This window comes from Bombina bombina, chromosome 3 (genome assembly GCF_027579735.1).
Source record: "Bombina bombina isolate aBomBom1 chromosome 3, aBomBom1.pri, whole genome shotgun sequence".
Lineage (NCBI taxonomy): Eukaryota > Metazoa > Chordata > Amphibia > Anura > Bombinatoridae > Bombina > Bombina bombina.
Genome location: NC_069501.1, coordinates 1,073,326,561 through 1,073,398,649, shown reverse-complemented (window position 1 = coordinate 1,073,398,649; position 72,089 = coordinate 1,073,326,561). Strand labels below are relative to the sequence as shown.

Genomic DNA, 72,089 nt, shown 5'->3' with positions numbered 1-72,089 from the left:
CCAATATGAAAGAAATTAATTTATTTAAAATTGTTTTCTTTCATGTAATTGGCAATAGCCCATGAGCTAGTGACGTATGGGATAGTAATACCCAAGATGTGGAACTCCACAGAAGTCACTAGAGAGGGAGGGATGAAATAATATCAGCCATTTTTTAGCTGAAAAAAAATAAATCCACAACCCAAAATATAAGTCTTTTATTCTCATAATGAAAAGAAAAAAAATCAAACATAAGCAGAGGAATCAAACTGAAACGGCTGCCTGAAGAACTTTTCTACCAAAAACTGCTTCCGAGGAAGCAAATACATCAAAACGGTAGAATTTAGTAAATGTATGCAAAGAGGAGCAAGTTGCTGCTTTGCAAATCTGATTAACTAAAGCTTCATTCTTAAAAGCCCACGAAGTGGAGACTGATCTAGTAGAATGAGCTGTAATTCTCTGAGGCGGGGCCTGACCCGACTCCAAATAAGCCTGATGAATCAAAAGCTTTAACCAAGATGCCAAGGAAGCCTTCTGACCTTTCCTAGAACCAGAAAAGATAACAAATAGACTAGAAGTCTTCCTGAAATCTTTAGTAGCTTCAACATAATATTTCAAAGCTCTTACCACATCCAAAGAATGCAAGGATCTCTCCAATTAATTTTTCAGATTAGGACACAAAGAAGGGACAACAATTTCTCTATTAATGTTGTTAGAATTCACAACCTTAGGTAGAAATTTAAATGAAGTCCGCAAAACTGCCCCTTATCCTGATGAAAAATCAGAAAAGGAGATTCACAAGAAAGAGCAGATAATTCGGAAACTCTTCTAGCAGAAGAGATGGCCACAAGGAACAACACTTTCCAAGAAAGTAGTTTAATGTCCAAAGAATGCATAGGCTCAAACGGAGGAGCCTGTAAAGCCTTTAAAAACCAAATTAAGACTCCAAAGAGGAGAGATTGATTTAATGACAGGCTTAATACGGACCAAAGCCTGTACAAAACAGTGAATATCAGGAAATTTAGCAATCTTTCTGTGAAATAAAACAAAGAGTAGAGATTTGTCCCTTCAAGAAACTTGCAGACAAACCTTTATCCAAACCATCCTGAAGAAACTGTAAAATTTTAGGAATTCTAAAAGAATGCCAGGAAAATTTATGAGAAGCACACCATGAAATAGAAGTCTTCCAAACTCAATAATAAATCTTCCTAGAAACAGATTTACGAGCCTGTAACATAGTATTAATTACGGAGTCAGAGAAACCTCTATGACTAAGCACTAGGTGTTCAATTTCCATACCTTCAAATTTAATGATTTGAGATCCTGATGGAAAAACGGACCTTGAGACAAAAGATCTGGCCTTAATGGAATTTGGCAACTGGACATACGAACAAGATCTGCATACCAGAACCTGTGCGGCCATGCTGGAGATACCAGCAATACAAACGATTGTTCCATGATGATCTTGGAAGAAGAACCAGAGGCGGGAAGATATAAGCAGGTTGGTAACACCAAGGAACTGCTAACGCATCCACCGCTTCCGCCTGAGGATCCCTGTAACCGGTACAGGTACCTGGGTAGTTTCTTGTTTAGATGGGAAGCCATCAGATCCATTTCTGGAAGACCCCACATCTGAACAATCTGAGAAAAAAAACATCTGGATGGAGTGACCACTCCCCCGGATGTAAAGTCTGACGGCTGAGATAATCCGCTTCCCAATTGTCTATACCTGGGATATGAACCGCAGAAATTAGACAGGAGCTGAATTCCGCCCAAGCAAGTATCCAAGATACTTCTACATATGCCACAGTTGTGATATTGTCTGTCTGAAAACAAATGAACGGTTCTCTCTTCAACAGAGGCCAAACCTGAGAGCCATAAAAATAGCACAGAGTTCTAAAATATTGATTGGTAATCTAGCCTTTTGAGATTTCAAAACCCCTTGTGCTGTCAGAGATCCCCAGATAGCTCCCCAACCTGAAAGACTTGCATCTGTTGTAATCACAGTCCAGGTTGGACGAACAAAAACAGAATTTATGTTTACCTGATAAATTACTTTCTCCAACGGTGTGTCCGGTCCACGGCGTCATCCTTACTTGTGGGATATTCTCTTCCCCAACAGGAAATGGCAAAGAGCCCAGCAAAGCTGGTCACATGATCCCTCCTAGGCTCCGCCTACCCCAGTCATTCGACCGACGTTAAGGAGGAATATTTGCATAGGAGAAACCATATGGTACCGTGGTGACTGTAGTTAAAGAAAATAAATTATCAGACCTGATTAAAAAAACCAGGGCGGGCCCTGGACCGGACACACCGTTGGAGAAAGTAATTTATCAGGTAAACATAAATTCTGTTTTCTCCAACATAGGTGTGTCCGGTCCACGGCGTCATCCTTACTTGTGGGAACCAATACCAAAGCTTTAGGACACGGATGAAGGGAGGGAGCAAATCAGGTCACCTAAATGGAAGGCACCACGGCTTGCAAAACCTTTCTCCCAAAAATAGCCTCAGAAGAAGCAAAAGTATCAAACTTGTAAAATTTGGTAAAAGTGTGCAGTGAAGACCAAGTCGCTGCCCTACATATCTGATCAACAGAAGCCTCGTTCTTGAAGGCCCATGTGGAAGCCACAGCCCTAGTGGAATGAGCTGTGATTCTTTCGGGAGGCTGCCGTCCGGCAGTCTCGTAAGCCAATCTGATGATGCTTTTAATCCAAAAAGAGAGAGAGGTAGAAGTTGCTTTTTGACCTCTCCTTTTACCAGAATAAACAACAAACAAGGAAGATGTTTGTCTAAAATCCTTTGTAGCATCTAAATAGAATTTTAGAGCGCGAACAACATCCAAATTGTGCAACAAACGTTCCTTCTTTGAAACTGGTTTCGGACACAGAGAAGGTACGATAATCTCCTGGTTAATGTTTTTGTTAGAAACAACTTTTGGAAGAAAACCAGGTTTAGTACGTAAAACCACCTTATCTGCATGGAACACCAGATAAGGAGGAGAACACTGCAGAGCAGATAATTCTGAAACTCTTCTAGCAGAAGAAATTGCAACTAAAAACAAAACTTTCCAAGATAATAACTTAATATCAACGGAATGCAAGGGTTCAAACGGAACCCCCTGAAGAACTGAAAGAACTAAATTGAGACTCCAAGGAGGAGTCAAAGGTTTGTAAACAGGCTTAATTCTAACCAGAGCCTGAACAAAGGCTTGAACATCTGGCACAGCGGCCAGCTTTTTGTGAAGTAACACAGACAAGGCAGAAATCTGTCCCTTCAGGGAACTTGCAGATAATCCTTTTTCCAATCCTTCTTGAAGGAAGGATAGAATCCTAGGAATCTTAACCTTGTCCCAAGGGAATCCTTTAGATTCACACCAACAGATATATTTTTTCCAAATTTTGTGGTAAATCTTTCTAGTTACAGGCTTTCTGGCCTGAACAAGAGTATCGATAACAGAATCTGAGAATCCTCGCTTCGATAAGATCAAGCGTTCAATCTCCAAGCAGTCAGCTGGAGTGAAACCAGATTCGGATGTTCGAACGGACCCTGAACAAGAAGGTCTCGTCTCAAAGGTAGCTTCCAAGGAGGAGCCGATGACATATTCACCAGATCTGCGTACCAAGTCCTGCGTGGCCACGCAGGAGCTATCAAGATCACCGACGCCCTCTCCTGATTGATCCTGGCTACCAGCCTGGGGATGAGAGGAAACGGCGGGAACACATAAGCTAGTTTGAAGGTCCAAGGTGCTACTAGTGCATCCACTAGAGCCGCCTTGGGATCCCTGGATCTGGACCCGTAGCAAGGAACTTTGAAGTTCTGACGAGAGGCCATCAGATCCATGTCTGGAATGCCCCACAGCTGAGTGACTTGGGCAAAGATTTCCGGATGGAGTTCCCACTCCCCCGGATGCAATGTCTGACGACTCAGAAAATCCGCTTCCCAATTTTCCACTCCTGGGATGTGGATAGCAGACAGGTGGCAGGAGTGAGACTCCGCCCATAGAATGATTTTGGTCACTTCTTCCATCGCCAGGGAACTCCTTGTTCCCCCCTGATGGTTGATGTACGCAACAGTTGTCATGTTGTCTGATTGAAACCGTATGAACTTGGCCCTCGCTAGCTGAGGCCAAGCCTTGAGAGCATTGAATATCGCTCTCAGTTCCAGAATATTTATCGGTAGAAGAGATTCTTCCCGAGACCAAAGACCCTGAGCTTTCAGGGATCCCCAGACCGCGCCCCAGCCCATCAGACTGGCGTCGGTCGTGACAATGACCCACTCTGGTCTGCGGAATGTCATCCCTCGTGACAGGTTGTCCAGGGACAGCCACCAACGGAGTGAGTCTCTGGTCCTCTGATTTACTTGTATCTTCGGAGACAAGTCTGTATAGTCCCCATTCCACTGACTGAGCATGCACAGTTGTAATGGTCTTAGATGAATCCGTGCAAAAGGAACTATGTCCATTGCCGCTACCATCAACCCGATCACTTCCATGCACTGAGCTATGGAAGGAAGAGGAACGGAATGGAGTATCCGACAAGAGTCTAGAAGTTTTGTTTTTCTGGCCTCTGTCAGAAAAATCCTCATTTCTAAGGAGTCTATTATTGTTCCCAAGAAGGGAACCCTTGTTGACGGAGATAGAGAACTCTTTTCCACGTTCACTTTCCATCCGTGAGATCTGAGAAAGGCCAGGACAATGTCCGTGTGAGCCTTTACTTGAGGAAGGGACGACGCTTGAATCAGAATGTCGTCCAAGTAAGGTACTACAGCAATGCCCCTTGGTCTTAGCACAGCTAGAAGGGACCCTAGTACCTTTGTGAAAATCCTTGGAGCAGTGGCTAATCCGAAAGGAAGCGCCACGAACTGGTAATGTTTGTCCAGGAATGCGAACCTCAGGAACCGATGATGTTCCTTGTGGATAGGAATATGTAGATACGCATCCTTTAAATCCACCGTGGTCATGAATTGACCTTCCTGGATGGAAGGAAGAATAGTTCGAATGGTTTCCATCTTGAACGATGGAACCTTGAGAAACTTGTTTAAGATCTTGAGATCTAAGATTGGTCTGAACGTTCCCTCTTTTTTGGGAACTATAAACAGATTGGAGTAGAACCCCATCCCTTGTTCTCTTAATGGAACGGGATGAATCACTCCCATTTTTAACAGGTCTTCTACACAATGTAAGAATGCCTGTCTTTTTATGTGGTCTGAAGACAACTGAGACCTGTGGAACCTCCCCCTTGGGGGAAGTCCCTTGAATTCCAGAAGATAACCTTGGGAGACTATTTCTAGCGCCCAAGGATCCAGAACATCTCTTGCCCAAGCCTGAGCGAAGAGAGAGAGTCTGCCCCCCACCAGATCCGGTCCCGGATCGGGGGCCAACATTTCATGCTGTCTTGGTAGCAGTGGCAGGTTTCTTGGCCTGCTTTCCCTTGTTCCAGCCTTGCATTGGTCTCCAAGCTGGCTTGGCTTGAGAAGTATTACCCTCTTGCTTAGAGGACGTAGCACTTTGGGCTGGTCCGTTTCTACGAAAGGGACGAAAATTAGGTTTATTTTTTGCCTTGAAAGGCCGATCCTGAGGAAGGGCGTGGCCCTTACCCCCAGTGATATCCGAGATAATCTCTTTCAAGTCAGGGCCAAACAGCGTTTTCCCCTTGAAAGGAATGTTAAGTAGCTTGTTCTTGGAAGACGCATCAGCCGACCAAGATTTCAACCAAAGCGCTCTGCGCGCCACAATAGCAAACCCAGAATTCTTAGCCGCTAACCTAGCCAATTGCAAAGTGGCGTCTAGGGTGAAAGAATTAGCCAATTTGAGAGCATTGATTCTGTCCATAATCTCCTCATAAGGAGGAGAATCACTGTCGACCGCCTTTATCAGCTCATCGAACCAGAAACATGCGGCTGTAGCGACAGGGACAATGCATGAAATTGGTTGCAGAAGGTAACCCTGCTGAACAAACATCTTTTTAAGCAAACCTTCTAATTTTTTATCCATAGGATCTTTGAAAGCACAACTATCCTCTATGGGTATAGTGGTGCGTTTGTTTAAAGTGGAAACCGCTCCCTCGACCTTGGGGACTGTCTGCCATAAGTCCTTTCTGGGGTCGACCATAGGAAACAATTTTTTAAATATGGGGGGAGGGACGAAAGGAATACCGGGCCTTTCCCATTCTTTATTAACAATGTCCGCCACCCGCTTGGGTATAGGAAAAGCTTCTGGGAGCCCCGGCACCTCTAGGAACTTGTCCATTTTACATAGTTTCTCTGGGATGACCAACTTGTCACAATCATCCAGAGTGGATAATACCTCCTTAAGCAGAATGCGGAGATGTTCCAACTTAAATTTAAATGCAATCACATCAGGTTCAGCTTGTTGAGAAATGTTCCCTGAATCAGTAATTTCTCCCTCAGACAAAACCTCCCTGGCCCCATCAGACTGAGTTAGGGGCCCTTCAGAAATATTAATATCAGCGTCGTCATGCTCTTCAGTATCTAAAACAGAGCAGTCGCGCTTACGCTGATAAGTGTTCATTTTGGCTAAAATGTTTTTGACAGAATTATCCATTACAGCCGTTAATTGTTGCATAGTAAGGAGTATTGGCGCGCTAGATGTACTAGGGGCCTCCTGAGTGGGCAAGACTCGTGTAGACGAAGGAGGGAATGATGCAGTACCATGCTTACTCCCCTCACTTGAGGAATCATCTTGGGCATCATTGTCATTGTCACATAAATCACATTTATTTAAATGAATAGGAATTCTGGCTTCCCCACATTCAGAACACAGTCTATCTGGTAGTTCAGACATGTTAAACAGGCATAAACTTGATAACAAGTACAAAAAACGTTTTAAAATAAAACCGTTACTGTCACTTTAAATTTTAAACTGAACCCACTTTATTACTGCAAATGCGAAAAAACATGAAGGAATTGTTCAAAATTTACCAAATTTTCACCACAGTGTCTTAAAGCCTTAAAAGTATTGCACACCAAATTTGGAAGCTTTAACCCTTAAAATAACGGAACCGGAGCCGTTTTGAACTTTAACCCCTTTACAGTCCCTGGTATCTGCTTTGCTGAGACCCAACCAAGCCCCAAGGGGAATACGATACCAAATGATGCCTTCAGAAAGTCTTTTCTAAGTATCAGAGCTCCTCTCACATGCGACTGCATGCCATGCCTCTCAAAAACAAGTGCGCAACACCGGCGCGAAAATGAGGCTCTGCCTATGCTTTGGGAAAGCCCCTAAAGAATAAGGTGTCTAAAACAGTGCCTGCCGATATTATTATATCAAAATACCCAGATAAAATGATTCCTCAAGGCTAAATATGTGTTAATAATCAATCGATTTAGCCCAAAAAAAGTCTACAGTCTTAATAAGCCCTTTTTGAAGCCCTTATTTACAATCGTAATAAACATGGCTTACCGGATCCCAGAGGGAAAATGACAGCTTCCAGCATTACATCGTCTTGTTAGAATGTGTCATACCTCAAGCAGCAAGAGACTGCTCACTGTTCCCCCAACTGAAGTTAATTGCTCTCAACAGTCCTGTGTGGAACAGCCATGGATTTTAGTGACGGTTGCTAAAATCATTTTCCTCATACAAACAGAAATCTTCATCTCTTTTCTGTTTCTGAGTAAATAGTACATACCAGCACTATTTCAAAATAACAAACTCTTGATTGAATAATAAAAACTACAGTTAAACACTAAAAAACTCTAAGCCATCTCCGTGGAGATGTTGCCTGTACAACGGCAAAGAGAATGACTGGGGTAGGCGGAGCCTAGGAGGGATCATGTGACCAGCTTTGCTGGGCTCTTTGCCATTTCCTGTTGGGGAAGAGAATATCCCACAAGTAAGGATGACGCCGTGGACCGGACACACCTATGTTGGAGAAAGAGGCCCCTTGAACTATATGATGGTGATCTAACCACCAAGTCAGAGATACACGAACATTGGGATTTAAGGATATTGGGATTTAAGGATATTAATTGTGATATCTTTGTATAATACCTGCATCATTGGTTCAGCATACAAAGCTGGAGAGGTCTCATGAAAATGAGCAAAAGGGTTCGATGCTGCAGTCATGGGACCTAAAACTTCCATGCACATAGCTACTGAAGGGAATGACTGAGACTGGAGGTTCTAAGAAGTTGAAACCAATTTTAATTGTCTCTTGTCTGTTAGAGACAAAGTCATTAACACTGAATCTATCTGGAAACCTAAAAAGGTGACCCTTGTCTGAGGAATCAAATAACTTGTTGGTAAATTAATCCTCCAACCATGTCTTTGAAGAAACAACAATAGTTGATTTGTGTGAGATTCTGCAGAATGTAAAGACTGAGCTAGTACCAAGATATCGTCCAAATAAGGAAACACTGCAATACCCCGCTCTCTGATTACAGAGAGTAGGGCACCGAGAACCTTTGAAAAGATTCTTGGAGCTGTCGCTAGGCCAAATGGAAGAGCGACAAATTGGTAATGCTTGTCTAGAAAACAGAATCTCAGAAACTGATAGTGATCTGGATGAATTGGAATATGAAGATATGCATCCTGTAAGTCTATTGTGGACATATAATGCCCTTGCTGAACAAAAGGCAGAATAGTCCTTATAGTCACCATTTTGAAAGTTGGCACTCTTACAGAACGATTCAAAATTTTCAGATCCAGAACTGGCCTGAATTAATTTTCTTTCTTTGGGACAATGAATAGATTTGAATAAAACCCCAGACCCTGTTCCTGAAATGGAACTGGTATGATTACCCCTGAAAGATCCAGGTCTGAAAACACACTTCAGAAAAGCCTGAGCCTTTACTGGATTTGCTGTGATGCGTGAGAAAATAAATCTTCTCACAGGAGGTCTTACTCTGAATCCTATTTGGTACCCTAGAGAGACAATACTCTGAAACCATTGATTTTGGACAGAATTTGCCCAAATGTCTTGGAAGAATCTTAATTTGCCCCCTACCAGCTGAGCTGTACTGAGGGCCGCACCTTCATGCAGACTTGGGGGCTGGCTTTGGTTTCTTAAACGGTTTGGATTTACTCCAACTTGATGAAGGTTTCCAATTGGAACCAGATTCTTTGGGGAAGGATTAGGTTTCTGTTTCTTATTTGTCGAAAGGAACGAAAACAATTAGAAGCTTTAGATTTACCCTTAGGTCTTTTATCCTGAGGCAAAAAAACTCCCCTCCAGTGACAGTTGAAATAATCGAATCCAACTGAGAACCAAATAACTTATTACCTTGGAAAGAAAAAGATAGTAATCTAGACTTACATACCATGTCAGCATTCCAATATTTGAGCCACAAAGCTCTTCTAGCTAAAATAGCTACAGACAAATTTAACATCAATTTTGATGATATCACAGATAAAAGGATTAGCATGTTGAAGCAAATGAACAATGCTAGACAAATCAGGATCCATTTCCTGTTGCGCTAAACTTTCCAACCAAAAAGTTGATGCAGCTGCAACATCAGCCATAGAAATGGCAGGCCTGATAAGATGGCCAGAATATAAATAAGCTTTCCTTAGATAAGATTCAAGTTTCCTATCAAAAGGATCTTTAAAAGAAGTACTATCTTCCATAGGAATAGTAGTACGTTTAGCAAGAGTAGTAATAGCCCCATCAACTTTGGGGATCTTTTCCCAAAACTCCAATCTAACTGCTGGCAAAGGATACGTTTTTTTAAACCTTGAAGAAGGAATAAAAGTACCACCAGGTCTATTCCATTTCTTAGAAATCATATCAGAAATAGCATCCTGAACTGGAAAAAACTCTGGAGTAACCACAGGAGGTTTATAAACAGAATTTAAACGTTTACTAGTTTTAATATCAAGAGGACTAGTTTCCTCAATATCCAATGTAATCAACACCTCTTAGCAAGGAACAAATATACTCCATTTTAAATAAATAAGATTTGTCAGTGTCAATATCGGAGGAAGGATCTTCTGAATCAGATAAGGATAATTCAGTATGTTGTCAGTCATTTGAAATTTCATCAACTTTGAGAAGTTTTAAAAGACCTTTTACGTTTGTTAGAAGGCGGGATGGCAGACAAAGCCTTCTGAATTGCATCAGCAACAAAATCTTTTATATTCACAGGTATATCGTGTACATTAGATGCTGAAAGAACAACAGGCATTGTACTATTACTGATGGACACATTCTCTGCATGTAAAAGCTTATCATGACAACTATTACATACTACAGCTGGAGATATACTCTCCACAAATTTACAACAAATGCACTTAGCTTTGGTAGAACTGTTATCAGGCAGCAGGGTTCCAACAGTGGTTTCTGAGACAGGATCAGATTGAGACATCTTGCAAATGTAAGAGAAAAAAAGCAACATATAAAGCAAAATTATCAATTTCCTTATATGGCAGTTTCAGGAATGGGAAAAAATGCAAACAGCATAGCCCTCTGATATAGAGGAGAAGGCAAGAAGCATATAGGAATGGCGTTTAAAATAATGAAATTTGTCGCCAAGTATGACGCACAATGTAAACTGAAAATTTTTTGGCGCTAGCAACATCCGGAAATGACACACTCGCGTCATTGAAGACGCAACCTTGTGCAAGAAACTCGGCGTCAACTAAGACCCCGGAAATGACGAATTTGCGTCATTGGACGTACCTTTGCGCCAAAAAAATTCTCGCGCTAAGAATGACGCAATAATCTTTGGCATTTTGCACCCTCGCAAGCCTAATTTTGTCCGTGAATTTTAATGAAAAAACAGTCAATTAAAAAAAGACTATACCCCAGGTAAGAAACATATTTTCCAAATATGAAACTGATAGTCTGCAAAAGGAAATATACATAAACCTGACTCATGGCAAATATAAGTACAATACATATATTTAGAACTTTATATTAAAACAAAGTGCCAAACCATAACTGAGAGTGTCTTAAGTAATAAAAACATACTTACCGAAAGACACCCATCCACATATAGCAGATAGCCAAACCAGTACTGAAACAGTTATCAGTAGAGGTAATGGAATATGAGAGTGTATCGTCGATCTGAAAAGGGAGGTAGGAGATAAATCTCTACGACCGATAACAGAGAACCTATGAAATAGATCTCCTGTGAGGAAAACCATTGCATTCAATAGGTGATACTCCCTTCACATCCCTCTGACATTCACTGTATTCTGAGAGGAATCGGGCTTCAAAATGCTGAGAAGCACATATCAACGTAGAAATCTTAGCACAAACTTACTTCACCACCTCCATAGGAGGCAAAGTTTGTAAAACTGAATTGTGGGTGTGGTGAGGGGTGTATTTATAGGCATTTTGAGGTTTGGGAAATTTTGCCCCACCTGGTAGGATTGTATATCCCATATGTCACTAGCTCATGGACTTTTGCTAATTACATGAAAGAAAGGTAAAAAAACATAATTTATGCTTACCTGATAAATTTATTTCTCTTGTAGTGTATCCAGTCCACGGATCATCCATTACTTATGGGATATTAACTCCTCCCCAACAGGAAGTGCAAGAGGATTCACCCAGCAGAGCTGCTATATAGCTCCTCCCCTAACTGCCATTACCAGTCATTCGACCGAAAACATGCAGAGAAAGGAAAACCATAGGGTGCAGTGGTGACTGTAGTTTAATGGAAAAATTACCTGCCTTAAAGTGACAGGGCGGGCCGTGGACTGGATACACTACAAGAGAAATAAATTTATCAGGTAAGCATAAATTATGTTTTCTCTTGTTAAGTGTATCCAGTCCACGGATCATCCATTACTTATGGGATACCAATACCAAAGCTAAAGTACACGGATGACGGGAGGGACAGGCAGGCTCTTTATACGGAAGGAACCACTGCCTGAAGAACCTTTCTCCCAAAAACAGCCTCCGAAGAAGCAAAAGTGTCAAATTTGTAAAATTTGGAAAAAGTATGAAGAGAAGACCAAGTTGCAGCCTTGCAAATCTGTTCAACAGAAGCCTCATTCTTAAAGGCCCAAGTGGAAGCCTCAGCTCTAGTAGAATGTGCTGTAATTCTTTCAGGAGGCTGCTGTCCAGCAGTCTCATAGGCTAACCGTATTATGCTACGAAGCCTAAAGGAGAGAGAGGTAGGCGAAGCTTTTTGACCTCTCCTCTGACCAGAATAAACGACAAACAGGGAAGACGTTTGTCGAAAATCCTTAGTTGCCTGTAGATAAAATTTCAGGGCACGGACTACATCTAGATTGTGTAGCAGACGTTCCTTTTTCGAAGAAGGATTAGGACACAAAGATGGAACCACAATCTCTTGATTGATATTCCTGTTAGTGACCACCTTAGGTAGGAACCCAGGTTTAGTACGCAGAACTACCTTGTCTGAATGAAAAATCAGATAAGGAGAATCACAATGTAAGGCAGATAACTCAGAGACTCTTCGAGCCGAGGAAATCGCCATTAAAAACAGAACTTTCCAAGATAACAACTTGATATCAATGGAATGAAGGGGTTCAAACGGAACCCCCTGTAAAACATTAAGAACTAAGTTCAAACTCCATGGTGGAGCAACAGTTTTAAACACAGGCTTGATCCTAGCTAAAGCCTGACAAAAAGCTTGAACGTCCGGAACTTCTGACAGACGTTTGTGTAAAAGAATGGACAGAGCTGAAATCTGTCCCTTTAAGGAACTAGCGGATAAACCCTTTTCTAAACCTTCTTGTAGAAAAGACAATATCCTCGGAATCCTAACCTTACTCCATGAGTAACTCTTGGATTCGCACCAATATAAGTATTTGCGCCATATCTTATGGTAAATCTTTCTGGTAACAGGCTTCCTAGCCTGTATTAAGGTATCAATAACTGACTCAGAAAAACCACGTTTTGATAAAATCAAGCGTTCAATTTCCAAGCAGTCAGCTTCAGAGAAATTAGATTTTGATGTTTGAAGGGACCCTGGATCAGAAGGTCCTGTTTCAGAGGTAGCGACCAAGGTGGACAGGATGACATGTCCACTAGATCTGCATACCAAGTCCTGCGTGGCCATGCAGGCGCTATTAGAATTACTGATGCTCTCTCCTGTTTGATTCTGGCAATCAATCGAGGAAGCATCGGGAAGGGTGGAAACACATAAGCCATCCCGAAGGTCCAAGGTGCTGTCAAAGCATCTATCAGAACCGTTCCCGGATCCCTGGATCTGGACCCCTAACGAGGAAGCTTGGCGTTCTCTCGAGACGCCATGAGATCTATCTCTGGTTTGCCCCAACGTCGAAGTATTTGGGCAAAGACCTCCGGATGAAGTTCCCACTCCCCCGGATGAAAAGTCTGACGACTTAAGAAATCCGCCTCCCAGTTCTCCACTCCCGGGATGTGGATTGCTGACAGGTGGCAAGAGTGAGACTCTGCCCAGCGAATTATCTTTGATACTTCCATCATTGCTAGGGAGCTTCTTGTCCCTCCCTAATGGTTGATGTAAGCTACAGTCGTGATGTTGTCCGACTGAAACCTGATGAACCCCCGAGTTGTTAACTGGGGCCAAGCCAGAAGGGCATTGAGAACTGCTCTCAATTCCAGAATGTTTATTGGTAGGAGACTCTCCTCCTGATTCCATTGTCCCTGAGCCTTCAGAGAATTCCAGACAGCGCCCCAACCTAGTAGGCTGGCGTCTGTTGTTACAATTGTCCAGTCCGGCCTGCTGAATGGCATCCCCCTGGACAGATGTGGCCGAGAAAGCCACCATAGAAGAGAATTTCTGGTCTCTTGATCCAGATTCAGAGTAGGGGACAAGTCTGAGTAATCCCCATTCCACTGACTTAGCATGCACAATTGCAGCGGTCTGAGATGTAGGCGTGCAAAGGGTACTATGTCCATTGCTGCTACCATTAAGCCGATCACCTCCATGCATTGAGCTACTGACGGGTGTTGAATGGAATGAAGGACACGGCATGCATTTTGAAGCTTTGTTAACCTGTCTTCTGTCAGGTAAATCTTCATTTCTACAGAATCTATAAGAGTCCCCAAGAAGGGAACTCTTGTGAGTGGAAAGAGAGAACTCTTCTTTTCGTTCACCTTCCATCCATGCGACCTTAGAAATGCCAGTACTAACTCTGTATGAGACTTGGCAGTTTGAAAGCTTGAAGCTTGTATCAGAATGTCGTCTAGGTACGGAGCTACCGCAATTCCTCGTGGTCTTAGTACCGCCAGAAGAGCACCCAGAACCTTTGTGAAGATTCTCGGAGCCGTAGCCAATCCGAATGGAAGAGCTACAAACTGGTAATGCCTGTCTAGAAAGGCAAACCTTAGATACCGGTAATGATCTTTGTGAATCGGTATGTGAAGGTAAGCATCCTTTAAATCCACTGTGGTCATGTACTGACCCTTTTGGATCATGGGTAAAATTGTCCGAATAGTTTCCATTTTGAACGATGGAACTCTTAGGAATTTGTTTAGGATCTTTAAATCCAAGATTGGCCTGAAAGTTCCCTCTTTTTTGGGAACCACAAACAGATTTGAGTAAAACCCTTGTCCTTGTTCCGACCGCGGAACTGGATGGATCACTCCCATTAATAAAAGATCTTGTACGCAGCGTAGAAACACCTCTTTCTTTATTTGGTTTGTTGACAACCTTGACAGATGAAATCTCCCTCTTGGGGGAGAGAATTTGAAGTCTAGAAGGTATCCCTGAGATATGATCTCTAACGCCCAGGGATCCTGGACATCTCTTGACCAAGCCTGGGCGAAGAGAGAAAGTCTGCCCCCCACTAGATCCGGTTCCGGATCGGGGGCCCTCGATTCATGCTGTCTAAGGGGCAGCAGCAGGTTTCCTGGCCTGCTTGCCCTTGTTCCAGGACTGGTTAGGTCTCCAGCCTTGTCTGTAGCGAGCAACAGCTCCTTCCTGTTTTGGTGCAGAGGAAGTTGATGCTGCTCCTGCTTTGAAATTACGAAAGGAACGAAAATTAGACTGTCTAGCCTTAGGTTTGGCTCTGTCTTGAGGCAGGGCATGGCCTTTACCTCCTGTAATGTCAGCGATAATTTCTTTCAACCCGGGCCCGAATAAGGTCTGCCCTTTGAAAGGTATATTAAGCAATTTAGATTTAGAAGTAACGTCAGCTGACCAGGATTTTAGCCACAGTGCTCTGCGTGCCTGAATGGCGAATCTGGAATTCTTAGCCGTAAGTTTAGTTAAATGTACTACGGCATCTGAAATAAATGAGTTAGCTAACTTAAGGGCTTTAAGCTTGTGTGTAATCTCATCTAATGGAGCTGATTCAAGTGTCTCTTCCAGAGACTCAAACCAAAATGCTGCTGCAGCCGTGACAGGCGCAATGCATGCAAGAGGTTGCAATATAAAACCTTGTTGAACAAACATTTTCTTAAGGTAACCCTCTAACTCTTTATCCATTGGATCTGAAAAGGCACAGCTATCCTCCACCGGGATAGTGGTACGCTTAGCTAAAGTAGAAACTGCTCCCTCCACCTTAGGGACCGTTTGCCATAAGTCCCGTGTGGTGGCGTCTATTGGAAACATCTTTCTAAATATCGGAGGGGGTGAGAACGGCACACCGGGTCTATCCCACTCCTTAGTAACAATTTCAGTAAGTCTCTTAGGTATAGGAAAAACGTCAGTACTCGCCGGTACCGCAAAATATTTATCCAACCTACACATTTTCTCTAGTATTGCAACTGTGTTACAATCATTCAGAGCCGCTAACACCTCCCCTAGTAATACACGGAGGTTTTCCAGCTTAAATTTAAAATTTGAAATATCTGAATCCAATCTGTTTGGATCAGAACCGTCAGCCGCAGAATGAAGCTCTCCGTCCTCAAGTTCTGCAAGTTGTGACGCAGTATCTGACATGGCCCAAACATTATCAGCGCACTCTGTTCTCACCCCAGAGTGATCACGCTTACCTCTTAGTTCTGGTAATTTAGCCAAAACTTCAGTCATAACAGTAGCCATATCCTGTAATGTGATTTGTAATGGCCGCCCAGATGTACTCGGCGCCACAATATCACGCACCCCCCGAGCGGGAGATGCAGGTACTGACACGTGAGGCGAGTTAGTCGGCATAACTCTCCCCTCGTTGTTTGGTGAAATGTGTTCAATTTGTACAGATTGACTTTTATTTAAAGTAGCATCAATGCAGTTAGTACATAAATTTCTATTGGGCTCCACTTTGGCATTAGCACATATAGCACAGATGTCTTCCTCTGAATCAGACATGTTTAACACACTAGCAAATAAACTAGCAACTTGGAAATACTTTTCAAGTAATTTACTATAATATGAAAACGTACTGTGCCTATAAGAAGCACAGAAAGAGTTGTGACAGTTGAAAGTTAATAAACTGAAAGGTTATAGCATCAAATCTTTGTAAAAAACACAATTTTAGCAAAGGCTTGTTCCCATTAGCAAAGGATAACTAACCCTGATAGCAGAAAAAAAAGTTACAGAAATAAACGTTTTTTATCACAGTCAACTACAATCTCACAGCTCTGCTGTGAATGATTACCTCCCTCAAAACAAGTTTTGAAGACCCCTGAGTTCTGTAGAGATGAACCGGATCATGCAGGAAATACAATGAGCTTCTGACTGAATTTTTTGATGCATAGCAAAAGCGCCAAAAAAGGCCCCTCGCCCTCACACACAACAGTGAGAGAGATCAGTAAACTGTCATAAATTAAATAAAACAACTGCCAAGTGGAAAAAATAGTGCCCAAAACATTTTATTCACCCAGTACCTCAGAAAATGAAACGATTTTACATGCCAGCAAAAAACGTTTAAAATAAATTAAGTGTTATTAAAGAGCCTGTTGCCAGTCCCTGCAAATTAGGCTAAAGTCTTATGCACACAGTATAATTCCAGTGAAGTGCCATTCCCCAGAATACTGAAGTGTAAAATATACATACATGACAGCCTGATACCAGTTGCTGCTACTGCATTTAAGGCTGAGTTTACATTATATCGGTATGGCAGAATTTTCTCATCAATTCCATTGTCAGAAAATAATAAGCTGCTACATACCTCTTTGCAGATTAATCTGCCCGCTGTCCCCTGATCTGAAGTTTACCTCTCCTCAGATGGCCGAGAAACAGCAATATGATCTTAACTACGCCGGCTAAAATCATAGTAAAAACTAAGGTAGATTCTTCTTCAAATTCTACCAGAGAAGGAATAACACACTCCGGTGCTATTATAAAATAACAAACTTTTGATTGAAGGTATGAAACTAAGTATAATCACCACAGTCCTCTCACACATCCTATCTATTCGTTGGGTGCAAGAGAATGACTGGTAATGGCAGTTAGGGGAGGAGCTATATAGCAGCTCTGCTGGGTGAATCCTCTTGCACTTCCTGTTGGGGAGGAGTTAATATCCCATAAGTAATGGATGATCCGTGGACTGGATACACTTAACAAGAGAAATGGGATGATGAATTAAAAAAAAAAAAAAAAGTTGTTTTAATATAAAAAAAAAATGTCAAGGTTATCTGTTAATTAGAAGCAGAAATATTGTGAATTTCACAATTTAAGCAAGAATAAAAAACATGTAGCCATAGTAAAATAATTAATACCAAGGGCCATAGCTCCTTGAATTGTACTGCTCTAATTTTTGGATTTCTTCATGGACAAATATGTTATGTATAAACACCCTTATTTAGCTCCTAAAATAAGTGTGCAGCTAGCTCCATGATACTGTTGCTAGCTCCTAAATTTGAAACAGATTTGTCAGTCTCAGCAGTAGTCTTTGAAGGAAAATAGCCTTAAAAGATTACTAATTTGTCATTTTAAGGCCAATTTAAAGTGCCATAAAACATTTTGAGTTATGTACATATTATAAAACGGTCAACTGAGGTAAAAACTGCATGAAAAAAAAGTATTTTAAAAAATGTTCCAAAAATCTGCAAAATTACTTACACTTCAGTGTTGCCAAGTATTGCCTGCTCAACTCCCCTTATCAGTCAAACAAAACAAGAGGAAATAAAGAACAGTGGGAGTTTACACAAGAATAAGGCACAAGTAGAAACCTATCAACAGTGTTGGTGTAGTAAAAAAAGCATACAACTTAAAAAAAACTATATATCCACGACTTGACATTCTTTGTAATGTACAGTCCAAGTTCAATCCTGTACAACAGGGTTCCTCCCTCCCTGAGTACAGGTATGCATGCAGGGAAACGGGTCTAAAGTCACACGCCAAAAGCACTCTCAATCCTAGAGGCAAAAGTACTGAACTGTTCAAATGGCAACGTAACAGATACCCCTTTAAAAGTTTGTTCGGTAAATACCTTATTTAGTATTGCTCCAGCGGCTTCTCTTGTGTCACACCGGATTGCAATGTTGTCTACCAAGCTGAAGATAAAGGGCTGTCATCGACCCCTGGTCCCGCAAACTGTCCCTTGATGATCCACTGAATCAGCAGCTCACAGCCAAAAACCAGTGCTCACTCCGGCCTGGATACATGGTAAAGCACAAAAGAAAAACAAAGAAGCACCTGGAAATGGCCGTTCCACATTTTTTTAATTGAAAAGAATGAACAGGGTAACAAAAGTAACCAAAAAATACACAGGGAAAAGGTCCCTATTAAAACTATACACCCAATACAGAAAAAAAATTAGCTAAATGACAAAAACAGCGGCTAACGCGTTTCGGCGTGAGCCTTACTCATAGCCTCATAAAACACATATAATCAGAAAGATTTAAAAAAACTTAGCTCGAAACCTGATTGGAATTTGGAATACACACCCTCTACACAATTAGCCAATCAGTGTCAAACACATGCACACCCACCTCCCCCTAACCTTCCTATTTGCTAACTAGCAATGCATTGATGCACTTAATTCAAAAACACATATAAATTGGATTCGAGAAAAAATAATAATAATAATCCTATGTGTGATTCCCCTAGTTGTCTTCATCACTGAGTGCTCCCGTCACAGATAAATCGATTCACATTTTTAACCAGTGCCCCACTAATGTCGGGGAAAAGAGGATAAGATATACAAAGTTTACCGACAGCGCATTGCCACATCGTCACAGAGATCATATGCTCCAGTGCTGGGCGGGGCCCGCTGTCGGTACTCAAGAACAGGAAAGCTCCAATTGGTGAGCCGTCAAAAACTCCCCGCCTCTCACTCACCCGGTGTCCGCCCCTGTGATGCACGTCATCACTACAGGTAAACAAACAACCCCGGTGGGCAGCGGTAGTCAATCTAAAACAAACCAATTTAACAAAAAATCAAAATGCCACACTAGTAGGCCTGTGGAGAAGAAAACCTTATATGTAAATATGTATATAAATAAAATAAAGAGATAGCAGCAATACAATCCCAAATCGGGACAACAATTAATCACAACCTGGCCGCACTCTGTAGACACAATTTACCTTAGCTGTGTACAGTCTCAAGCTCCAAGCGAACATCATTTTCAACCTCACAAAGTAAATTTACAAAAGATAAACACCTAAACGAAACAAAATTGCCCATGTACACCGGACAAAAGCACTTGTATTTCGGGATCAAACCCAACAGGAACAATCCTAAGAAGCCAAAATAGAACAGCAAAATGAAAAAAGTAAAGTAAAATAAATCAAAATAAATGATTGGCCTCAATTTCCAAGAAACAACATAGATAGCAAAATGCACCAACTGTATGTTCGAAGTGCACATACTCCTCCAACACAGGGACACACAAAGAAAGAAATAAGTTAACAGGGGATCATCCCCTTCATGTCTTTATACACAAAGTATTCAAGGAAAATCAACGGGAACAAAAATTGACCAAATTAATTGAGGCCCCCTGGAATCCTGGTCTTCAACTTGAAGATCCAGAAGGCCTCTCTTTCGCCAAGCTTATTCACCCTATCTCCCTGACCCCGTTTGGGGGGAACCTTGTCTATAATGGTCCACACAAAAGGACCTTACTGACTTGTTGTGTGTTTCAATAAAGTGTCTTACTAGGGGGGTGGTCTTGGACCCTATTCTAATATCCGACAAATGCTCCTTTATGCGGGTTCGGGCCTCTCTTGTTGAGAGCCCAACATACTGCAGAGAACACACATTGCAAGTGATCAAATACACTATATAAGTTTGTCTACAGTTTAAACAGTATTTGATCTTATAGCTCTCACCCGTCGCTGAGGATTTGAAGACATCCCCCACCATTACCCTTTCACAGGCAACACACGTGTGGTGGTGACACCTGAAGACCCCCACAGATGTCAACCAAGATGAGGCACTATGTTCGGCAGGCTTCGACCAAATCTTGGTGGGAGCGACCATGTTTCCAATTGTCCTGTTCTTTCTATACGCAAATCTGATCCCCCTTTCCACCACATCTGCTAGCCCATCATCAGCTAGAAGGAGGCTGAAGTGTCTCCTCACTATCCGACAAACCTTGTCATATTGTTTGGAGTACTCAGTGATGAAAGACACTCTACTAGAGGTATCCAGGTTGTCACCCTCTCTCTTCTTGGTTTTAGACAGTAATGTCTCTCTGGGAATTCTCCCTACATCTCTTCTGGCCTTCATGATCATTTAAGGATCATATCCTCTCTCCTTTAGTCTAAGGGTCAAGTCATCCGCCTGTTTTTCATAAACAGAATGAAATGTACAATTCCTTTTCAGGCGGATAAATTGACTCTTAGCCACACCCCTGAACACTCTCCTGGGGTGGCAGCTTGATACACAGCTAAGGTAAATTGTGTCTACAGAGTGCGGCCAGGTTGTGATTAATTGTTGTCCCGATTTGGGATTGTATTGCTGCTATCTCTTTATTTTATTTATATACATATTTACATATAAGGTTTTCTTCTCCACAGGCCTACTAGTGTGGAATTTTGATTTTTTGTTAAATTGGTTTGCTTTGGATTGACTACCGCTGTCCACCGGGGTTGTTTGTTTACCTGTAGTGATGACGTGCATCACAGGGGCGGACACCGGGTGAGTGAGAGGCGGGGAGTTTTTGACGGCTCACCAATTGGAGCTTTCCTGTTCATGAGTATCTCAAATTCCAATCAGGGTTCAAGCTAAGTTTTTTAAATCTTTCTGATTATATGTGTTTTATGAGGCTATGAGTAAGGCTCACGTCGAAACGCGTTAGCCGCTGTTTTTGTCATTTAGCTCATTTTTTTTTTGTTACTTTTGTTACCCTTTGTTACGGCCAGTTCCAGGTGCTTCTTTGTTTTTCTTTTGTGCTCCCCTTATCAGTGCCCTACTCCAAACCTTGCTCTATCACATAAAAAGAGTGTGCATATGAGGATAATTAGTTATGAAGGTAAGGAGGGGGGTTGAAGAGGGACAACAGGTACTGCTATTGCTTGTTGCCAAGAGGCTTGCTCGTTTTCATGGGGATAGTGTCACATGCTTTGTGAAAGCTTCAGCATTATACTATGGATTGCTTTAGTCAGGTGTCATGTGACTCTGCCCCCTACCATGCATGTGCACAAGTGCATTCTGTTGAAGCTATGGCCTGGATAGCACCTTCCATATACTGAAATACCCAGGGGGGAACTTGCTGCAAGAAAAACTATGCCTGAATTAAAGGGGTTAAAACAGAAACCATTTTGCAGATAAGCTTTGGCTGCATTACATATTTAGAAAGTTATGTTAGCTCATACTGTTTTATGTCCCATTAAAATATGTGCATTTTTTTTTTTTTTTTTTTTTTTTAAGCATAGCATGCAAAACACTACAATATATATTTTACCCGCAAAAGGAGCCAGGCTATGACATATTACATTCAGTAGAACAAACCATAAACACGTAATGGCGAAATGTTTTTATTTTACAGACAACTCTGTCTCCTAGTGTATTAAAAAAAACCAGACAACTGATAATATATATATTTAATCTTGACGTAACATGTTACAGAAACCCATTTTATGATTACAAGGCAGAAGCATTCTCCACATGGACTAGTCAGTGCATAAATAACTTGATCAGAGAAATTATGAATTCATTCTTTCATGATAGCCTCCGTCTGATTCTCTGCTGCCGCCTGCAATTGTTCCCTCCGCTGGAAGTATCGATATGCCCGCATGCTACACAGGTAACCTCCATACACGGTTAATAGCATCATGGAGCCTGAGAACAGCTTGTATCCGATGTCTGCTAATCGCTTGGGAGGAGCCATTTCTTCTGCGGAGTAAAAAAATTTATTTATAGTTTTACTTCTGGTGCACATATTTACAACTCGATTATGTATTGTTTCAAGTAACTAGAGCCTGTGCATTAAAATATTATGCTACATTTCAAAGAGGGTATTTTATAATAATTAAAAAATAAAGTACTTCTCTGCAAATACAATTACGTTTCGCTTTTAAAGGTATATCCTTGTCCAACACTATAACCGTAGCTGTCTTTATATGTGCCAGAATGAGCATGCATCTTCTGTTTGTACAGATTTAATTTAACCTTTAAAGAGACAGTCAAGTCAAAAATAAACTTTCATGATTCAGATAGGGCATGCAATTTTAAACAACTTTCCAATTCACTTTTATGATCAAAATTGATTTTTTTTCTCTTGGTATTCTTTGTTGAAAGCTAAAGCAAGGTAGGCTATTATGTCAATGTCTAAGTCCTTGAAGGACACCTCTTATCTCAATGCATTTCAGAGTTTTTCAGAACTAAAGAGTGTTAGTTCATGTGTGCCATATAGATAATATTGTGCTCACGTCTGTGGAGTTACTTATGAGAGGGCACTGATTGGCTAAAATCCAAGTCTGTCAAAAGAACTGAAATGAGGGGGCAGTCAGGAGAGTCTTAGATACAAGGTAATCACAGAGGTAAAAAACAAAATTTATGCTTACCTGATAAATGTATTTCTCTTGGTGTATCCAGTCCACGGATTCATCCATTTCTTGTGGGATATTCTCCTTCCCAACAGGAAGCTGCAAGAGGATCACCCACAGCAGAGCTGTCTATATAGCTCCTCCCCTAACTGCCACTCCCAGTCATTCGACCGAAGACAAGCAAGAGAAAGGAGAAACTATAGGGTGCAGTGGTGACTGTAGTCCTGCCTTAAAATGACAGGGCGGGCCGTGGACTGGATACACCACAAGAGAAATAAATTTCTCAGGTAAGCATAAATTTTGTTTTCTCTTGTAAGGTGTATCCAGTCCACAGATTCATCCATTACTTGTGGGATACCAATACCAAAGCTATAGGACACGGATGAAGGGAGGGACAAGGCAGGCGCTTAAACGGAAGGCACCACTGCCTGTAAGACCTTTCTCCCAAAAATAGCCTCCGAAGAAGCAAAAGTATCAAATTTGTAGAATTTAGAAAAAGTATGAAGCGAAGACCAAGTCGCTGCCTTACAAATCTGTTCAACAGAAGCCTCATTCTTAAAAGCCCATGTGGAAGCTACCGCTCTAGTGGAATGAGCTGTAATTCTTTCAGGAGGCTGCTGGCCAGCAGTCTCATAAGCTAAGCGGATTATACTTAGCCAAAAAGAAAGAGAAGTTGCCGAAGCCTTTTGGCCTCTCCTCTGTCCAGAGTAGACCACAAACAAAGCAGATGTTTGCCGAAAATCCTTCGTAGCTTGTAACGAACCACATCAAGATTGTGTAAAAGACGTTCCTTCTTTGAAGAAGGATTAGGACATAGTGAAGGAACAATTTCCTGATTGATATTTTTATTAGATACCACCTTAGGAAGAAAACCAGGTTAGGTACGTATCACTACCTTATCTGCATGGAAAATGAGATAAGGGTAATCACATTGTAAAGCAGATAACTCAGAAACTCTCCGAGCCGAGGAGATAGCTACTAAAAACAGAACTTTCCAAGATAAAATTTTAATATCTATGGAATGCAAAGGTTCAAACGGAACCCCTTGCAGAACCTTAAGAACCAAATTTAAACTCCATGGCGGAGCAACAGGTTTAAACACAGGCTTGATTCTAACTAAAGCCTGACAAAACGCCTAAACATCTGGAGTATCAGCCAGACGCTTGTGCAAAAGAATAGACTGAGCAGAAATCTGTCCCTTTAAGGAACTAGCTGACAATCGCTCCTCCAATCCTTCTTGGAGAAAAGATAATATCCTAGGAATCCTGACCTTACTCCATGAGTAACCTTTGGATTCACAACAATGAAGATATCTACACCATATCTTATGATAGATTTTCCTGGTAACCGGCTTTCGAGCCTGAATTAAGGTATCAATGACCGACTCAGAGAAACCACGCTTTGATAAAATCAAGCGTTCAATCTCCAAGCAGTCAGACGCAGAGAAATTAAATTTGGATGGTTGAAAGGACCTTGGAGTAGAAGGTCCTGCCTCAGCTGCAGAGTCCATGGTGGAAGGGATGACATGTCCACCAGATCTGCATACCAAGTCCTGTGTGGCCACGCAGGTGCTATCAAAATCACCGAAGCTCTCTCCTGCTTAATCTTGGTAATCAAACGAGGGAGCCAAGAAAGCTTGGCGTTCTGACGAGACGCCATGAGATCCAGTTCTGGTTTGCCCCAAAGTTGAATCAACTGTGCAAATACCTCCGGATGGAGTTCCCACTCCCCCGGATGAAAAGTCTGCCGACTTAGAAAATCTGCCTCCCAGTTCTCTACTCCTGGGATATGGATAGCTGATAGATGGCAAGAGTGAACCTCTGCCCATAGAATTGTTTTTGAAACCTCCAACATTGCTAGGGAACTCCTTGTTCCCCCTTGATGGTTGATGTAGGCTACAGTCGTGATATTGTCCGACTGAAATCTGATGAACCTGACCGCAGCTAGCTGAGGCCAAGCCTGAAGAGCATTGAATATCGCTCTTAGTTCCAGAATGTTTATCGGAAGGAGTGCCTCCTCCTGAGTCCACGAGCCCTGAGCCTTCAGGGAGTTCCAGACTGCACCCCAGCCCAGAAGGCTGGCATCTGTTGTTACTATTGTCCAATCTGGCCTGCAGAAGGTCATACCCTTGGACAGATGGACCCGAGATAGCCACCAGAGAAGAGAATCCCTGGTCTCTTGATCCAGATTTAGTAGAGGGGACAAATCTGTGAAATCCCCATTCCACTGATTGAGCATGCAAAGTTGCAGCGGTCTGAGATGTAGGCGGGCAAACGGCACTATGTCCATTGCCGCTACCATTAAGCCGATTACTTCCATACACTGAGCCACTGAAGGGCGAGAAGTAGAATAAAGAACACGGCAGGAATTTAGAAGTTTTGACAACCTGGCCTGTGTCAGGTAAATCTTCATTTCTACAGAATCTATCAGAGTTCCTAGGAAGGAAACTCTTGTGAGAGGGGATAGAGAACTCTTTTCTTAGTTCACCTTCCACCCATGAGACCTCAGGAATGCCAGAACAATGTCTGTATGGGACCTGGCGATTTGAAAATTCGACGCCTGTATCAGAATGTCGTCTAGGTAAGGGGCTACTGCTATACCCCGCGGCCTTAGGACCGCTAGGAGTGACCCTAGAACTTTCGTAAAGATTCTTGGTGCCGTAGCTAACCCAAAGGGAAGAGTCACGACTGGTAATGCCTGTCTAGGAAGGCGAACCTCAGAAACCGATGATGATCTCTGTGTATCGGAATGTGAAGATAAGCATCCTTTAAGTCCACGGTAGTCATAAATTGACCCTCCTGGATCATAGGTAGGATGGTTCGAATACTGAACCAAATAGAGAGGAAGAGACCTCCCTAAAGACTGCACATATAGCACTCTGAGCCTAGACTTATAGTGGAGAAATTGGGAATATTAAAATATAACCTTTATTATATATGTTAAAAAATACACACTCAATTAAAAACAACCTAAGAATTGGAGGCCTATTCCTTAATCTTGTGTAAGCCTTTGATATATCTAAAGTACTTAGAAGGAAAATGTGTAGGCGGGAAGTTATACGTGAGACCACTGTTCAATAAATTTCTAAGTAGTATAGAGAATTAATATTCCTAAATCACATATAAATTCTGTGAGTATCTTAGTAGGCTCAAACTCTATCCTAAAATTTATTGGAGTTGGATTTAATGCTAATAGCACTCAATAAACAGAAATAAAAAGCATAAATTGTTTAAATGTTAGATATCTCTTTATTAGTGTGTAGCATCACTTGTGTTTTGAACTTGAGTATAGGGTAATATAATTTTCAGTATATTCAGATTACACGGGACAAATTGTGAATCTGTATGTACTGTTTATCCCCTTTGAATTCAATTAGATGCTGTGGATCTGCTATGATCGGATAGTATCCATTTTACCTCTATTTGTTATTGGAATATTTGTTCAAACATCGTTTAGTAATGTAGTCCAAGTGACCTATTTCAACACTTTAACATTCTCAGTATATCATATTGTCTGTATCTGGGATAATATATATCCTTTGACTAGATTAAATATAGTAACTTATTAATTGCTGTCATACATGTAGCGGTAAAGTTGTTACATTGTTGTCTATGCACAACACTCAATGAGGAATATCGATTGTGTAAAATTATTTAACGAGTATTCCTTCTCTTAAACTTATACATGTGATATGAGTGTGCACATATAAACACTTAAATGTGATAGATCACTTTCATTAAACAACTATGCTGGTAAAAATCTTCCGGTGTATCTCCGGTCACTATTTCAAGCTGCAGTGATATTATAATATCATTGCCCCATCAGCTGTAGTTATTTTGTTAGTTCACTCTTGAAAACACACGAGATTCAATTTTGTGCTGAAGCAACACACACTAGAAGGTTAACCGTTTAAATGATTCCTTCTCATAGGGAGTAAAACTTAGTATACATCAAACCCCCTAGTGGATACCGCACACTCATATCACATGTATAAGTTTAAGAGAAGGAATACTCGTTAAATAATTTTACACAATCGATATTCCTCATTGAGTGTTGTGCATAGACAATAATGTAACAACTTTACCGCTACATGTATGACAGCAATTAACAAGTTACTATATTTAATCTAGTCAAAGGATATATATTATCCCAGATACAGACAATATGATATACTGAGAATGTTAAAGTGTTGAAATAGGTCACTTGGACTACATTACTAAACGATGTTTGAACAAATATTCCAATAACAAATAGAGGTAAAATGGATACTATCCGATCATAGCAGATCCACAGCATCTAATTGAATTCCAAGGGGATAAACAATACATACAGATTCACAATTTGTCCCGTGTAATCTGAATATACTGAAAATTATATTACCCTATACTCAAGTTCAAAACACAAGTGATGCTACACACTAATAAAAGAGATATCTAACATTTAAACAATTTATGCTTTTTATTTCTGTTTATTGAGTGCTATTAGCATTAAATCCAACTCCAATAAATTTTAGGATAGAGTTTCAGCTTACTAAGATACTCACAGAATTTATATGCGATTTAGGAATATTAATTCTCTATACTACTTAGAAATTTATTGAACAGTGGTCTCACGTATAACTTCCCGCCTACACATTTTCCTTCTAAGTACTTTAGATATATCAAAGGATTACACAAGATTAAGGAATAGGCCTCAAATTCTTAGGTTGTTTTTAATTGAGTGTGTATTTTTTAACGTATATAATAAAGGTTATATTTTAATATTCCCAATTTCTCCACTATAAGTCTAGGCTCAGAGTGCTATATGTGCAGTCTTTAGGGAGGTCTCTTCCTCTCTATTTGGTTCAGTATATTGTATAACTGCACAGCACCACCTTTTCTGCCGCTATAAGTACAGAGACATAAACAAGGTTTTTTGTCACACATTGCAATTATAGAAAAGGCTGCCCGTGTGGTGCCACTGTATGGTGTGTTGTGGTAAGGATGGTTCGAATAGTCTCCATCTTGAAGGATGGGACCCTGAGAAATTTGTTTAGGATCTTGAGATCTAAGATTGGTCTGAAAGTTCCCTCTTTCTTTGGAACTACAAACAGATTTGAATAGAAGCCTTGCCCCTGTTCCTCCTTTGGAACTGGGTGGATCACTCCCATAACTAGGAGGTCTTGAACACAATGTAAGAATGCCTCTCTCTTTATTTGGTTTGCAGATAATTGTGAGAGATGAAATCTCGCTTTTGGGGAAGAAGCTTTGAAATCCAGAAGATATCCCTGGAACACAATTTCTAATGCCCAGGGATCCTGGACATCTCTTGCCCAAGCCTGGGCGAAGAGAGAAAGTCTGCTCCCTACTAGATCCATTTCCAGATCGGGGGCTGATCCTTTATGCTGTTTAAGAGGCAGCAGCAGGTTTTTTGGCCTGCTTTGCTTTGTTCCAAGCCTGGTTAGGTCTCCAGACCGGCTTGGACTGGGCAAAATTTCCCTCTTGTTTTGTATTAGAGGAAGTTGAAGCTGCGCCACTCTTGAAGTTTCGAAAGGAACGAAAATTAGTCTGTTTGTTGGACCTATCCTGAGGAAGGTCGGGACCTTTTCCTCCAGTAATATCAGACATGATCTCCTTCAGTCCAGGCCCGAATAGGATCTGCCCCTTGAAGGGAATGTTGAGAAGCTTAGACTTTGATGTAACGTCAGCTGACCAGGATTTGAGCCATAGCGCCCTACGCGCCTGAATAGCAAAACCTGAGTTTTTAGCTGTTAGCTTGGTTAAATGAACAACGGCGTCAGAAACAAATGAATTGGCTAGCTTAAGAGCTTTAAGCTTGTCAAGGATATCATCCAATGGGGTTTCTACCTGTAGAGCCTCTTCTAGAGACTCAAACCAGAAGGCCACAGCAGCAGTGACAGGGGCAATGCATGCAATGGGCTGGAGAATAAAACCTTGTTGAATAAAAATTTTCTTAAGGTAACCCTCTAATTTTTTTGTCCATTGGATCTAGAAAAGCACAACTGTCTTCGACAGGGATAGTTGTACGCTTCGCTAGGGTAGAGACTGCTCCCTCCACCTTAGGGACCGTTTGCCACAAGTCTGTGTAGCGGCATCTATAGGAAACATCTTTTTAAAAACAGGAGGGGAAGAGAACGGTACACCTGGTCTATCCCATTCCTTAGTAATAATTTCTGAAAACCTCTTAGGGATTGGAAAAACCATCAGTGTAAACAGGCACTGCATAGTATTTATCCAATTTACACAATTTCTCTGGGACTACAATGGCATCACAGTCATCCAGAGTTGCTAAAATGTAGACATATCAGAATCAGGTTGAAGTGTCTTCCCTGAATCAGAAAAATCACCCACAGATAGAAGCTCTCCTGCTTCGGCTTCTGCACATTCTGAGGGTATATCAGATATAGCTACTAAAGCGTCAGAGAGCTCTGTATTTGTTCTAGCCCCAGAGCTGTCTCGCTTTCCTTGTAACCCTGGCAGTTTGGACAATACCTCTGTAAGGGTATGATTCATAATTGCCGCCATGTATTGTAAAGTATACGCAATGGGCGCGCTAGATGTACTTGGCGTCCCTTGAGCGGGAGTTATAGGTTCTGACACGTGGGGAGAGTTAGTCGGCATAACTTCCCCCTTGTCAATTTCCTCTGGTGATAAATCTTTTAAAGCCAGAATATGGTCTTTAAAATTTATAGTAAGATCAGTGCATTTGGTACACATTCTAAGATGGGGTTCCACAATGGCTTCTAAACATAATGAAAAAGAAGTTTCCTCTATGTCAGACATGTTTAACAGACTAGTAATGAGACCAGCAAGCTTGGAAAACAGTTTAATAAATGTGAAAAAACAGAATATAAAAAACGGTACTGTGCCTTTAAGGGGAAAAAAAAAACAAAAAACTGCATAACATTGAAAAAAAGCAGTAAACTCTAAAATGTTTACAGTGTGTATAATAGACTAAAATAGCATTGCACCCACTTGCAAATAAATGATTAACCCCTCAGGCTCAAAAACGAAGCAGAAAAACGGTAAAACCATTATAAACAGTCACAAGCAAACTGCCACAGCTCTACTGTGGCTCCTACCTGCCCATAAAACGACTTTTGTAGGCACAAAAACCCTTTACAGAGGTCATATATGTCAGGGGACTCCTTCAGGGAAGCTGGATGTCTCAGATTGTAAAAATTACTGCGCAATTAGAGCACGAAAAATAGGCCCCTCCCACCATGCACTCAAAGTGAAAAGGCCATAATAACTACTTCTAGGAGAAATCTAGTCAGCCATGTGAAAACTAGGCCCCAAATAAAGATTCTTCACCCTCAGTAAAAAACGTTTTTATATATCATGCAAACGTTTTACATACTAAGTAATAAGAGCAAGTAACATGCATATTACCCTTTACTGCAAGCATGATCCCAGTCGTTTGTTAAATCACTGTAATCAGGCTTACCTTAAATATATCAGGCACTGTCAGCATTTTCTAGACCTTACCATCTCTCTAGAAAAAAAATATACTGAACATACCTCAGAGCAGTTAATTCTGCAGGCCATTCCCCCAGCTGAAGTTTTCCCATACTCTTCAGTTATGTGTGAGAACAGCAGTGGACCTTAGTTTCAACCTGCTAAGATCATCAAAAACCTCAGGCAAAACTCTTCTTCTAATTTCTGCCTGAGGTAAAAACAGTACAACGCCGGTACCGTTTAAAAATAACAAACTTTTGATTGAAGATAAACTACACTAAAACACCATATATCTCTTGATACTTCCTTTCTTGTCGAGAGCTGCAAGAGAATGACTGGGAGTAGCAGTTAGGGGAGGAGCTATATAGACAGTTCTGCTGTGGGTGATCCTCTTGCAGCTTCCTGTTGGGAAGGAGAATATCCCACAAGTAATGGATGAATCCGTGAACTGGATACACCTTACAAGAGAAAGTATATTAATAAAACTGTTAGTTATGCAAAACTGGGGAATGGATAATAAATGGATTATCTACATTCAAACAATAACAATTCTGGAGTAGACTGTCCCTTTAATACTCAAAAAATGTAAAAACAAATTTTTTTTTAAAAGGGACACTAACATAAAAATTGAAAGTTCAAGATTCAGATAGGGCATGATAAACACAAAACTTAATATTTATATTGGCAAATGTATTAAGTTTTCTCTAGGTTTAGTTTAGGAGTATGCACATCTTTAGTAAAATATGGCAGCAGTGTTGGCAATTTTGACTTTCATGCAACATGAAATTTTTTCTTTCTTTCATGATTCAGATAGAGCATGTAATTTTAAACAACTTTCCAATTTACTTCTATTTTCTCATTTGTTTTGTTCTCTTGGTATGCTCTGTTGAAAAGTTGCTGATTGGTGGCTGCACATAAGACTCTCGTGATTGCCTTTCAGCTATCTCTCAGTAGTGCATTGCTGCTTTTTCAACAAAGGATACCAAGAGAACGAAGCATTAGATAATAGAAGTAAATTGGAAAGTTTAAAATTGCATGCTCTACCTTTGGGTTTCATATCCCTTTAACCCCTTAACGACCAGTGCCGTACCATGTACGACGCTGGTCATTATGCCCTTAAGGACCAGCAACGTACCCTGTACGTCACGTCAGTCCTCTGGTTCTCTCTGCTGCAATCTCGCTCAAAATAGTGAGATTTCGCTATTTCTGCATGCCCCACGAGTGGAGCACTGCAGAAATAGATTTGCAGAGATACCGGAGCAGAGAAGGCCTCTCTGCATCGGACAGCGGTGGTGCCGTTCGTTGGTGGGTGGGAGGTTAAAGGAACACTGAACCAAATTTTTTCTTTCGTGATTCAGATAGAGCATGACATTTTAAGCAGCTTTCTAATTTACTCCTATTAAATTTTCTTCATTCTCTTGGTATCTTTATTTGAAATGCAAGAAGTTTAGATGCCAGCCCATCCACCAATAAAAAACCTGCTGTCCAGAGTTCTAAACCAAAACAAAGATTAGATGCCTTTTTCAAATAAAGATAGCAAGAGAACAAAGAAATTAATAGGAGTAAATTAGAAAGTTGCTTAAAAAATGGCATGCGCTATCTGAATCACAAAAAAAAAATTTGGGTTAAGTGTCCCTTTAAGGAGGGTGGGCGGCCCATCGCTGTAGGGAGCGGGACCTCTACGTCAAGCTACAGGCGTTCAAGGAAAGTGCCTGTGCTGAGTCACAGTGAGGGGAAAGGAGGGAGGAGAGGCAATAAAGGGTATCCTCTGTGGGATCCGTTGGTGGGGGGGGGGGGGTTTTGAGGGGGGGCAGCTACACTACAGAAAAAAAATGGGTACTTAAATTTAAAAAAAAAAAAAAAAAAAAAAAAAAAATGTTTGCCTTATTTGCAGTAAACTGGGTACTGGCAGACAGCTGCTAGTACCCAAGATGGCGACAAATAGGTAGAGGGGGTTGGATCAGGGAGGTTAGTGGGGGATACTACCCTGCAGAAATTTATATATATATATATATATATATATATATATTAAAAATATATATATTAGAAATTTATATATATATATATATATATTAAAAAAAACAAAAAACATTTTTATACTGCCAGACTTTCTGCCAGTACTTAAGATGTGGGAGGATGATCTCTACATTAAAATGAACCCTACAAGCGAACTAATTAACCCCTTCACTGCTGGACATAATACAAGTGTAGTGCACAGCAGCATTTAGCGGCCTTCTAAATTACCAAAAAGCAATGCCAAAGCCATATATGTCTACTATTTCCAAACAAAGGGGATCCCAGAGAAGCATTTACAACCATTTGTGCCATGATTGCACAAGCGATATGGAAATAATTTCAGTAAGTAACCTAAAATTGTGAAAAAGTTAGCCATTTTATTTTATCGCATTTAGCGGTGAAATGGTGGCGTGAAATATACCAAAATGGGGCTAGATCAATACTTTGGATTGTCTATTAAAAAAAATATATATAGTTTTGATAGTTAAATATAAAAAAGGCTCTATTTCTGTTTAAATGTAGTGATGGCAAAAATGCTAAAAATGCTCTGGTCTTTTGGGGAAGTTTTTTGTCTGAAATGCCTAGTACTTAAGGGGTTAAAGTCTTGTTAAAAAACAGAATTTATGCTTACCTGATAAATTACTTTCTCCAACGGTGTGTCCGGTCCATGGCGTCATCCTTACTTGTGGGATATCTCTTCCCCAACAGGAAATGGCAAAGAGTCCCAGCAAAGCTGGCCATATAGTCCCTCCTAGGCTCCGCCCACCCCAGTCATTCGACCGACGGACAGGAGGAAATATATATAGGAGAAACCATATGGTACCGTGGTGACTGTAGTTAGAGAAAATAATTCATCAGACCTGATTAAAAAACCAGGGCGGGCCGTGGACCGGACACACCGTTGGAGAAAGTAATTTATCAGGTAAGCATAAATTCTGTTTTCTCCAACATTGGTGTGTCCGGTCCACGGCGTCATCCTTACTTGTGGGAACCAATACCAAAGCTTTAGGACACGGATGAAGGGAGGGAGCAAATCAGGTTACCTAAACGGAAGGCACCACAGCTTGCAAAACCTTTCTCCCAAAAATAGCCTCCGAAGAAGCAAAAGTATCAAATTTGTAAAATTTGGCAAAAGTGTGCAGTGAAGACCAAGTCGCTGCCTTACATATCTGGTCAACAGAAGCCTCGTTCTTGAAGGCCCATGTGGAAGCCACAGCCCTAGTGGAGTGAGCTGTGATTCTTTAAGGAGGCTGCCGTCCGGCAGTCTCATAAGCCAATCGGATGATGCTTTTAAGCCAAAAGGAAAGAGAGGTAGAAGTCGCTTTTTGACCTCTCCTTTTACCAGAATAAACAACAAACAAGGAAGAAGTTTGTCTGAAATCTTTTGTAGCCTCTAAATAGAATTTTAGAGCACGGACTACGTACAAATTGTGTAACAAACGTTCCTTCTTTGAAACTGGATTCGGACATAAAGAAGGTACAACTATCTCCTGGTTAATATTTTTGTTAGAAACAACCTTAGGAAGAAAACCAGGCTTAGTACGCAAAACCACCTTATCTGCATGGAACACCAGATAGGGCGGAGAACACTGCAGAGCAGATAACTCTGAAACTCTTCTAGCAGAAGAAATAGCAACCAAAAACAAAACTTTCCAAGATAGTAACTTAATATCTATGGAATGTAAAGGTTCAAACGGAACCCCTTGAAGAACTGAAAGAACTAGATTTAGACTCCAGGGAGGAGTCAAAGGTCTGTAAACAGGCTTGATCCTAACCAGAGCCTGAACAAATGCTTGAACATCTGGCACAGCTGCCAGTCTTTTGTGTAGTAAGACAGATAAAGAAGAGATCTGTCCCTTTAGAGAACTTGCAGATAATCCTTTCTCCAAACCTTCTTGTAGAAAGGAGAGAATCTTAGGAATTTTTATCTTATTCCATGGGAATCATTTGGATTCACACCAACAGATATATATTTTCCATATTTTATGGTAAATCTTTCTAGTTACCGGTTTTCTGGCCTGAACCAAAGGATCTATCACAGAATCTGAAAACCCACGCTTCGATAGAATCAAGCGTTCAATCTCCAAGCCGTCAGTTGGAGGGAGACCAGATTTGGATGTTCGAATGGACCCTGAACAAGAAGGTCCTGTCTCAAAGGTAGCTTCCATGGTGGAACCGATGACATATTCACCAGGTCTGCATACCAAGTCCTGCGTGGCCACGCAGGAGCTATCAAGATCACCGAGGCCCTCTCCTGATTGATCCTGGCTACCAGCCTGGGAATGAGAGGAAACGGTGGAAATACATAAGCTAGGTTGAAGGTCCAAGGTGCTACTAGTGCATCTACTAGAGTCGCCTTGGGATCCCTGGATCTGGACCCGTAGCAAGGAACCTTGAAGTTCTGACGAGACGCCATCAGATCCATGTCTGGAATGCCCCATAATTGGGTTATTTGGGCAAAGATCTCCGGGTGGAGTTCCCACTCCCCCGGATGGAATGTCTGACGACTCAGAAAATCCGCCTCCCAGTTTTCCACACCTGGGATGTGGATCGCAGACAGGTGGCAGGAGTGATCCTCCGCCCATTGAATTATTTTGGTCACTTCTTTCATCGCCAGGGAACTCCTTGTTCCCCCCTGATGATTGATATACGCAACGGTCGTCATGTTGTCTGATTGGAACCTTATGAATCTGGCCTTTGCTAGTTGAGGCCAAGCCCTGAGAGCATTGAATATCGCTCTCAGTTCCAGAATGTTTATCGGGAGAAGAGACTCTTCCCGAGACCATAGACCCTGAGCTTTCAGGGATTCCCAGACCGCTCCCCAGCCCACTAGACTGGCGTCGGTCGTGACAATGACCCACTCTGGTCTGCGGAAGCTCATTCCCTGGGACAGATGGTCCAGGGTCAGCCACCAACGGAGTGAATCTCTGGTCTTCTGATCTACTTGAATCATTGGAGACAAGTCTGTATAATCCCCATTCCACTGTTTGAGCATGCACAGTTGTAATGGTCTTAGATGAATTCGTGCAAAAGGAACTATGTCCATTGCTGCAACCATCAACCCTACTACTTCCATGCACTGCGCTATGGAAGGACGAGGAACAGAATGAAGAGCTTGACAAGAGCTTAGAAGTTTTGATTTTCTGACCTCTGTCAGAAAAATCCTCATTTCTAAGGAATCTATTATTGTTCCCAAGAAGGGAACTCTTGTCGACGGAGACAGAGAACTTTTTTCTATGTTCACCTTCTATCCGTGTGATCTGAGAAAGGCCAGAACGATGTCTGTATGAGCCTTTGCTTTTGACAGGGACGACGCTTGTATTAGAATGTCGTCCAAGTAAGGTACTACTGCAATGCCCCTCGGTCTTAGAACCGCTAGAAGGGACCCTAGCACCTTTGTGAAAATCCTTGGAGCAGTGGCTAACCCGAATGGGAGGGCCACAAACTGGTAATGCTTGTCCAGAAAAGCGAACCTTAGGAACTGATGATGTTCTTTGTGGATAGGAATATGTAGGTACGCATCCTTTAGATCCACGGTAGTCATAAATTGACTTTCCTGGATAGTGGGTAGAATCGTTCGAATGGTTTCCATCTTGAACGATGGTACCCTGAGAAATTTGTTTAGGATCTTCAAATCCAAAATTGGTCTGAAAGTTCCCTCTTTTTTGGGAACTACGAACAGATTGGAATAAAATCCCATTCCTTGTTCCTTTATTGGAACTGGGTGTATCACTCCCATCTTTAACAGGTCTTCTACACAATGTAAGAATGCCTGTCTCTTTATTTGGTTTGAGGATAAGTGAGACATGTGGAACCTTCCCCTTGGGGGTAGTTCCTTGAATTCCAGGAGATAACCTTGAGAAACTATTTCTAGCGCCCAGGGATCCTGAACATCTCTTGCCCAAGCCTGAGCAAGAGAGAGAGTCTGCCCCCCACTAGATCCGGTCCCGGATCGGGGGCTACTCCTTCATGCTGTTTTGTTAGCAGCGGCAGGCTTCTTGGCCTGCTTACCCTTGTTCCAGCCTTGCATCGGTTTCCAGGCTGGTTTGGGTTGTGAGGCATTACCCTCTTGCTTAGAGGATGCAGAATTAGAGGCCGGTCTGTTCCTGAAATTGCGAAAGGAACGAAAATTAGACTTATTCTTGGCCTTGAAAGGCCTATCTTGTGGAAGGGCGTGGCCCTTTCCCCCAGTGATGTCTGAAATAATCTCTTTCAATTCTGGTCCAAATAGAGTTTTACCTTTGAAAGGGATGTTAAGCAATTTTGTCTTGGATGACACATCCGCTGACCAAGACTTTAGCCAAAGCGCTCTGCGCGCCACGATAGCAAACCCTGAATTTTTCGCCGCTAATCTAGCTAATTGCAAAGCGGCATCTAAAATAAAAGAGTTAGCCAATTTAAGTGCGTGAACTCTGTCCATAACCTCCTCATATGGAGTCTCTCTACTGAGCGACTTTTCTAGTTCCTCGAACCAGAACCACGCTGCTGTAGTGACAGGAACAATGCACGAAATGGGTTGTAGAAGGTAACCTTGCTGTACAAAAATCTTTTTAAGCAAACCTTCCAATTTTTTATCCATAGGATCTTTGAAAGCACAACTATCTTCGATAGGAATAGTAGTGCGTTTGTTTAGAGTAGAAACTGCCCCCTCGACCTTAGGGACTGTCTGCCATAAGTCCTTTCTGGGGTCGACCATAGGAAATAATTTCTTAAATATAGGGGGGGGGAACAAAAAGGTATGCCGGGCTTTTCCCACTCCTTATTTACTATGTCCGCCACCCGCTTGGGTATAGGAAAAGCGTCGGGGTGCACCGGAACCTCTAGGAACTTGTCCATCTTGCATAATTTCTCTGGAATGACCAAGTTGTCACAATCATCCAGAGTAGATAATACCTCCTTAAGCAGTGCGCGGAGATGTTCTAATTTAAATTTAAATGTCACAACATCAGGTTCAGCTTGTTGAGAAATTTTTCCTGAATCTGAAATTTCTCCATCTGACAAAACCTCCCTCATGGCCCCTTCAGATTGGTGTGAGGGTATGACAGAACAATTATCATCAGCGCCCTCCTGCTCTTCAGTGTTTAAAACAGAGCAATCGCGCTTTCTCTGATAAGTAGGCATTTTGGATAAAATATTTGCTATGGAGTTATCCATTACAGCCGTTAATTGTTGCATGGTAATAAGTATTGGCGCACTAGATGTACTAGGGGCCTCCTGCGTGGGTAAAACTGGTGTAGACACAGTAGGAGATGATGTAGTATCATGTTTACTCCCCTCATCTGAGGAATCATCTTGGGCAATTTCATTATCTGTGGCAGTACTGTCCTTACTTTGTTTGGACGCTATGGCACAATTATCACATAAATTTAAATGGGGAGACACATTGGCTTTCATACATATAGAACATAGCTTATCTGAAGGTACAGACATGTTAAACAGGCTTAAACTTGTCAACAAAGCACAAAAAAACGTTTTAAAACAAAACCGTTACTGTCTCTTTAAATTTTAAACAGAAAACACTTTATTACTGAATATGTGAAAAAGTATGAAGGAATTGTTCAAAATTTACCAAATTAATAGTATTGCACACCAAATTTCAGAGCTTTAACCCTTAAAATAACGGAACCGGAGCCGTTTATAAATTTAACCCCTATACAGTCCCAGCTATAGTCTTTGCTGAGACCCAACCAAGCCCAGAGGGGAATACGATACCAATTGACGCCTTCTAGAAGCTTTTCCAGCAATTTTTAGATCCTCACACATGCATCTGCATGCCCTGCTCTCAAAAAACAATTGCGCAGTAATGGCGCGAAAATGAGGCTCAGTCTACAACTAGGAAGGCCCCCTGACTGGAAAAGGTGTCTAACACAGTGCCTGCCGTTTAATAAACGTTCCCCAAGTTTATAAATGCAAATTGTCAGCATAAATATGAATAAAATGCCCAAATAAAGCAATCGATTTTGCCCATAAAAATGTCTACCAGTTTTTTAGCCCATAATAAGCCCTTTATTCTGTTTGTTTGACTAAGAAAATGGCTTACCGGTCCCCATGAGGGGAAATGACAGCCTTCCAGCATTACATCGTCTTGTTAGAAATATGGCTAGTCATACCTTAAGCAGAAAAGTCTGCTAACTGCTTCCCCCAACTGAAGTTACTTCATCTCAACAGTCCTATGTGGAAACAGCAATCGATTTTAGTTACTGTCTGCTAAAATCATCTTCCTCTCACAAACAGAAATCTTCATCCTTTTCTGTTTCAGAGTAAATAGTACATACCAGCACTATTTTAAAATAACAAACACTTGATAGAAGAATAAAAACTACATTTAAACACCAAAAAACTCTTAACCATCTCCGTGGAGATGTTGCCTGTGCAACGGCAAAGAGAATGACTGGGGTGGGCGGAGCCTAGGAGGGACTATATGGCCAGCTTTGCTGGGACTCTTTGCCATTTCCTGTTGGGGAAGAGATATCCCACAAGTAAGGATGACGCCATGGACCGGACACACCAATGTTGGAGAAACAGACCTTGTAACTTTGTAACTGAGGCATCAGGTTTAGACCAGAATAAAGGAACACTACTGAACCATGTGCTTGGACTCCAACAACAGACTGGAATGGGATACCCCTGATGGAACTCTGTGTGATAGTAATGCCCTAGGGATCTACACCAGCATATATATATCTGCATGCAGTCACTTACTATTGCAATAAAGATGCAAACATAAAATTAAATGTTGGTTTTATTCATTAAAGGAACATATTTCAAAAACTACATTTAGAAACAACCACTTTCAGAGGAGAGGGGGAAAAAAAACTACAATGCACCTTTCAATGTGGGATATCAGCAATGCTCACTACTTAAAGAAGTTAGCCAATCTGCCCAACAAAGTCAAGCCATTTCACTGAGCGGGAAACATTGCATCCTGACTATTGTGTAAAGATATATGTACCATTTAATATAGCAAATTAATCCACTTATGCATTTAGTTTCCATGCACTGTATGCCAGAACAACTATAAAATGGATTACACCGTGAAAACTAGCAACAGTGTGATATGCATGTAAACGGTTTACAGCTATATGAAGTAAACTTCAACCCCACAGCAAATGTATGGGCTGGCACTACATAAGAACATATTTATCTAGCCCTGATCTATACAGACCATCCAAAACACCGACCATACTCATGCTTGGGAAAAAGTTTAAAAGGGACAGTCTAGTCAAAATCAAACTTTCATGATTCAGATAGGGCATGCAATTTTAAAAAAAAACTTTCCAATTTACTTTTATCATCAAATTTGCTTTGTTTCCTTGGTGGTATTTTTGAAAAACTAAACGTAGGTAGGCTCAAACTGATTTCTAAACCGTTGAAAACCGCCTTTTAGCTCAGAGCATTTTTAACGTTTTTCACAGACAGTACTAGTTCATGTGTGTCATATAGATAACATTGGGCTCACTCCTGTGGTGTTATTTAGGAGTATGCACTGATTGGCTAAACTGCATGTCTGTCAAAAGCACTAAGATAAGGGGGCAGTCTAAAGAAGCTTAGATACAAGGTAATCACAGAGGTAAAACATATTAATATAACAGTGTTGGTTATGCAAAACTGGGGAATGGGTAATTAAGGAATTATCTATATTTTTAAACAATAATTCTGGTGTAGACTGTACCTTTAACAGTGTTATGAAGTAATGGAATGTGTGAAACACTCATTACACCCTCACTACATTCTTATAAATAGAAAAAAACTCTATCTGGGTCCAGAAACAAACCAGGCAAAGGGGGGATGAGGACTATGCACCCACACAACACTGCATGGTTATTGTCATCTGAGATAAAAGTAAACCAGGAGAAGAAAAAAGGTGATCAATGTTAAAAATACATAAATCACCCTTCATTGCTTCTCCTTAAACAAAAATCTTATAGCTAGCTCTAAATGGAGCACATATGTAAATTCTTTGTTTATATAGGAGTGAGTTTTTAAATAAATGACATATTTTGATCATGTTAGGTTAAAGGGAAAGTCTAGACACAATACATAATTGTGATTACTTATTGTTACATACCAGAGAAGAATCCTGCAACTGGTCCCACATCTATAAGTTTGTACATCTATAAGCTTGTAAGAAGTACATAAAAAGTTTTAATATTCATTGTTTGTTAGGAGCCGAAAATGTCTGCCAAGCTCCGCCCACCTATTGCTTGTTTTTTCTGGTATAAGTTTCTACAATCTTGATCGACTTGTGAATACGTTTTTCTACTTGCACATGCTGATTTGTGCATGTGCAATTTGAAATATCTAACTGAAAAAATATTAAACATGCACTGCTAAACTGTTATACAAGAAAGCAGCTTACTGGACAAGAAGAAAGCTGTGGGTGGAGTTCGGTGGACATTTTTAGGTGCTAAGCTAACAGACAATGATTATTTAAAAGTTTAATGTCCTTCTTACAAGCAAAAAAGATGTGGAACTTGCTGCAAGAAGCATGTCTGGTATGTAACAATAAGTATTGGGTCTAGGACTGTCCCTTTAATTACGAGACAGGAAACATTTTGGCCTTTGTCTCACATCTTGGTGGAAATGTTACAAACCGAGTAGTGCAGTGTTCTCCCCAGGACCTTTTTAGCGGGTTCACCACCCAGCTAAAATTGTTGGCCAATATTAAGCTATAATTAGCTAATATTACAAAATGCTAAATTTTTATTGCACAAATTATCATTAAATATATTTAGTCAAATTATGCAATTAATTTGTGCTTTGGATAGCAGAAAATGATATAATAATATTAGAAAGTATTACACTGCCCCGGGCCCCCACCTGGCTGCTTCATAATGCCACCCGGAAGGCAACATTTTCTGTGGAGCACACTGCAGTGAGTGCCATAAATAAAATAAAATGAGAATGGCTACATAAGGAGATAATGCAAACTTAGAAGACTGCAGGGAATAGACAGCAATATAAACTTTTTTTTAACTTATACTGTAAAAAAAAAAAAAAAAAAAAAAAAAATGTAATCTCTACCTTGTTACCAACATGAAAATCAGTACATATGCAACTTATTCAATATCATAAGATTATTAAATATTTGAGCAATGCACTAAAAACCTAGATTTTTTTACTTTTAAAACTTTTAGGTTGCTTAATTCTACTTTAGATATGTATATGGGAGACTAGACAAGTCAAGGAGAATAGCATATCTGCCTAGGACAGTATATACACACAACTAGGACAGTATATACACACAAATACTGTATAAACAATCATTCATTGGCAAAAACGTAATATTTCAATAGTTAGATTCCCAGGTAGGTTATACACTTTATAACTACATTATGCATGATTTGGTTCTTATTTGCTCAGATGCTTTCTTAATCTTTTTTCTTGACCACAAAAAAAAAAACCACATTCATTTTAAAAGTAGAAATGCCATTCTACTATAAAATTTGAAACTGGGTGAATATATTGATAGGAGCAACATTTTTACCAATTATATCAATGGGAAGAATTTAAAAGTTTCATCTAAAAGTTTGATTTAACAGTCACAACTGGAACATGCAGGAATATTTCAGTTTTGAATAATAGTGTGTAGGCAATATATTTGCATTACAATAGATCTCACTGATTTAGCAGTATACAAACATATGCTGCATCTGTCTAGTGTTTCCTCATTCAAATGCCACAGCTTATCAGCAAACTAGTACAAAGTGATGGTGGTAGCTTATATGATGCAAACTGAGCCAGCCCACTGGGAAGGAGTGGAGTTTTAATGAGGGTGCAAGGAACACACACAGCATCTGTGTTTACACAATTGAAACGGTCATACTTTTCTGAGAAATATTTAACTAATATAAACACATTGAAATACACTCACACGTTTCAATTTTGAGTAATGTGACCCTTCAAGGCAAACATGAGGATCATTGGTCTATCTAACCTAGAGGTTGATAACAAAAAGAGCTGGCAGGTGTCCAACATTTAACCAGAGAGTTCAGTGGTTTAGCTGGGTGTCCAATAAAATAGATTTGCTACAACTGAACACCGATTGTGTATGATGTGGGAATATGGCCGTTTCGGGTTTGATCTGATGTTTTCATATAATTGACAGATTTACGTGGTCCCCAAATTGTAATCAAGCACAGCTGGTAAAGCTATCAAAATGTATTTTCATAATCATGTCATGTGCAGGGTATAAACATTGTCAGTCTGTGTAGTTGCGTTAACCAGAAATCTCCAATATCCCCATTAGCTGTCTGAAAATACAAAAGCTAAAATACCGTTAAAGTGAGGTGTTCAGTAAAATAATCTCGTCGTACGAGAGTAACTACTGAATTAAACGTGTAACGACCGCGTGATGCCGATAATTACACGTTGACCACATTAACGTAACAAAACTCTAATATGTATTATCTACATCATCCAATTTGCCTTTACCTGTGACTTTCACACGCTTCCTACCATTTCCTGCCTAAATCACGTGACGTACTTCCAACCACCATAGAGTCTAAAACTAGAGCGGCTTCAATTGACCTTAGTCATGTGATATATTTTGGGTGTTCTTGTTCTACCCAGGGACAATCATGATGGTGAAAGCGACCACGAGTGTATTAATATTGATAGTAGCTGCAGCTGTGGGTTGTTAGCTGAACGTCATTGTTGCCCAACAAATACAAAGTCTAGAATGCAAATAAACTGTTTTCCTTATATATTGTATACTATTTATTTTTTCTTAAGAGATGAGAAGTATCAGACTGGAGCTCCACTCTAGACAGGAAACATGTGACCTCCACTCAAAGATTTTTTGCTTTTATTTTTTAACCCAATTTCTTAAGAGCATGCACATTTAAACAACGTTCCACATTACTTCTATTATCTATTTTGCTTCATTCTATTGATATCCTTTGTTGAAAAGCATATCTAGATAGGCTTAGTAGCTGCTGATTGGTGGCTGCACATAGATGCCTCATGTGATTGGCTAAACCATGTGCATTGCTCTTTCTTCAACATAGAATATCTAAATAATGAAGCAAATTAGATAATATAACTAAACTGGAAAGTTGTTTAAAATTGTATTCTCTACCTGAATCATGAAAGAAAAATGATGGGTTTAGTATCCCTTTAAACAACTTTGTTATCTTGGTCTCCTGTGTTGCAGAGTAACAACCAATAGACAAAAAAAATAAAGCTGTGGTGTGTCATAAAGTGAATAAAATTAAACCCTGATCTTTTACAAAGGTGTCTGGTTGCAGACTGGAGCTCCACTCTAGACAGGAAACATGTGACCTCCACTCAAAGTTGTTGTTTTTTTTTTTTGCTTTTATTTTTTTAATCAACTTTAATGTAACAACCAATAGACAATAATTCTGAAAACTAAACATTTTGCAGCTTTCTTGTTCTTAATGTTCACTCACAGACTGGTTTATTTTGATTTTATTACAAGACCAGAGACTCCTATTTTGCATATCTTTCTTTACTACTCATATGCAGCCTTTTACACCATAACATTGACCACACATCTAGGCATTACTAAATGATTATATGAAATAATGAAACACGGACACAAACCATGGGTGAAAAAGGCCGCAGCCCGCATTTATTAAAATTAAATGAAGATCAAAACTTTATTAAAATACACCAGCTAAAATCTCTCCCCATATCTGAGGAGGTACCCACAATAATATTCCACTTTTTAGGCTAGCACCCCGCAACAGCTGCGACAACCACTTACCACATCAAAGGGGGAGGGAGGGACGCTTCTTTGCAGGTCCTCTTCACACGATGATGAACTGGAAAGTGAGCAACGGCTCACGAAGACACGCCCATCTGCGCCTCGAGTGAGGTCACTGGCCCCTCCTCTCACAGGCGCTCGACGGGGCCTCGTTGACCACACATCTAGGCATTACTAAATGATTATATGAAATAAATAAAACACGGACACAAACCATGGGTTAAAAAGGCCGCAGCCCGCATTTATTAAAATTAAATGAAGATCAAAACTTTATTAAAATACACCAACTTCATTTAAAGGTGCTTGCCCTAAACAAAAAGACGTGCCTTCCACTGGCTCTCAGCCAGGCACGCCCCAGCTAAAATCTCTCCCCATATCTGAGGAGGTACCCACAATAATATTCCACTTTTTAGGCTAGCACCCCGCCACTGCACAAATTACAATCGTGCACCAACCCACAGGGCTAAGGCCTTTTTCACACCTTCGCTTAAATTAAAGTTAAACAAATGGAGCCCAATCTCATTAAGGTGAACACCATCTTGTGAAAAGAAACATCTGCCCGTTTCACCTTCAAATTCTACATGACGAATTGCACAACCACCCAATTTTGCAACGAAACTGGAAATAGTCCTGTTGACTTTCTTTCTGGAGCAGTCCAATTTCCTAGCATCCCAAGCTGATCTCCAGCAAAGTCTGCATTCTATGTCAGACCAAACTACCGTGATTCAAGGAAATAACTCCTTTAATCTAATGATGTCCCACTTAATCATATCTATTAACTTTTTCTGAGCCATAAAACCAAGGTCATTGCCCCCCGCATGAATGACAAGAATATCAGGAGGGTGGAAAAGCCTAGCCCAACTAATAACATGTCCCACCAATTGATCCCACCTCAAACCCCTAATGCCAAACCATTAATAAAAACATTCTCAAATGAGCAACAAAGTTGGGACCCCGCATCTTAACATGAAGCCGCTTTCCTCGCCCAGTAAATATAGGAGTGCCCAACGATCCAACAATGCGGGGGACCTGCTGAAACAAAAAACTATCACACTAAATCTGGCCTGACATATAACCTGAAGCAACCAGACTTCCACCTTCCGATCCTTTTGACCACACCTTCATTCAAACCCAAAATGCTCGCATCCGTAGCTGCCCCAATCCTAAAGGAATGGCATCCAAAATCCCTACTATCAACTCCAATCTCCACTAAAGTTTTCTTCAACACCGCTTCAAACTGAAAACGAGATAAACACGTCCCATCTTCATGGATTAACAAAGCCCTACCCTTAAACAACTCCTCAAATGCAAAAATTCCTGAACTGCCGTAACTGGGCAGCACACCCCACCTATCTGTTTCAGGCTAACCCAACAACCCCTACCTTCTTGATCAGTTATCGATTTCTTTAACCATAACAAAACCTCTTGCGAATTCAACACAACATCATTCAAATCAAAACCACCTTGACTCCAACGATTTGCGGAAACCAATTCAGATACCCTAAAAGCTCCAAAATATGCTAATAAAAAAGCTACTTTAAATAATAACACTTCAAAATTGGAAAAACAAACTCTATGTAAAACTAAAACCATTCTTTCCAATAATGAAAAAACCAAAGGACTCATCTTATCCAAAACTACTTTCTTCTTTAACAAGCCTCTCACTGCCATACGAATACAAAATATTTTAGACAAATCCTCCCAACCTAATGTTTTAAACAAGAAGGATAAAGCCGACATGTTACGCTTTATCAATGATTTAGAAAAATTTTTAACTCCCCACACCTCAATCCAATCCAAATTCAAACTCACTTCATTCACATGCTTATCTTTCCCAACAAGTTTATTGAGCCACTGGACCCAAACAGCCACATAAGCATTCCAAGTTCTAGGAGCTAAAGCTCCCCTCACCATATTCAAAACTCTAGAAAATTCAGGTACCACATTTCCTCCGGGCACGTAGCACCCACAGTGTCTGCATCCGAAACTGCTTCTCGAAACCTCTGCCACTGAAAACGAGAAAGAGCATCAGCCCCAATATTCTCCTTTCCAGGAACATGAACAGCTCTAAAATACACATTATGTTTCAGACATTCGAAAACAAACATTCTGATCAAACCAATAACCGTCTTTGAACTAGAAGATAAACGGTTGATGGCAAAAACCACACCCATATTATCTGAATGAAAGACCACTTTTTTGTTTTCAAACTCACAACCCCAAATCTTCAAAGCAACCACTAAAGGGAATAACTCCAGAAAGACAAGGTTTCTAGTCAAGCCAGCTGCCGCCCAAACACCGGACCAAGCACCAGAACACCACTTATTGCCAAACAAAGCACCAAAACCATGTGTACCAGAAGCATCTGTAAATAAATGCAATTCACTGTTCGCCACTTCTGCAGACTGAATCAAGGAATTACCATTGAAGTCCTTTAAAAAAGCCTTCCATACACGTAAGTCCTCCTTAACTTGAGCAGACAAACGGATCCTAAAATGAGGAATCTTAACCCCAACCGTTGACAAAGACAACCTCCTGCAAAAAATCCTGCCAATCGGGATAATCTTGCAAGCAAAATTCAGCTTGCCAACTAAAGATTGAATCTCCCTCAAAGAAAGCTTCTTTCTCCTAAGAGCAGAATCAACAGAAATTAACAAATCCTTCACCTTGTCCTCAGGAAGCCTGCATTCCATCAAAACTGTATCAATGCAGATACCCAGAAAACTAATAACCGAAGAAGGCCCTTCAGTTTTTTCAGATGCAATAGGGATACCAAAGTCCCCAGCCATAGCCAAAAAAGAATCCATAAGAACCTGACACGAATTCTGTCCCGACGGACCCACAAAAAGGAAATCATCCAAATAATGGATAACTGATGTCATATCAGAGTTTGTTAGCAGTTGTTGTTAGAGTGGAATCATTGACAAGAGACCACACTAGAGGAAACTGCAAATTGATTTAACTATCATTAGCAGTCTGAGTCTGAGAGTGCAGGCAAGACTGCTAGCAATAGCTGGTTAATTAAGGGTTAACATTGCTGGCTAGCAGCTGATACTAATGTTGTGGGTAGATGTGAAAACATTATCTGAACACAGGGGCTGCCTTTAGATTAATGGAAAATAAACAATCTCTGTTTTAGATTAGTAGTTCATCAATAGTAGTTATAGACAAAGTTAGTTTGTTAATTGCAGTCCATTTAAGCAACAGGTTATAACAAGTTGATGATTAGTGTGTGTGCTGTTAGCAAAAAGAACTAGTAAGATTTGTTGTATTACAGATTATAGCAAGCACAGACTTTGTGAGAGTTAATGATCAGCACACATAAGCATAGATTGTAAGGGAAACAACTTATCCTATGGAAGGATTGCAGTCCTGTATAGGAGATCATTAGAGCAGTGATTGCCAGCAGTAATTCAGTAGTTAAGGTTAAAGGCTTTTCCAGCCAGCAGGAGAGGAACAATGCAGCTTCATTGTGGAGTGTCCTGCTGTTATAGAGAAACTGAAAGTAAATCCAGAAGCAGTGAAAAAGACTGCAGCTCCTGTAGGTTAGCAGCTGATACAGACTGAGGAGCAACAGCAGTCTGTAGTTGATTGGCTTCAGTAAGTTGCACAGGAAGGAAACTCTCTGCAATTGAAGATACCTAAGCAGAGTGTTAGAGGAAGTGCTGGCTTAAATAGGCTGAAGGAGGAGGGCCATACTTAAAGGGGCAGTAAGTTAGAGCATTACAGGACCCCCCCGAGTAAGGCAGACCTCAGGGCTGCGAGGGCTTGAGAGGGTAACGTTTGTGGAAGTCAGAACGAAGACGAGGGGCTCTCAGGTCAGAGACGGGAATCCAAGAATCTTCAGACGAGTCATAACCCTTCCATCTGACTAAGTATTGGAGTCTCCCTCTACACAATCTAGAGTCCAATATTTGATCAACCTCATATTCCAAATCGCCATCTATCACAACGGGAGCAGGAGGAGTAAGAGATCTCACAGGAAACTTGTTCTCTAGGTATGGCTTAAGGAGAGAAACGTGGAAGGTTGGATGAATATGGAGATGTGCTGGGAGTGTCAAGCGTACAGCATTTTGGTTTATCACCTTAGCGATGGAGTAAGGACCAATGAATAAGGCGCTGAGTTTCTTTGAAGGAGTTCCAAGTTTTAAGTTCTTGGTTGATAACCAAACCCTGTCACCAACCTTAAAAGTTGGCGGATGGCGTCGATGTAGGTCAAAGTATCGTTTTTGTCTTAACTGTGCTATTTTAATATTGGAGCGTATAACTTCGAATCTGGATTTGATGGTATTTAGGGTTTCTGTGACAGTCGGATTATAGCTGGAGTCAGGTTTTAAGAAATGAAAAGTTGGATGATAGCCATAGTTGGCATAGAAAGGCGTAAGTTTAGTAGTGGAACTGAGAGTGTTATTGAAGGAGAACTCCGCCAAAGGCAAGAATGTAGACCAGTCATCTTGTAAATGAGAACAGTAACAACGCAAGAACTGCTCCAACCACTGATTAGTCCTTTCTGAAAGTCCATTTGATTGGGGATAGTAAGCACTAGTGAAGTTGTTCTGGATGGAGAGGAGTCTACATAGCTCTCTCCAAAATTTGGAGGTAAATTGTACGCCCCTGTCAGAAGTGATGGTGCTAGGTAAACCGTGCAGACGTACAATATTTTCAATGAAAATGTGTGCAGTTTTTAGAGCAGTTGGAAGTTCGGTTAAAGGAACAAAGTGTACCATCTTAGTGAATTGATCAATAACCACCAGGATGGTGGTGTAATCTGCAGAAGGGGTTAAGTCAACGACAAAATCCATTGAAATGGAGCTCCAAGGTTTCTCTGGAATAGGTAAAGACATAAGAAGTCCATATGGAGGAACTCTCTGTCGTTTAGAGGTTGCACAGACTGTACATGTATTGATATAGTCATAAACTGTTTTGTACATATTTGGCCACCAGAAGTTCCTTTTTAGGAGTTCTAGGGTTTTGTAATGTCCAGGGTGTCCAGACAATGGGTTGTCATGTATTGTTTGGAGAATTTCAAGTCGTAGCTCAGTTGGGATATATAATTTATCTTCCTTATAGAGTAACTGATCAGATCCTTTTGTAAGAGTATGTGAAGACGGAAGGGAGTGGTCATTGAGCAAAGCTTGTTTTATCCTTGAGGGAAAATCAGCTATGAGAGCTATAATCCGTTCTGTGGGTATTATAGTAGTTGTGGTGGCACAATGAGGCCTGGGAAACATCCTGGAGAGCGAATCAGCCTTACCATTGGCACTACCGGGACGGTAGGTAATTAGATAGTTAAACCTATCAAAAAAAAGACTCCACCTAACTTGTCTAGATGACAAAGTCTTGGTGGTTTTGAGGTATTCTAGGTTACGATGGTCAGTGTAAATTAAAATGGGCAAGTCAGTGCCTTCCAATAGGTGTCTCCAGTTCTCAAGAGCGACCTTAATAGCCAGCAACTCCTTTTCAGCGATAGGGTAGTTCATTTCGGCTGATGTGAGAGTTCTAGAGTGATAGGCGACGGGATGCACTGGAGTACTGATGGAAGTCCTTTGGGAAAGTATAGCACCAATTGCGTAATCAGAGGCATCTACCTCTAATATGTACTGTATAGTAGGGTCAGGTAATTTAAGTATAGGCTCAGAGGTGAAGGCATTTTTAAGTTCGTCAAAGGCATGTTGGGCTTCAGAGTCCCATGTGAATCCTGTAGTGGTACCAGTGAGTCTTGTTAAAGGTTTAACAATGTGCGAGTAGTTCCTTATGAATTTTCTATAGAAATTTGAGAAACCGAGGAAACGTTGTAGCGATTTCTTATCGATAGGAGTAGGCCAGTTGAGTATGGATTTAATCTTGTCATCCTCCATTCGGATCTCACCAGGTGTAAGCTTATAACCTAGGAAACTGATATTTTGAGAGTGGAATGTACATTTCTCTAGCTTTGCATACAGACGGTGTGTTTGAAGCCTGGCAAGGACCCATCGGTGTTTAATGTGTTCTTCTTCTGAAGATGAATAGATGAGGATATCATCTAAATAGATGACGACACAAATATCCAATAGGTCTCAAAAGATATCATTAACAAAAAACTGAAAAGTGGCGGGGGCATTTCAAAGCCCAAAAGGCATCACCAAGTACTCAGATTATAGCAAGCACAGACTTTGTGAGAGTTAATGAGCAGCACACATAAGCATAGATTGTAAGGGAAAAAACTTATCCTATGGAAGGATTGCAGTCCTGTATAGGAGATCATTAGAGCAGTGATTGCCAGCAGTAATTCAGTAGTTAAGGTTAAAGGCTTTTCCAGCCAGCAGGAGAGGAACAATGCAGTTTCAGTGTGGAGTGTCCTGCTGTTATAGAGAAACTGAAAGTGAATCCAGAAGCAGTGAAAAAGACTGAAGCTCCTGTAGGTTAGCAGCTGATACAGACTGAGGAGCAACAGCAGTCTGTAGTTGATTGGCTTCAGTAAGTTGCACAGGAAGGAAACTCTCTGCAATTGAAGATACCTAAGCAGAGTGTTAGAGGAAGTGCTGGCTTAAATAGGCTGAAGGAGGAGGGCCATACTTAAAGGGGCAGTAGGTTAGAGCATTACAACTGATGACAACCCAGAAATCTGTTTGACCACCCATTCCAAGAAACAGCTACATTTTTAAAATAAGGAACAAGAAATGGAACAATCCATAGGTAAACACAAGTCCACAAAATAAGAACCATCCACAAAACAGCCCAATAAATGATGGCACAATGGGTGCACCGGCAACAACCTGAAAGCAGATTCAATATCCACTTTAGCCAACAATGCGTTAGCACCCGCCTCCTTAACCAGAGACAAAGCTTTATCAAAGGAAGCATACCTAACCATAGATAGTTCAGGTTCAATACCATCATTCACCGAAAAACCTTTCGGAAAGGACAAATGGTGAATAAGCCTAAATTGATTCGGTACCTTTTTTGGAACGACACCCAAGGGGGACACCCTTAGATTATCAAAAGGAGGAGCAGAAAATGGACCTACCATTCTACCCAAAGAAACCTCTTTCCGAATTTTCTGCAACACAACATCAGAGAAATCCCTAGCAGACTTAAGATTACCAGCAAAAACAGACTCAATACCTTTGACAAATGGAATAAAGAAGCCATCATTGAAACCATTGAACAGAATCTCCGCATCAGAAGCCATACCCCTTCTCCTACCGTACAACCTTAACCAAGGCTCCATCTTTCTACTTTCACCGGAGTCTTGGCCTTGAATGACACTATCGACCTTTGTTGAAGATTTAGCCCTCTTGAAACACTTGACGCTGGAATGAATTCCTCCACAAAAGGAACATTTGTGCTTGTACTTGCAAGCCACTCCAAACTTACACACCCCTTCATTGAACTGAAAGCAGAGACCTTTCCTAAAGGCCACTGCTGATGAAGCTGACGAGGAGGCACTTGAGACCACTCCCGAACCTCGAAAGGGCTGAACAGATCTCAAAGGAGTCATAAGCTCCAACCAAATGCCCATATCCCTATCATCCCAAAGCATTTCCGGCCGAACCGCCAAACGCTGGCGGAACTGCTCATCATACTTCCACCAAGCTAAACCACCATAAGTACGACAAGCACTCGTTATTTCGTCCAGGTAACAAAAGAGAGAAGAACACAATTCAGGGTTCTTTTCTCCAATAACACTAGCTAAAATACAGAAGGCCCTAGACCAATTAGACAGAGTTTTAGGAATCTTCCTAAATCTTCTTCTCCGTTCGTCATCCTCCTTCTTACCCGACTCGCTTTTAGTATCCTCCTTGCTGTCAAAACTTTGATCCACAGGAAGAAGAGAAAAAATTTCAACAAACTCACGTCTCCAAATTTTATCTTTAATATCTTTAGAGAGATGAATACCCAAAGGACCTACCGAACACAAACAAGGACGCCTCAAGGCTTGATCAGATACTCTAACCTGACTAACCACCGAAGGAGCACCAGATGGTACAGAAACCGCCTGATCCAAGAGACTTCCACTAGAAGTCACATTCTGCGCAACCCAGGCACCAACAGGACCCGAGGGAACACTGACATTAGCCTGTGAACTGTTAACAACACTAACATTAGACTGAGAGCTGCTCTCCATCTGAGAAACTAAATCCTTCAAACCTCTAAGTAAAACTTCACACCTGTCATCAGACGCACTCACACTCAGCACTGGCAACTCACTACTACTCGCATCTGTATTACGTGAAGTTTTGGATAACCCTTTGGATGTACCTGTCTCCTTCCTTGCATCCAGGCGTATAGATTCATTTCCATGCCTCGGAACTACTCTATCTCTGTGACTCCTTCTCTCCGGAGATCTAGATCTCCTATGCCTCACTCTCTCCCTTGACTGACTGTCTAGTGTACTCCAGACAGACGTTTCTGAATCCTGATTCTTTCTGACAGTAATAGGCGACCAGGATCTTACCCGACGCCGTGCTACTGGAATCCTGGACCTTCTTTCCTGACTCCTCCCTTCGCCTGAATTAACCTGTTACCGAGAGGATGCGTAATCCCTATTATCTACAATACTACCGCTAACATAATCATTACTATCCCTGTGACCCCAGACAAAACTAGGTCTATCCCTGTTTACATTACACTCATCTAAAGGAGAATTCCTGCCCACTGGACTACTAATAAACCCCCCAACTTTTTCTGGAACTAAAGCCTTAATTAACTGATTTAAAACATCAATACCCCCTACCTGTTCCATTGAAACTGGTCCTGAACAAGATGGGAACTGCTCCTCCTCATCACCAAAGTCGCTATACTGCTCCTCTATCCATAAAGAATCGCCTTCTTCGTGGCCGCTCCGACGAGCGACGTCAGTCTGTCCAGAAGTACAGCACCTATCCTGAAAAACAGCTGGGGAAAAAGACACATTACCCTGCCTAACGGCAGCCCCCCTTAATTCCTTAATACCCTGATTAATTCCACTATCCCCACTTCTGTTAAATTGATTACCACCCCTATTGTCATAATCTTCCTGAAACCCTATATCTAAGCTAACATCCTGAGCCACAGTGTAAGCAGGTCCAGCTAAATCATTGCAGTGCTTAGTTTTCCTCACAGCTTTTTTACCAGACCCTTTAGTGCTGGGGTCTTGATAAATGAATTCACGCCTAACTGCATCAGCCACTGGCCTAACTGCATCAGCCACTGGCCTATTAATCATCCTAGCCTCAGGCCTAGCAACCGTTATGCTCCTATTCCCTGCATGCCCTGTCAATCCCACACTGGCACCTTCATTGAGGGCCGTATTGTCCTGACCATGTGCTACCATAGGCCCTTCCGGGAAGATGAGCCCTCTAGGCCTGTAATGGCCGTTACCTGGTCGCGAAATGGCGCCAAATTCAAATATGCCTCCTCCTCAGAGTCTTCCTCAAAGGCCCCCATTGCCGCCTCATTTTCTTCTTGGAAACCAGCATACACCCCCACTTCACCTGTAAAAGAAATTATATTACCTTCCCCAGGCTCCGAAACCGGCAACCGTGACTCCTCCGGAATGCTGCCGACTCCACTCCTGCTCCGCCGCTTGTTAACAGCTCCCGACTTGTTTGCGACGGTGCCGGCCTGCACCGCCTGTTGATCGGAACCGCCTCCAACTAATGAAGTCCTCACCGCTCTCCTTCTTCTGCTACCGGAATCCTGCCTCTTCGCTCCCGACGGACTAAGCCTCTCAGGCGGGCGGGACCTGCGAACAGGCCTAGAAGCTCCACCACCCGCCATCATCACTCCTCCGGAACCGATGGCCTCTTCAGGGACGAGTCTTCGCTGGATTCAGTCGACGCCTTTTGTCTTCAGCAGCTCCTGAACTGTTCCAAGAATTGATTGTAGATCCGCCATTGTAAGTATCAGGAAACGGGAACGCTTCTTTGCAGGTAAGTACCAGGAACGCTTCTTTGCAGGTCCTTTTCACACGATGATGAACTGGAAAGTGAGCAATGGCTCACGAAGACACGCCCATCTGCGCCTCGAGTGAGGTCACTGGCCCCTCCTCTCACAGGCGCTCGACGGGGCCTCATATACTGAAATACAATAAGAAGCGAACATATAGCTGCTTATAACCAACAAGGAAAAACAGCCAATCAGAGAAGGGATATGACTATAAACAGACCACTATACTGACAAACCTCCTCTTTCTTTTGCTGCTCATCAAGAGATAAGTATCTTATCACAATATTATCTTATTGTTGAATAAAGAATTTTATTTATTTTTTGTCTATATATTCTTATTTTAATTTATTTCCGATTTTATTGCCTGCTATTTATTTGTCATTTTTTCTCCTCTTTTATTATATTTTTTCCGTTTTTTCATTACCTCCGTTTTGTAATTTCTTTGCCTGTCACTTTATTTACATTACTTTCTCCTTTTATTCTACTTACTATTTTGTTTGTCAGTTATTGAACAGTTATTCTGTTCTCCTAGCCTGAGTATCCATTTCAGGCTCTCCTCTGTGCTTCACACATCGGCGCCGCCATTTTGGGGGCTGTCCTGAGGCTTTCTTCCCGCCCTCTCTCCTGACGTGTGGGGGAGACGCCTCAGTACAGCTCCGGTGGCCAAACAAGCAACATTGTTTCTTTCTGGTTGTTGCTTTGGCCAGAATATTGTAAAAAAATCTTTGCCTTGTTCTGGTTTATATTGCCATCTTGTGGCAAATATTGTATTTTCATTCCGGTTTTGTATTTTGAATTTATTTGCTTAATAGTTTTTACCTCAGATAATAACCCTATTTATTATTTATTTACACCATAAAAACTTTGTTCATTATTATTAATATATATTTATTATATATTATTAAGTTTAGTCACCTGGAGATTTAAAGGTATTTAAGCTTTTTCCTTATTTATCAAAAAAGTTTTTTATATATTTTATAATTATGTCTGAAACTCCTGAAGGGAGTATTCCCTTAACTGCACACTCTGTGCAAGTTATGATTGACTCTTCTATGAGTAAATTGTTTAATAAAATGACTAATTTAATTGGTTTTAAAGATACTAAAAAATCTCTTAAAAGAAAGAACCCCTCTATTGCTGTTCAAGCAAGTAAAAAACTAATTGTCAAATCATGTCAGTTACTTTCTGACTCTTCTCCTCACAGCAATGGAAGTAAAATTGCTGTTAAACAAAACCTGCACCCCAAGGGTCCTCAAATGGGGAATTCTATAGCAACGTCTAAACCAAAATCCAAATTAAAACATATTGAAAAAATCCCTTCCTCTAATTCAAATTCAGATGATGAATACACTGATATCAATTCTGATTCTTTTGATAATTCAGACGACTGTAATTATTCTCCAGCTGCCAAAAAACACAAAAAGATGATTTTTTTAAAAAAAATTTCAATGAGGAAGAGGAAAAAAGAATTTTTAGATTGTCTGGGCAACCCAAGATTTAACCCAGATGAATTACACCATCCCCGTTCTTCGGAATGGTGCCCCCCAATTGACATCGCTAAATGTATTGACTTTTAACTTCGCAAACCCCTTAAAAAGCAAGCAAGAAATAAAATGAGGGCAGAATTACCTCGTCCTCTTCTCCCAAAAAATGCCGCTCTCACCCCCGAAGTTGACCCCAAAGTCCTAAAATTTAGGGTATAAATTAAAAAAGGGGGTTGGCAGATCTTGGAAAATCTGTCAGGATAAGCTTCTAGACACTGTAGGTCCCCTTTCTAAATTGTTCGAATTATCTGAGATGGGAGTGGCTCAAAATACTCCATTGGATCCTTTTGTGGTTAGAGAATGGGTCCAAAGACTACTTTGTTTTGTTGGTAATACCAACTCTGCCATGTCTCTCAAGAGACGCCTCAACATTCTCAGAAAAATAGACCCTAAGATATGTGATTTTGCTTCAAATAGTATTGCTTCAGACAACGATGGTCTCCTCTTTGGAGACTCATATTTAAAGGAGTTGAACCAATACGTTAACACCTTTTCCAACTTAAATAAAGTAAAATCTTCAGTAATGAAAATATTTTACCCATCTCAGGGTTTCTCTGACAGGGCTGGGAGAGGCAGAGGCCGCTTTCCCGGCCGTCAACCCTTCATATCAAGGTCTCACTACTTCCAGGCTCACCAATCAAGCCAATATCCTCCACAGTTCCAACCTTATCACCAGAAGAACTACCAGGAACCCTCAGCTTCCTCCTTTTTCTCTTCAAGAGGGCGCCCATGGAACCAAAGAAGTTTTTAGGGGCAGGACAAGATCAAGACAAGCCAGGTATGTTCATTATTTCTTCCTCATACACTTTTTTCCCCAGACAGAATTGGTGGCAGAATCGCTTTGTTTGCCCAAAATTGGGTTTCAATTACCTCAGATCCTTGGATTCTCCAAGCAGTCTCAGGCATTCTAATAGAATTTGTTTCTCAACCAATTCAAATAAAACGTCCTCACCGTATCCAATTTTCAAAAAACGACGAACTGCTGGTTCAAAACGAAATTTCAACTCTTTCTTCCAAAAGAGCAATTTTGCCCGCTCTATCTCCTCACAAAGCTTATTTAAGCAACCTTTTTCTGGTCAAAAAGAAAAACAATCAATTCAGACCAGTAATAAATCTAAAATCCTTGAACGCTTTCGTTCATTACCATCATTTCAAGATGGAGGGCATTCATCTTTTAAGAGAATGTCTGAGAGAAAACGACTGGTTAGTTCGTCTAGACCTCACAGACGCGTATTTGACAGTTCCGGTTGACCTGCGGTTGGAAAGACCAATTTTAGAATTTTACCTGCCTTCCTTTTGGTCTTTCCTCAGCTCCTTGGATTTTCACCAAGCTATTGAAACCTGTAGTAGCTTGGCTGAGACTTCGTGGTGTTCAGCTAATAATTTCTTTGGACGACATCCTTATAATCGATCAAAATTTTCAAACTCTTCAGAACCACCTGCATTCAACAATTTCTTTGTTGGAATCTTTAGGTTTTATGAGCAGCGGATTGTGAGAGTTATCACTCATCCGATCTCACTGCTCTTCGGCTTTTTTACAGCTTTCTTGCTAGCCTGTCACTAAGCACCCACACTAACTACACTGTTCTACCCCCTAAACCGGCGCCCCCAGAGCCCCCCGCAACTAAATAAAGTTAGTAACCAATAAACCAGCCGCTCCTAGACCCCGCCGCAACTCTTAAAAATGTATTAACCCCTAAACCGCCGCTCCCGGACACCGCCGCAACCTACATTATACCTAGTAACCCCTATCCTGCCCCCCCTATACCGTCACCCTCTATAATAAAGTTATTAACCCCTATCCTGCTGATCCCGCACCTCGCCACAACTAAATAAATAGTTTAACCCCTAAACCGCCGCTCCCTGACCCCGCTGCAACTATAATATATGTATTAACCCCTAAACCTACCTAGCTAAAATAAAGAGAAATTTACCTGTAAAATAAAAACTAACCTAAGTTACAATTACACCTAACACTACACTATACTTTAATAAATTATTCCTATTTAAAACTAAATACTTACCTGTAAAATAAACCCTAAGATAGCTACAATGTAATTAATAATTACATTGTAGCTAACTTAGGATTTATATTTATTTTACAGGCAACTTTGTATTTATTTTAGCTAGTTAGAATAGTTATTAAATAGTTATTAACTATTTAATAACTACCTAGCTAAAAGAAATACAAAATTACCTGTAAAATAAATCCTAACCTAAGTTACAATTAAACCTAACACTACACTATCATTAAATAAATTAAATACAAATAACTACAATTAAATACAATTACATAAACTAACTAAAGTACAAAAAATAAAAAAAGCTAAGTTACAAAAAATAAAAAAAATAACCCAAACCCCCCTTAAAATAACCTAACACTAATCCCCTGAAGATCATCCTACCTTTAGTCGTCTTCACTCAGCCGAGCCACCGATGGAACTGAAGAGGAGATCCGGAGCGGCAGAAGTGATCCTCCAAGGGGCGCTGAAGAAATCTTCCATCCGATGAAGTGATCCTCCAGGCGGTGCTGAAGAAGTCTTCTATCTGGGCGATGTCATCTTCCAAGCGGCGCTGAAGAAGTCTTCTATCTGGGCGATGTCATCTTCCAAGTGGAGTCTTCAATCTTCAATCTTCATCCCGCCGACGCGGAACATCCTTCTTTCCCGACGGACTACCGACGAATGAAGGCTCCTTTAAGGGACGTCATCCAAGATGGCGTCCCTTCAATTCTGATTGGCTGATGGGATTCTATCAGCCAATCGGAATTCGAGGGACGCCATCTTGGATGACGTCCCTTAAAGGTACCGTCATTCTTCAGTTGGACGTCGTCGGAAGAAGATTGATCCGCGCTGGAGTTCTTCACGATGGAGCCGTTCCTCATCGGATGAAGAGAGAAGATGCCGCTTGGATCAAGATGGTTGCCGGTCTGGATCGCCTCTTCTTCCCGGATAGGATGAAGACTTTGGAGCCTCTTCTGGACCTCTTCAGCCGCAGGATTATGGATCGCCAGCCCCCGCTTGGGTTGGATGAAGATTTTGGAGCCAGGACTGATCGGTGATACCCGGTGAGGTGAAGATAAGGTAGGAAGATCTTCAGGGGCTTAGTGTTAGGTTTATTTAAGGGGGGTTTGGGTTAGATTAGGGGTATGTGGGTGGTGGGTTGTAATGTTGGGGGGGGTATTTTATGTGTTTTTTTCAAAGCAAAAGAGCTGAATTTCTTGGGGCATGCCCCGCAAAGGGCCCTGTTCAGGGCTGGTAAGGTAAAAGAGCTTTGAACTTTTTTAATTTAGAATAGGGTAGGGAATTTTTTTATTTTGGGGGGCTTTGTAATTTCATTAGGGGGCTTAGATTAGGTGTAATTAGTTTAAAATTGTTGTAATATTTTTCTAATGTTTGTAAATATTTTTTTATTTTTTGTAACTTAGTTCTTTTTTATTTTTTGTACTTTAGTTAGTTTATTTAATTGTAGTTATTTGTAGGTATTGAATTTAATTAATGTATTGATAGTGTAGTGTTAGGTTTAATTGTAGGTAATTGTAGGTATTTTATTTAATTTATTTATTGATAGTGTAGTGTTGGGTTTAATTGTAACTTAGGTTAGGATTTATTTTACAGGTAATTTTGTAATTATTTTAACTATTTTAGCTATTAAATAGTTCTTAACTATTTAATAGCTATTGTACCTGGTTAAAATAAATACAAAGTTACCTGTAAAATAAATATAAATCCTAAAATAGCTATAATATAATTATAATTTATATTGTAGCTATATTAGGGTTTATTTTACAGGTAAGTATTTAGTTTAAATAGGAATAATTTATTTAATAAGAGTTAATTTATTTCGTTAGATTTAAATTATATTTAACTTAGGGGGGTGTTAGGGTTAGGGTTAGACTTAGCTTTAGGGGTTAATCCATTTATTACAGTAGCGGCAAGATTCGGTCGGCAGATTAGGGGTTAATAATTGAAGTTAGGTGTCGGCGATGTTAGGGAGGGCAGATTAGGGGTTGATACTATTTATTATAGGGTTATTGAGGCGGGAGTGAGGCGGATTAGGGGTTAATAACTTTATTATAGTAGCGGTGCGGTCCGCTCGGCAGATTAGGGGTTAATAAGTGTAGGCAGGTGGAGGCGACGTTGAGGGGGGCAGATTAGGGGTTAATAAATATAATATAGGGGTCGGCGGTGTTAGGGGCAGCAGATTAGGGGTACATAAGGATAACGTAGGTAGCGGCGCTTTGCGGTCGGCAGATTAGGGGTTAATTATTGTAGGTAGCTGGCGGCGTCGTTGTGGGGGGCAGGTTAGGGGTTAATAAATATAATATAGGGGTCGGCGGTGTTAGGGGCAGCAGATTAGGGGTACATAAGTATAACGTAGGTGGCGGTCGGCAGATTAGGGGTTAAATTTTTTTAATAGAGTATACTTTAGAGCACAGTAGTTAAGAGCTTTATAAACCGGCGTTAGCCCAGAAAGCTCTTAACTACTGACTTTTTTCTGCGGCTGGAGTTTTGTCGTTAGATTTCTAACGCTCACTTCAGCCAAGACTCTAAATACCGGCGTTAGAAAGATCCCATTGAAAAGATAGGATACGCAATTGACGTAAGGGGATCTGCGGTATGGAAAAGTCGCGGCTGAAAAGTGAGCGTTAGACCCTTTAATGACTGACTCCAAATACCAGAGGGCGGTAAAAACCAGCGTTAGGAGCCTCTAACGCTGGTTTTGACGGCTACCGCCCAACTCTAAATCTAGGACTTATTTTTTTATGCATATCTTTTTTTTTTTTTTTTTTTAATTTAAATTTTTATTAGATCTTCATCATACAGATTAATAAAATTGACAATAAAAAATACAAAAACAATGCAAGGATATAAACAATAAAATAAAATAACAATTTGTTGTACATTGACATCAGAGTTGTTAACCATGAAAATATGAGACTATCATCGCTCTACTATAGCCTAAAGAAGACCATATCTTAATTACCTATCCATTTCTTACTGTTCCCACCAATACAGTTATACCTTTTAATTATGTTTCTTTGTCGCGCCCATGTATTCTTCCCACAAGAACCTTATAGAATGGTATTCATCAATACGATTAGTTTGTTGGTAGTGATATTTTTTTAGTGACAATAGACGTGATACCTGCTCCCTCCATTCTGGAATCCTAGGGACCATGGGACTTTTCCATAGCCTTGGTATTAATTGTTTAGCACAACTCAACATAATAATATATAACAACATTGACCTCAGTTTACACTTTATTTTAGGTACTTTATTGAATAAGAACACAAGTGGGTCATTTCCTAATTGGATTGTCAGTATCTTTTCTATTTCTGTCTGTATGTTATTCCAATAAATTCTTAATAAGGGGCAGTCCCTCCATATATGAATGATGGTACCCTCCTGGCCACATCCTCTCCAACAGAATTTATCAATATTTGGGAAGATATTAGATAATCTTTTTGGGGTCAGATACCATCTGGTAAGTAGTTTTATATTGGTTTCTGTGATATTCATAGAAGAGGGTGCTTTTCCCATCTGTTGGAGGATTATCTCCCACTTCTTTGATGCCAGCGATAGGCTTTGATAGGCTGGCAACTGCTGTAAATGCATTGCTAGTAAGAGTTTATATGAGTGAGATAGCCCCTTTTTTGAGGAGCCCATAGAGTAGCATAGGGATTCAAGTGAGTGGTCTGACAAAGTCAGATTTATTTTTGTTATGGTTGATATAGTGTGATTATTGAAGGTATTCATACCAGTTCTGACAGTTATAAACATGTTTGTCTGCCATTTCCGTTTTCGTCAATAGTTTACCATTATTTAAGACCGAGTATATCGGTACCCCACAATATATATCCATACCCTCACCCCCAACTATATTGTGTCCCAATGGGAAGTCTGTATTCGCTAGTAAAGGTGTTAATGGGGATGGGATGGATGAAATACCTTTCTTGTTTTTTAATATTAGATCCCATACTTCTAGTGATTCTGTTACCAAACCTGAAGGTGAAGTGCTAAATTTCCTCTGTGGTTTTATGAAGCCAACATTGGCTGCCCTAACTTTTTGTATCTGATAATTCATGCTCCAGCTTCACCTACTTCTTATTTTTGATATGTTGGCACCAGTCTATAATTCGAGTTAGTGACGATGCTTATTTATAATATAGTAGGTTAGGTACACTTAAACCACCATTATGTCTATCTCTATACAAAATTTTCTTTGAAAGCAAACACGGTTATTATTAAGGGCTCTGGCACAATGTATGTAAGAGGTACTGTTTGAAACTATAACCTCCCTTTTGGTTGACCCCAAGCCACATGACCTTGACATTGGAACAATTGTTGTAACATCTGCCAGTCTGTGAAAAACAAATACGTGGACAAATTAATTTCACACAATACCAGTATTTGAACAACTGGTTGACTTATATAGAATTATGAGAGCTAAATCTTTCAAAATGCACCAATATATTTTAACAGCCAATTTGGTAAAATCTAGTAAAAATGAGACACTTAAAAAAAACTTTGATCACATTCTATATTGTTTTGTGGCTGACCATTATTTTTTATATATGTTTTGAGTAACAGAAGCACATGGATGAGTTTTATTGTATTTTAAGTATTTTTTTAATACGATAATACATTATAGTTTAATATGCAATTTAGCACACCACTTTTTTTTCCTCTCTGTATATATGTACTATTTATCAGCATTTTCTTTCATGTAAGTGGCAATGAGCTAGTGACGTATGGGATATACATTCCTACCTGGAGGGGGCAAAGTTTCCCAAACCTCAAAATGCCTATAAAAACACCTCCCACTTCACTCATACTTTAGTTTTACAAACTTTGCCTTCGTTGGAGGATGGTGAAGCAAGTCGTGCTTGATTTCTTCTGTGAAAGGCGCTTTTAAGCATTTTGAAGCCCAGTTCCTCTCAAAGTACAGTGTTTGTCTGAGGGATGTGAAGGGAGTATTGCCTAATGATGCCATGTTTTCACCTATGGGAAATCTATTCTAAGGCTCTCTGTAAATTCGGTCCTGGGAATTCATCTGCCACCTCCCTTTACAGATCGACATTATACTCCTCTACCATTACCTCTGCTGATATGTTTCAGTATTGGTTTGGCTGTCTGCTAGATGCTGATGGGTGTCTTCAGGTAAGTATATATCTTTTTTAAGACACTCTCAGCTATGTTTGGCATATGTTTATTTCCCTTTGCAGTCTATCAGTTTCAGCATGGAAAATTCTGTTTGGGAGAAATTTAGTAATTTTTTTCTTACCTGAAGTTCCAACTAGTTGTAACTTCGGTCTTGTTTTTTTAAATTTTTGCGGGCAAATTAGGCTTGCGATGGCGCAAAATGCTTCTATTTATTGTGTCATTCTTGTCACAATTTTTTTTGGCGCGAAGGTTGCGTTTGTTGTGACGCGAGTCATGTCATTTCTTTCATCTTTGTTGCTGCAAAAAATTTTGGCGCAAAGTCACACCTGTTATGATGTGAAACGTGTCATTTCCTGTTAACCTTGGCACCAAAAGTTTTTTCTGAGCATTTGCGTCATTTTTGGCGCCAAAAATTGTTATATTAAGTCTCTCCCTCTTTTGCTCTCTGATTTCTTTTGTTATATAACAAATATTTGCTTTTGTTTTTCATATAAGCATTTTTTCTCATTCCTGAAACTGCTATTTTGTGGAAATTGGATATTTTGTTTAAATGTTGTTTTTTTTTACATTTTTCATGATGTCTCAAACTGATTCTGCCTCTGCTGTTACTGTAGAAACTATGCTGCCTGTACACAATTTCTACCAAAGCTAAGTGTGTATATTGTTTAATTAGCTGATTTTATTTCTTCAGCTCAAATATGTGGCACTTGTTATGTTTTATTATTCATACTGATAATGTTTCTATAGTACATATACATCTACTGTTTTACCTTTACAGTCTAACGTACATGATATTACTGTTGATATAAAGGATTATATTGCAAATGATATAGAGACGGCTATGACTGCTATTTGACCTTCAAATTAACGTAAACGATCTCTCCTAACTTCTCATAAACCTATGAAGTTTGTATTGATTGACAGCATACTGTAGTATTTCTGCTAATGTGGTTTTCTCTGACTCAGAGGATCCTATTTTAGAGATTTTGATCAAACTTCCAATTCAATGTATTCATTCTTTATTAAGGAAGTATTGTTTACTTTGAGTATTGAGGAATCTAGTCCTCTTGATAACAAGAATAGCAAATCTTTGAATTCTGTTTTTTAAGCTTTTGAGGTAACTCTTAAAGTTTTTCTTATTCCAGATGCTATCTATCTATCATATGTTTAGTAAGGAATCTAAACTTAGTGCTTCTTTTTACCTTTCTGCTAGGTTTTAAAAGCTAGATCCTTTACCTATAGCTAATTTATTGTTTTTAGGTAAAAGTCCCTAAAGGTGGGGCTATTTCCTCTCTTGCCGAACGTACTTCTGTCCTTTGGAAGATATTTCTTCTTTTAAGGATCTTTTAGATAGGAATTTTTTTTCCTATCTTAAGAGAAGCATATTTACATATTGGCGCTGCTGTTTCAACTTTTTTGGTTAGACAGTTTAGTTATCAGATCGTGATTTGTCTAAGCATTGTTCTTTTACTTCAACATGCTAATCATTTAATTTATGATGCTATATTTATGTCATTTTAACTGATATTAATCTTTGTTTTTAGCTATTTTTACTAGAAAAGTGTTACGGCTTAAATATCCGATATGGTGTTTAAATTAAGATTACTATCTTATTATTTTAGGATAGTAATTTTTTAAGATTTTCTATTGGATTTTATTATCTCCTCTATTACTGAGGGGAAATGGAGTCTTTTCTGCCCCAAGTTAAGAAATCTAAGGGTAATTTTTAAGCTCCCAATTGTTTTTTCATTCCCTTAAGGCCTCTGGCTCTGGTTTTAGATTTTTTTAAAACTAATTTCATCCCCTAAGACTGCATGAAGGTGCAGCCTTTTAACCAGTTCTACTGGTGTGTGTGTGTGTGTGGGGGACAGATTGAATTTATTTTAACACATTTGGACAGTTTGGGTTTCTATTCAAATCTATTCATTGTCCTAAAGAAAAAATTTGTTCAGACCAATTCTGGATCTGAAATTTTTATATCGTTTTGTATGAGTCCCAACTTTCAAGTTGGTGACTATAGAGACTATTTTGCCTTTCTGTTTAGCAAGGTTACTTCATGTCCACAATAGACTTACAGGACAATTATTTTCAATTCATTCAGACCAATATTTTTTTCTGAGATTCTCTCTTCTAGATAAGCATTACCAATTTGTCACTCGTCCTTTTGGGCTTTCTTTTAATATTTTTGGTGCCCTTCTATCTGTATTCAGAGAGGAGGGTATTGCAGTGTTTCCTTATTTGGATGATATTTGGTACTAGCTTTAATCTTTTCATTCAGCAGAATTTCACTTGAAACAACTTGTATGGTTTCCTCAAGACATGGTTGGAGGATCAATTTACAATAGTGTTTCTTGATTCCTTAGACAAGGGTCACCTTTTTAGGTTTCCAGATAAATTTTAGTGTCTATGATTCTTTCTCTGATAGACTAGATATGAATTAATTATTATTACAACTGATATACTTAAATCCCACGTTTTTCTCTCTCTGATTTGGTGGTTGGACTATCACCTTATTGTTCAGGGGGCCTCATTTGTTCATCCCTATCTGGACTGTATTCTCAATAGATGCAAGTTTTTCAGGTGGGGGAGCTGTCTTGGAGTCTCTGACAGCACTAGGGGTTTGGAAACCTCAGGAGGCGAGGTTACCAATCAATATTTTAGAACTCCATACTATTTTCAGGGCTCTTCAGGCGTGGCTTCTTTTGAAGAGACAGCTTTTACATTTGTTTTTTAAACAGACTATATCACAATAGTGGCATTTGTCAATCATCAAGGAGGGACTCGCAGTCCTTCAGTTATGGAGGAAGATACTTTCTTGGACGGAATCCAACTCTTGTCTAATCTCTGCGATTCATATCTCAGGTGTAGACAATTGGGAAGGGGATTATCACAGCCATCAGACTTTATATCTATGGGAGTGCTCTCCATCCAGATGTGTTCTTTTCATCTTGTACAGATGTGGGGTCTTCCAGAAATAGATCTGATGGTCTCATCTAAACAAGAAGTTTTCCAGATTCTTTTCCAGGTCCAAGGATCCTCAGGCGTAGATAGTGGATGCTCGAGAAGTTTTTTGTTTTTTACCAACCTGCTTACTTTTTTCCACCTCTGGTTCTTTTTCCAAGGGTGATCTTCAAGATCATAATGGAACAATTGTATGTGTTTCTGATAGCTCCAGCTTGGTCTCTCAGGTTTTGGTATGCGGTCAGGATGTTCAGTTGCCAGCCTTGGCCACTTCCTTTAGGGCCAGACCTTCTGTTTCAGGGGCCGTTTTTTCTATAGGATCTCAAATTTCTAAATGTGAAGGGTTGGAAATTAAACGCTTAAGTGTTTAGTCATAGATGTTTCTCTGACTCAGTTATTAGCACTATGATACAGGCTCATAAGTCTGTTTCTAGGAGATTTTATTTTCGGGTTTGGAAAACCTATATTTCATAAGGGCTGATGCTCTACCTGGCAGCTACAACTCTTTAACCAATAACTTACTTTAACTTACACTCTTATAATAATAATAAAGACACAAACACAGAGAGCTGAGTATAAGACCATATCATGGTCATGTTTATTTAACTCTTAAATAAACCCGACTTCAACTGAAGTCATAACTATAAACATTAACTTGTGGTGGCATTCGAGGCCTAGTAAAAGAATAATAACTCTATATGACTAGAGGTCAAGGCCAGGTGTTACTGGAATTGCAAAGTGAAAAGGGGGGCCGCAAAACGAGGCTCCACCCCATTCTGTCTAGAAGGCACAAACGTCCTAAAGGATCTTCAGCCAGCAGTCCTGCAGGGTGGGGGCCCCACAGGTCACGAGCTGGGGACATCCCCCCCCCACCCATTAGCCCGACTGTCACCCCTACAGACTCTGCCCTCAAATATTTATGGCCACGACCTCCCGCCTCTAGGAGATATGAATTGGGTGTCAGCTTCAACCTATAAGGCACTGGAGAGAAAAAACCCTGCAGCAATTTCCACCAGGAAGCACCAAAATTACTGCCAAGGTCTTACAACGATTAGGCCCACTAACCCTATCCCTGCCTTCAGCCTAAGAGATCAGCAACCTTTAGGAAGCCATATGCCTGAATGATGCCACTGAGCTGCTAGTACTACAGCTATCCAGGATGGACGGGAAACTTTCTTCATTGAAAATCCCTGGAAGAAGAGGCAGGAACCTTCTAGAACTACCCTTATAACTGGTGAGTCTAAGAACTCCCCTAACCTTGCAACAATGTTGCTAACTCACTAAACCAGGGATTTTCACTACCTAGGAATGCACAGGCCCTTAACTACCCTACACTCCCCTAAGGGCTGATGCTCTACCTGGCAGCTACAACCCTTTAACCAATAACTTACACTCTTATAATAAAGACACAAACACAGAGAGCTGGGTATAAGACCATATCATGGTCATGTTTATTTAACTCTTAAATATACCCGACTTCAACTGAAGTCATAACTATAAACATTAACTTGTGGCGGAATTCGAGGCCTAGTAAAAGAATAATAACTCCATATGACTAGAAGTCGAGGCCAGGTGTTACTGGAATTGCAAAGTGAAAAGAGGGGGGCACAAAACGAGGCTCCACCCCATTCCGTCTAGGAGGCGCAAACATCCTAAAGGATCTTCAGCCAGCAGTCCCGCGGGGTGGGGGCCCCCCAGGGCACGACCTGGGGACATTCCCCCCCACCCATTAGCCAGACTGTCACCCCTACAGACTCTGCCCTCAAATATTTATGGCCACAACCTCCCGCCACAAGAGACAGGCTCTATCAGAAAAGATGGACTCTTGCCGCTAACAACTAACTATGGGTAACTAAGGCCCTCTTGAGGTCCGCCAGGAAGACCAACAGCCCTTCTTTGGACAGGCACACCCCATCTGGATGATAAAGTAGCTTCCTGTCAGCTTAAATCCCCTCATGGTGGACCACAAAACCGCCTGCTGCCAAGACTGCCCTACTCAGCTCTCTGTTGACCTTCTTCCTCACTCTATATGCTGTCTTGGGCGTGGGAAAGAACCTCCACTGCAACCAGGGAATAATGTTGGACCAACCCAACCTCACCCCTGGGAACGTAACACAGATCCATCTCACGTCAGACCTCATGATATTGATTAGGTCCAACGCCAATGCACAACCTAAATCATTACCCCCCATGTGGAGCATGATAATATGAGGCTGTCCCCATCTACGTCTGGCATCTTGAAGGAGGGCAGGCAAACCATTCCACTGTAAGCCTCTACGACCCAACCATCTCACTGAGGCCCTTGTCACCGATAACCCCAGCTGCTGCCTGACAGGATGGGAGATTGCCCGCAAAGGCCGCCCAGTGCACGTAAGAGTGCCCTACAATCCAAACTCGCGTAGGGCCCCTAGCAACACCTATAACAGATTACAATGGTTACAAACTAGACACCAACTCAACAAGGACAACTCAGTCAACATGTATTCCCCCGCTTAAACCTCCGCTGGGGGGCGAACATACAGCCTGTAACACTGCGACTTCCATCTGCCTAACTTTTGGATATACTCTGACCCCCATCCTAACGCTACAGGGCTGATGGCAGCTCCTATGCGAAATGAGTGAGGAGTAATTCTGCAGTCTCCCATACCTGCCAAAACCACCACTCTCTTCAGAACTGCGGAAAACTGATATCTATACAGGTTAGCCTCGTCGGCATACACTAGAAATTGCAATTGCGCAGGCGGACGCAGCACCACATACGCCCTAGACAAGTCTCTGAAGATGAAGGGCTCAGGGTCACCCAAGCCCCTTTTCCATCCTGGTCTGTTTTGGAACGCGGGATAAACAAGAGCATGTTATCCCCCACCCACTTGACATGAGACAACTGTATACCTGTCTTTACCGCCTGCTTGGAAAACACAGATAACATAAACAGGATTCAGCAGGAGTCTGTAAACAAGCGTGTACATCTGACAATGTGGGGCTTGGTTAGGAGTCTGAAAATCAGCACAATGTTATAAAGAAATAAGCAAAACTATACATTGTTACGAAAACACTCCCAGATGGGTTATATAAAAAGATTATCTACAGAAAATTTACACAAAGAAAAATCTAGTGTACAATGTCCCTTTAAGACACATGTTTTCTGTAAACACTGCTGTGCTATAGATTTGACCAGGTAGGTTTTGTTTAATGTGGCAATTCATAGCTATAAACCCTCTTTAGGCCAAGCTTGGCTGCCACTGGGAGATACTGCAGCAGGCCACACATCACACTACAATGTGCATAAAGTATAAGCATCTGTAATAGGCACCAGTGATGCTCTGGTACCTGGGTCAGTGAATATTTGTTCTTAAATTCTGACATAAACATGCACTCATTTTTGTACATTGTACATTTAGGGCCTTTGCCATTACAAGATTATTAAAGTGTTCATCACTATTATAAATGTATATTCCAGTTGCTTTATTATGTGAATGTGGCATTTACCTGATTTATTCTTAGTGTAATGTATACGTTAAAATGTTATGTTACCTTATCAGTGATTTTTCTCAAGATTACATTTTTTTTATTTACTTGGTGTAAATGGGAAACCAGAAGACAAATTGTTGTATTAAAGGGTTATCTGAACAATGTTATTCTTCATTTTTCCTTATGTGCAAAGATATACAAAGCAATATTTATTATTCTCATTATCCAAAGAAATCATATCTTGAAGAATAGTTCAAGATATCTCTAGAGTGGGGATTGGTAATATAATAATTTTGACCTTAAAACAAACGAGACTAAAGTGTTTAGCAACAGATTATTAATTTTCCGAGGTACTCTTTAATAAAATTGCTGTAGAGCATTTCTATTTTCATTCACTTTTTAAATGGATTCATTGCTTTTCCATCGTTTAGATAAATTAGACGTTTGGCCTCAGCATGGTAATTGTTCTTGGTGTCAAAGATTGATTCGAAAAGAGTTGAGCATTAGTTAATTGCATAGAGCTTTACCAATTTAAGATGTTCCTTAATCACAGTGCCACTTTATTTAAGGCTTCCTCGCCTCTATCTACCATGGGCATAAATTATGTTTCTATAAATGCCTGAAGATGTTGATTATTCTCTGTTGCTATGCAACACTCCCATTCTATTTCTACTGGCATAGTATCCTTTACTGGATAACCCAAAGCATTTTCTTGAATAGGATCAATTTTTAAACAATAAAAAACACCACTGTAATATATATGTATATATATATATATATATGAAAAGTGGAATTTAAAAGAACTCATTTTACAAAGAAAACAAAAACACTGATATAGCTGTTGCTGTATATATAACTCTTGAATTTGTAGGACAAAACAGTCATGGGTGTCCTCAGAAGTTTTCCAGAGTGGGGGGGGGGGCAATGAAGTGAGATATGCCCAGACAATAAACACACACAGATATACACTATATATGTTTTTTTCTGGCTGTGAATGAATGTCTTTATCCAGACTCCAAACTTATAAATTAAAATAGAAGGAGCATATAGTTTTATTTAATATGTAATGCTTTGTTTATTTGATCTGATGCATTATACAGTTATAAAGAAGAAAAACATAATCAAAATTAAACACAAAAGAGCCAACATAAGGTAACTTATACGTATAAAGGCTAAAACTGCTAACAGTACATTACCTAAAATATGCAAAGTAAATATTTCTATATTTGTGCTATTGGCAAAACATTAAACAAACGATTCTGTTGTATATTATTTATCTCTATCTCAGCAGTAACCTCCAAATAAAAATGTTGGTGTATTTATCTTAATGTTGCCACCAATTATATTATTATATTTAATCTATTTATTTATCATTTTGTTTATCAGAATATCAATTTAAAATATTCCTAAATTCTGACCAGTTAATCTTTATATACACATTGATTATATTTATGCAGAAAATAGGGTATTAATTATGACCAAATATATATGTCTAGTTGTTACAATATTCTATATAAAGCAAGCTATAACATATTTAGATTAATCAGTATTCAATTACTCGTCTGGTACCTCTGTATTATGGACACAATATTTCTATAAATTAACCTTAACTCAAAATGAATTGCTTATTAAATATCACGTGTGACTTTTACTAGAACAATTTATAAATAGCCAGAAAGTTTAACCAATAAAAATTTACTATTTTAGACCCAGATAATATTATGTACTTCAATTAAACAACCAGAAATTTATATATTATCAATTCAAAATATATTGAATAATATAGAATTAAAAAATTCCAATTTAGCCACAACTAGTGCAATTTCTAAAATATATCACAGTAAATAAAACGAATTTATAAATATTTATGCCTGACCCTTTTTTTTCCAATAACAATTGACTTAACGCTAGTATATTCAATATATGAAATACACTGATCTATTTAATACTAGGTTACAACTATAAAGTACCTTTTTAAATACCAGCTTTAATTGAACTACAGCAATAATGAATATCTTTGATTTAAAACAATAAAAATATAAAACAATCGCTAATACATTACCAGCTCCAATGAGAGTTCCATATCCCAGATATTTCTATATGTGAGGATATATTGCACACATTTTTGGAAGAGAAGCGAGCCCAATAATCTCTTATCAGAAAGAGGATTCCAACCTTTTTTTTTTACAAAGACTGAGTACTCACACTCGCGTCTTCTTTAAGTAAATAGGCAGCTTTGCAGGATTGCAACAATATAGCAGGGAAATGGCTAACCACCATGGCAAGGTCAGATAGTAATTTACCAAAAAGAAGCAGCAAGGGCCCACTCAGATTCAGGGTCTTAGCAATCTTCTTATAGCCTAGGCCATCTTTATGTAGAGCAACAATTCTTTTTTCCAGGTCCTCAGAGAGTTCTTTGCCATGAGGTGCCATGTTGAACTTCCAGTGACCAGTATGAGAGAGTGTGAGAGCGATAACACAAAAATAGGCCTGGGTATTTTAAGGCAAAGCAGCCCACTCTCCCCCTCACCCCCGTTTCTTATTTAACTGTAAACCAAATATGACAAGTATAATATATATTTTGTGAATTGGCTAGTATAAGAAAAAAAATTAAATATAAAAAACACAACAAAAACAATATATTTTGTATGAAGCCACAGTCACTTTAATAAGCCAAGAGGAACTGTCAGGGTTTTTTCCCTGTTTTGTTTGCCATGTGCTGCTGGCAGCCATTTTACTCACTTCTCTTGCTGACTATGGTGCATTGTGGGGGATGCTGCTCATTTCCTGCACTTCCTTTTATGGCCAGACTGGTGTGCATCATCTGTGTGAGACAGGATGCAATCTCAGAATTGTGATGTCATCACTTATTATTTAAAGGGCCTCTGTTCAGTATGCTTTGATTTGCGTTGTCTCAGACCTGTTTGTGAGAGTTCCTGTGTATTACCTGGCTGTCTGACGTCCTTCCTGGTTCCTGATCCCTGGCTTGTTCCTGACTCTGCTGTTTTCCTTGTTCCTGATTCTGGCTCGTCTGACTATTCGCTTTGGCTCCTGACTCGGCTTGTCTGACTACCAGCTCTGGTTTTGACTTTATCCTCGTCCCCGGAACCGCTTAAGGAGAAAC

At 40.3% G+C, this 72,089-nt stretch overlaps 1 protein-coding gene across 1 annotated transcript; it reads right to left on the bottom strand.

Moving 5' to 3' along the window:
* Positions 1 to 21,753: 21,753 nt before the first annotated feature.
* LOC128652075 (cytochrome c oxidase assembly protein COX14 homolog) lies at positions 21,754 to 42,739 on the bottom strand. Its single transcript, XM_053705026.1, has 2 exons — positions 42,621 to 42,739; positions 21,754 to 22,060 (listed from the first exon to the last, which is right to left on the bottom strand). Exon 2 carries the CDS (start codon positions 22,053 to 22,055, stop codon positions 21,879 to 21,881), a length of 177 nt encoding a protein of 58 aa, XP_053561001.1. The 5' UTR covers positions 22,056 to 22,060; positions 42,621 to 42,739; the 3' UTR covers positions 21,754 to 21,878.
* Between the last annotated feature and the right edge of the window lie 29,350 nt (positions 42,740 to 72,089).

Bases quoted from the DNA above. Each gene is read 5' to 3' on its own strand.
- LOC128652075 (XM_053705026.1), bottom strand. From the start codon at position 22,055: ATGGCTCCTCCCAAGCGATTAGCAGACATCGGATACAAGCTGTTCTCA.